Source organism: Lolium perenne, chromosome 1, assembly GCF_019359855.2.
Source record: "Lolium perenne isolate Kyuss_39 chromosome 1, Kyuss_2.0, whole genome shotgun sequence".
In the NCBI taxonomy this organism is placed as follows: Eukaryota; Viridiplantae; Streptophyta; class Magnoliopsida; order Poales; family Poaceae; genus Lolium; species Lolium perenne.
Window position 1 is genome coordinate 203,895,349 of NC_067244.2, and position 71,511 is coordinate 203,966,859.

Genomic DNA, 71,511 nt, shown 5'->3' on the forward strand with positions numbered 1-71,511 from the left:
ACCTTGTGGAGCTCTTTCCGTGTGCCATTCAGAGTAGTTGATCATCATATTATCAAGAAGCTTTGTTGCTTCACCAAGAGTGATGGACATAAAGGTACCTCCAGCAGCTGAATCCAATAAATTCCGCGAAGAAAAATTTAGTCCTGCATAGAAGGTTTGGATGATCATCCAAGTAGTCAGTCCATGGGTTGGGCAATTTTTAACCAGAGATTTCATTCTTTCCCATGCTTGAGCAACATGTTCAGTATCTAATTGTTTAAAATTCATTATGCTACTCCTCAAAGATATAATTTTAGCAGGGGGATAATATCTACCAATAAAAGCATCCTTGCATTTAGTCCATGAATAAATACTATTCTTAGGCAGAGATAGCAACCAATCTTTAGCTCTTCCTCTTAATGAGAAAGGGAACAATTTTAATTTTATAATGTCACCATCTACATCCTTATACTTTTGCATTTCACATAGTTCAACAAAATTATTAAGATGGGCAGCAGCATCATCAGAACTAACACCAGAAAATTGCTCTCGCATAACAAGATTCAATAAAGCAGGTTTAATTTCAAAGAATTCTGCTGTAGTAGCAGGTGGAGCAATATGTGTGCATAAGAAATCATTATTATTTGTGGTTGTGAAGTCACACAACTTAGTATTTTCAGGGGTGGCCATTTTAGCAGTAGTAAATAAAGCAAACTAGATAAAGTAAATGCAAGTAACTAATTTTTTTGTGTTTTTGATATAGCAAACAAGATAACAAATAAAGTAAAACTAGCAACTAATTTTTTTGTATTTTGATTTAGTGCAGCAAACAAAGTAGTAAATAAAACTAAGCAAGACAAAAACAAAGTAAAGAGATTGGGATGTGGAGACTTCCCTTGCAGCGTGTCTTGATCTCCCCGGCAACGGCGCCAGAAAAAGAGCTTGATACGCGTACAGCACGCGTCCGTTGGGAACCCCAAGAGGAAGGTGTGATGCGTACAGCGGCAAGTTTTCCCTCAGTATGAAACCAAGGTTTATCGAACCAGTAGGAGCCAAGAAGCACGTTGAAGGTTGATGGCGGCGAGATGTAGTGCGGCGCAACACCAGGGATTCCGGCGCCAACGTGGAACCTGCACAACACAACCAAAGTACTTTGCCCCAACGAAACAGTGAGGTTGTCAATCTCACCGGCTTGCTGTAACAAAGGATTAACCGTATTGTGTGGAAGATGATTGTTTGCAGAAAACAGTAGAACAGTATTGCGATGAGATTGTATTTCGGTATAGAGAATTGGACCGGGGTCCACAGTTCACTAGAGGTGTCTCTCCCATAAGATAAACAGCATGTTGGGTGAACAAATTACAGTTGGGCAATTGACAAATAAAGAGGGCATGACCATGCACATACATATTATGATGAGTATAGTGAGATTTAATTGGGCATTACGACAAAGTACATAGACCGCTATCCAGCATGCATCTATGCCTAAAAAGTCCACCTTCAGGTTATCATCCGAACCCCCTCCAGTATTAAGTTGCTAACAACAGACAATTGCATTAAGTATTGCGCGTAATGTAATCAGTAACTACATCCTTGAACATAGCACCAATGTTTTATCCCTAGTGGCAACAGCACATCCATAATCTTAGAGATTTCTGTCACTTCCCCAGATTCACGGAGACATGAACCCACTATCGAGCATAAATACTCCCTCTTGGAGTTACAAGCATCTACTTGGCCAGAGCATCTACTAGTAACGGAGAGCATGCAAGATCATAAACAACACATAGACATAACTTTGATAATCAACATAACAAGTATTCTCTATTCATCGGATCCCAACAAACGCAACATATAGAATTACAGATAGATGATCTTGATCATGTTAGGCAGCTCACAAGATCCGACAATTAAGCACAATGGGAGAAGACAACCATCTAGCTACTGCTATGGACCCATAGTCCAGGGGTAGACTACTCACACATCACTCCGGAGGCGACCATGGCGGCGTAGAGTCCTCCGGGAGATGATTCCCCTCTCTGGCAGGGTGCCGGAGGCGATCTCCTGAATCCCCCGAGATGGGATTGGCGGCGGCGGCGTCTCTGGAAGGTTTTCCGTATCGTGGCTCTCGGTACTGGGGGTTTCGCGATGGAGGCTTTAAGTAGGCGGAAGGGCAGGTCAGGGGGCCACACGAGGGCCCCACACTACAGGTCGGCGCGGCCAAGGGCCAGGCCGCGCCGCCCTATGGTGTGGCCGCCTCGTGGCCCCACTTCGTCTCCTCTTTGGTCTTCTGGAAGCTTCGTGGCAAAATAGGACCCTGGGCGTTGATTTCGTCCAATTCCGAGAATATTTCGTTACTAGGATTTCTGAAACCAAAAACAGCAGAAAACAGCAACTGGGACTTCGGCATCTTGTTAATAGGTTAGTTCCAGAAAATGCACGAATATGACATAAAGTGTGCATAAAACATGTAGATATCATCAATAATGTGGCATGGAACATAAGAAATTATCGATACGTCGGAGACGTATCAACGGGCAAGTGCTTCCTGAAGAGCACGAGCGAGTCCATCCAGCCAGTTGCTCTCCCGGATGGTGAAGTGGATCCTCTCGGACGTGGGAGGCTCCATCCTGCCTCTCAGATCCGCAACGATAACCCACTGTAGTTCACCTCCGGGCTGGTCATTGACTTGAGTTCCGAAGAACTCCGGGTGTGGGTGCCCGAGATGCTCAGACAAAGCATCCAAGTCCCTCCCGAAAATCAAGCTACCGCCATTGCCCAGCTGGTAAAACTTGGTCTGGTTGAGTGGCTCCATCTGTAAGTGAATTGGAGGAGTAAGTTAGAGAAGTGCAAGTGTATCAAAATTTTATGTAGAATTTCAAAGTGAAGCATGAATTTCCTCTTTTGGAAAAGGTCTCAAGGGTAAGAGTGTGAATAAGTTTTTCACAAATATTCACTTTATTTGTTTTTGAAACTAAGTTTTTCAGACGTCCATTCTAACTAGGGTCTCCTAAGGTCAAACAATGGCTCTGATACCAACTTGTCAACACCCGGATTCTTAAGTCCAGATGTCTATTATGCCATACATCGCAATCCAAGGAAGATTGTTTTTGCGAGACATAATAAGTTCATATCATAGAACATCATTAATTACAACACCATAATAGTCTTACAACAAAAAGGATCACATGATCCAGTCTCATTACAACACTTTATGTAAGGATCAATACATAACACATAGCGAGGATACGTAGTAGAGTCCATCTATTCCACAGGCAACGCTTGACATCAGGAGAAGCTCCTAGTTTTCATAGACGTCCCGCTGTCCGTCCTCCTGATACTGTTGTTCTTCTTCAAAGTCTGGCCATTTGAATAGCCTGGGACACAGCCGTGAGTACTTTCAAGTACTCGCAAACTAATACTAGTGTAAGCACTAACAGTTTTAGTGAGAGTGTTCTAAGCTCTAGGTTATTTGCATAAAGCCAGTTTTATTTCATAAGCATTTAGTAAACAAAGACTCTTCAATTGCCTAACTTAACTCAAGTGGGAACATTAGTGTCATTCCCACAACTCTGTTGTGATTCAAAATCAAGGTCACCCTTTTCAAGTTCAAATCACAAGTCACCTTTTGGAAAAGTTATGATGACAGAACAGTATGGTCTTTCCAACTGTCCATGACCGCGAACGCGGCTATTCGAATAGGTTTACACTCTGCAGAGGTTGCACACTTGTGCCACAACATTTGATTACATTTGTGAGGGATAACCCTGAATAATCATAACTCAGTATGCGGATCATCAACCATTAACCTTTCACTTACACATCCTAGTATAGGCACCTCCCCCATGAGTTTGGCCTCCCAGTGATAACCAACTGCTATCCTGGGAACTGCACAGGGCTTGGGTAGTATCTTCAACTCTTTTCACATCATTTCACTTTCAACAGAGGCAGCCTCGGCATAACCTCTATGATGCTTGTTCAGAGGGAACCCATACTAAGACACATAAATTTCCAGCTAAAGCCTTACCCATAATCAGGTATTGTGGGGGTACTCAAGAATTGGAAGGGTATCGCATCCGAACCCAATCATCAGTTTTCATCAAAAACACCATTTCATCCAAGTCACATTCACCTGCAAAAATCTTTCAATAGAATGACTCATCATTCCAAGGTTTTCAAAATTCAAAAGTTTCACAAGTTCCCAGCTAGAGTAGTCACTTTTAATTTAGCACTAGCAACTAGGCATGAGGGGTGCTAACTTGCTTGTAGCTCTCTAGGCTAACTTTGATGTTCTTGCACTACTCCTTATCTAGACTCAAATTAACTATAAAAGTAAACCTTGGGGAATCAAAGTAAAAGCTTTGAGAGATAAAAATTGGGACTTGTAAAGTAAACACAAAGTAGTATGGTAAGAGTGCCTTGCTCAAGTTGAGCTTGCACTAGGGTAACTTGCAAGAGTATAGCTTGCCTTGATTGGTACAGTGATCAGAGCTTTCTTCTTCCTCCTGGTAGTAGACCTCCTCCTCCTGGTATTCCTCGGTACTAGCGTCTATAAACGGATACGAGGTATACAATCACCAAACAATTCTTAAGGGCTAGACTAAACACACAATTGGTTCACACAAGCAATTCTAGCATCACCACATTAATCGCAAGGGGGGGTTGGCTTGTGTGTTAAGAAAACTTGTAAGAGAGAAATAATTTCCTCTCATTAAATCTTCTTAAGATTTAATTTCCTCAAATAATAAGTATGGGATCATGTTGACCAAGGTCAACACTTCATCATTATCATTTGAGAAAAAGGATTTAAATGAGGTACTAACCTCATGCAATTTAAACTCTATTATTGCAAAAATTTAATGTCTCTAAGTAATCCACTATGAGATGCTATAGACCAAAGTCAACACTTCATATGGAATTGCTTAGGACCATGATTTAAATGAGAGGGAACCTCTCATACTAGTTAAGAAATAATTTTGGATAATTTTAAATGGACTAGAAATAGCCACATAGCCATTATTTTGCTCTAGCCCATGATCATACAAACAACTATGTGATCTTTTTACATAAACATGTAGAGTATGTGAAATGTGATTTATGAGAGTTGGAATCAAACTCAAAATCACTTATGGTTGATTTTTAATAAAAGTTTGAATTTGGAAAAGGCGCTGCCTTGTTATTTTTACTACATTAATTCTACAAAGTTTCTAGGGTTGAGGCCTGTGGGGTTGGTTAGATCTTTTCACCAGCTTTCCAACAATACCAAATTCACAAAATTTGGCCCAGTAGATCTTCCTAGATTTAAATTGGAAGTTGGCATCTGATTTGAAATTGAATTAAAACTGAAAAACAACTTTTGAATTACTGGGCTTGGCAGGAAAGACTAACGGGCCAAAGGGGTGAAAAACCAACGGGCCAGCCCATCTGCGCATCTCACACGCAGCGGGCCGCCTGTCAATGGGGTCCACCCGTCAGCGTCACTTAGGGTGTGTTTGGTAGGTCGGGTCATCTCAACATGTCTTTCTCACCTCATACATGATGACCTTCGCTATGCTAGGTTGAGATTTTTTGCCTTGTTTGGTAGCCTGCGTCTAGTGAGAGATTCTCAGTCCAGATGTTGTTTGGTGGTGGTATGAGCAGAGATGCTGCTGAGTCCATATTTTTACAGAAAAGTCCCTAAACAAAAAAGGAAAAAAGCAATCAGCTCCTTGGTTCATGTGACCACCATGTACTCCGACCATGGGGGTGGATGGAGCAGCTCGTGGGGACGTAGCGGCGAGTTGTGCCATTCGTGGATGGCTGTTGTGGAGCGAACACCTTGCCGCAGATCGCGCTGGGGAAGCGGAGGTCCTCCACCGGCGTGGGGCGCTGCCTGTGGAGGTATGGTCGAGCGCTGCGAGGGAGATGGCGAAGCGGGAGGAGGGCTGGCCTGGGAGCTTCGGCCTCTGCCCGCGCGAGCATCCGCCTCTGCCCGGCGTGGGGCGGGAGGGCGCCGGCGGGAGAAGGGCCGGCCTGGGAGCTTCCGTGGATGGCTGCTGCGAGCAGCCGCCTCTGCCCGGCGTGGGGGTGGGAGGGCACCGGCGAGATGGAAACCGTGCGTAGGGAGGTCGCCGGCAGGAGGGAGGCCGTGGTACGGGAGGGCGCCGACGGGATGGAGGCTGTGGGGATGGGGGACGCCGGCGGGAAGGAAGGCGTGGGGCGGGAGGCCGACGGGAGAGGAGAAGGATGGGGGGAAATGAGAGAGAAAAGTGGTGGGGGTGGGGGTCTGGGGGTGGGCGCGTGGGGCTGCTACAGTGTATTGCGGGATGAGTTCGACCGGGTTGAGTTGTGAAGCTCGATTTGAGCTTCCCAACCCGACCTGGCTGAGAGGGCTTTGCTGTATGAGGTGGGCACTACTGGGATGACCCGAGCCGACCTAACAAACAACAAAAAGTTGGTTTAGCTAGGTTGAGATGAGAATATCTGAGTTCCCCCAGGCTACCAAACACACCCTTAAAATGCGAAACGGTAAGTTTCTGTCTGAGCCGTAGGATTAGAATTGGATCGAACGGCGCACGGCCGTCGTCATCTCCGGCGAGAGGCGAGCGTACTGGCGGCGCAGGTAGGGGGTCGGAGAGCTCACCGGCGCTCCGGCGGTCGTCGGCGAGGTGCGCGGCGACGTTGTCGAGGACGGCGGTTCACCTGGTACAGGTGGCGTCGATGGAGGTGGCGTCAATCTTCGGCGGCTTCTACGGCGGCTTCACGGCTCCGGCGATGAAATTGGGTGGCTATGGTGGACAATTTCGAGGTGGAGATGGTCGAGGAGGTTCAGGGAGAGGAGAGGAGGCGAATGGTGTGCAGAGTTGAGGAGGGGAAGGCCTCCTTTTATAGCGGCTCGAGGGTCTGAGGCGCGGCGGAGGAGGTCATCCATGGCGACGCGTCTACAGGGGCGCAGAGGGTTGGGCGCTGACGCAGGTGAGTTGGCGCTGTCAGTGCGGTCACGCAGGGCTTGACTGCGGTGAAAACGAGGCCGTGACGTGGGCGGGAGCGTGACGGAGGCTTGCAGTACCGCGGCGGACGTTGGCGATGGTGGTGTCGTCTACAGGGTTCCCGCGAGCAGGTGAGCATGTCCAGCGTATAGAGGGTGATGTGGTGGAGCTGTTGGCGCGAGGCGAGGTCAAACGGAGGACGAGCGTGACGAAGGATGGCCATGCTCTGGCGCGTCCAGGGCGTGTCGCGGCGCACTCTGGCGCGTCCTGGACATCACTGGGCGTGCGTGTGCTGGCTCGTGGCGTGCTCCTCTTCGTCGATGGCGAGTACCAGCATGTCCAGGAGAGTGAGAGAGAGGTGGCTGACAAGGTTGTACACGGTGGAGTTGACCAGAGGGAGGGGTGGCATGGTGAGGTGGTGTCATGCCACGGCATGGGACAATTGGTGATGATCTCATGCATGTACTGGTGCTCTGAGGCTTGGCTTTGGTCCAGAGGATGTAGGAGAGTGTCTTTGATGACCTAGGCACGATGGTTTAAGCAAACACATGCTGGATAGTAGCATGTGTTGGGTTGGCAGATCAGTGCTCACCAGGTGTTCGATCATATGGCCGCAAGAGATGAAGTTTGGAAATTTATAAAGATTTTTGGTGGAGTTGATTCAAATAAAGAATGAGACACAATGGTGGTGGTGGGGTGCAAAATGGAGTTGGTTTGCAAAAATTCAAATATGGCACAATCTTGAATCTGCTTTGAAGTTCCAACTTTGCTTGAGCATAACTTTGAATCTAGAAAGAGTTTCCAGGGATGGTCTTGACCAAAGTTGTTCACCTTGATGGGGTCTTGGATGAGGTGCAAAGAGTTGGGATTGTTTGGTTTATAAAACTCTTAATCCAGGCTCAAAGTAGGTGTCATGAGAGAAGTGGCAGGTTTGACCATTATCTCATCTGAGCTCAATTTGATTTGATTTGAGTTTCTTTGAATCCAAAGGTGTTATTAAGTGTTTAGAAACATTACTCAACCATTGGTACAAGTCAAATTGGCCTAGGTTAAAGATTTTAAAAAATGGCCTTAAGCCATATGTAAGGGTTTTTGCAATTTTCTACTTTCTTTCTTTTTTTCTTCTTTGCTCTACTTTGTGATCTCAAAATATTAAAGGTAGGGTTTTAGTAATATGCATAAGCACACAAACAATCCTCATGGCAAAGTCACCCAATAATGCACAATTACTATGCATAGCATTATATGCAAAAAAAGTTTTTGTTAGGTCTAAAATTTGAAATTTGGATACCACCTTTCTCATTGATTTCAAATTTGGGATGTCACATCCACTCAAGCCAAAATGCCTTACTTGATCATTGTTGCTTCGTGAAGACTCACAAATGCTCCCCCATAAACCATGATGGGAAAGCTCCATTGATGCATGATGGCGTGTATTTCACACGTTCGTTGGGCAACCCCAAGAGGAAGGTATGATGCGCACAGCAGCAAGTTTTCCCTCAGAAAGAAACCAAGGTTTATCGAACCAGGAGGAGCCAAGAAGCACGTTGAAGGTTGATGGCGGCGGGATGTAGTGCGGCGCAACACTAGGGATTCCGGCGCCAACGTGGAACCTGCACAACACAACCAAAGTACTTTGCCCCAAAGAAACAGTGAGTTTGTCAATCTCACCGGCTTGCTGTAACAAAGGATTAACTGTATTGTGTGGAAGATGATTGTTTGCAGAAAACAGTAGAACAAGTATTGCAGTAGATTGTATTTCAGTAAAGAGAATTGGACCGGGGTCCACAGTTCACTAGAGGTGTCTCTCCCATAAGACGAACAGCATGTTGGGTGAACAAATTACAGTTGGGCAATTGACAAATAAAGAGAGCATGACCATGCACATACATATCATGATGAGTATAGTGAGATTTAATTGGGCATTACGACAAAGTACATAGACCGCCATCCAACTGCATCTATGCCTAAAAAGTCCACCTTCAGGTTATCATCCGAACCCCCTCCAGTATTAAGTTGCAAAGCAACAGACAATTGCATTAAGTATGGTGCGTAATGTAACTAGTGACTACATCCTTGAACATAGCACTAATGTTTTATCCCTAGTGGCAACAGCACAACACAACCTTAGAACTTTTGTCACTTTGTCCCGGTGTCAATGCAGGCATGAACCCACTATCGAGCATAAGTACTCCCTCTTGGAGTTACAAGCATCTACTTGGCCAGAGCATCTACTAGTAACGGAGAGCATGCAAGATCATAAACAACACATAGCATAACTTTGATAATCAACATAACAAGTATTCTCTATTCATCGGATCCCAACAAACGCAACATATAGAATTACAGATAGATGATCTTGATCATGTTAGGCAGCTCACAAGATCCGACAATGATAGCACAATGGGGAGAAGACAACCATCTAGCTACTGCTATGGACCCATAGTCCAGGGGTAGACTACTCACACATCACACCGGAGGCGACCATGGCGGCATAGAGTCCTCCGGGAGATGATTCCCCTCTCCGGCAGGGTGCCGGAGGCGATCTCTGGATCCCCGAGATGGGATCGGCGGCGGCGGCGTCTCTGGAAGGTTTTCCGTATCGTGGTTCTCGGTACTGGGGGTTTCGTCACGGAGACTTTTTATAGGCGGAAGGGCAGGTCAAGAGGCGGCATGGGGGCCCCACACTACAGGCCGGCGCGGCCAAGGGGGGGGCCGCGCCGCCCTATGGTGTGGCCCCTCCGTGGCCCCTCTTCGTCTCTCCTTCGGACTTCTGGAAGCTTCGTGAGAAAATAGGCCCCTGGGCTTTGATTTTGTCCAATTCCGAGAATATTTCCTTACTAGGATTTCTGAAACCAAAAACAGCAGAAAACAAAGAATCGGCACTTCGGCATCTTGTTAATAGGTTAGTTCCAGAAAATGCACGAATATGCCATAAAGTGTGCATAAAACATGTAGATAACATCAATAATGTGGCATGGAACATAAGAAATTATCGATACGTCGGAGACGTATCAGCATCCCCAAGCTTAGTTCTGCTCGTCCCGAGCAGGTAAAACGATAACACGAGATAATTTCTGGAGTGACATGCCATCATAATCTTGATCATACTATTTGTAAAGCATATGTAGTGAATGCAGCGATCAAAACAATGTATATGACATGAGTAAACAAGTGAATCATATAGCAAAGACTTTTCATGAATAGCACTTCAAGACAAGCATCAATAAGTCTTGCATAAGAGTTAACTCATAAAGCAATAATTCAAAGTAAAGGCATTGAAGCAACACAAAAGAAGATTAAGTTTCAGCGGTTGCTTTCAACTTGTAACATGTATATCTCATGGATATTGTCAACATAGAGTAATATAATAAGTGCAATAAGCAAGTATGTAGGAATCAATGCAGTTCACACAAGTGTTTGCTTCTTGAGGTGGAGAGAAATAGGTGAACTGACTCAACATTGAAAGTAAAAGAATGGTCCTCCATAGAGGAAAAGCATCGATTGCTATATTTGTGCTAGAGCTTTGATTTTGAAAACATGAAACAATTTTGTCAACGGTAGTAATAAAGCATATGCATCATGTAAATTATATCTTATAAGTTGCAAGCCTCATGCATAGCGTACTAATAGTGCCCGCACCTTGTCCTAATTAGCTTGGACTACCGGGTCATCAGAATGCATTGTTTTTACCAAGTGTCACAAAGGGGTACCTCTATGCCGCCTGTACAAAGGTCTAAGGAGAAAGCTCGCATTGGATTTCTCGCTATTGATTATTCTTCAACTTAGACATCCATACCGGGACAACATAGACAACAGATAATGGACTCCTCTTTTATGCATAAGCATATACCAACAATTAATAATTTTCTCATTTGAGATTTGAGGATTGTTGTCCAAAACTGAAACTTCCACCATGGAACATGGCTTTAGTTAGCGGCCCGATGTTCTTCTCTAACATATGCATGCTTAACCATATGGTGGTAGATCTCTCTTACTTCAGACAAGACGAACATGCATAGCAACTCACATGAAATTCAACAATGAAAAGTTGATGGCGTCCCCAGTGAACATGGTTATCGCACAACAAGCAACTTATTAAGAGATAAAGTGCATAATTACATATTTAATACCACAATAGTTTTTAAGCTATTTGTCCCATGAGCTATATATTGCAAAGGTGAATGATGGAATTTTAAAGGTAGCACTCAAGCAATTTACTTTGGAATGGCGGAAAAATACCATGTAGTATAGGTAGGTATGGTGGACACAAATGGCATAGTGGTTGGCTCAAGTATTTTGGATGCATGAGAAGTATTCCCTCTCGATACAAGGTTTAGGCTAGCAAGGCTTATTTGAAACAAACACAAGGATGAACCGGTGCAGCAAAACTCACATAAAAGACATATTGAAAACATTATAAGACTCTACATCGTCTTCCTTGTTGTTCAAACTCAATACTAGAAATTATCTAGACCTTAGAGAAACCAAATATGCAAACCAAATTTTAGCATGCTCTATGTATTTCTTCATTAATGGGTGCAAAGCATATGATGCAAGAGCTTAAACATGAGCACAACAATTGCCAAGTATCACATTACCCAAGACATTTATAGCAATTACTACATGTATCATTTTCCAATTCCAACCATATAACAATTTAACGAAGGAGAAACTTCGCCATGAATACTATGAGTAGAAACCAAGGACATACTTGTCCATATGCTACAGCGGAGCGTGTCTCTCTCCCATAAAGTGAATGCTAGGATCCATTTTATTCAAACAAAACAAAAAAAACAAAAACAAACCGACGCTCCAAGCAAAGCACATAAGATGTGATGGAATAAAAATATAGTTTCAGGGGAGGAACCTGATAATGTTGTCGATGAAGAAGGGGATGCCTTGGGCATCCCCAAGCTTAGACGCTTGAGTCTTCTTGATATATGCAGGGGTGAACCACCGGGTGCATCCCCAAGCTTAGAGCTTTCACTCTCCTTGATCATGTTGCATCATACTCCTCTCTTGATCCTTGAAAACTTCCTCCACACCAAACTCGAAACAACTCATTAGAGGGTTAGTGCACAATATAAATTGACATATTCAGAGGTGACACAATCATTCTTAACACTTCTGGACATTGCATAATGCTACTGGACATTAGTGGATCAAAGAAATTCATCCAACATAGCGAAAGAGGCAATGCGAAATAAAAGGCAGAATCTGTCAAAACAGAACAGTTCGTATTGACGAATTTTAAAATGGCACCAGACTTGCTCAAATGAAAATTCTCAAATTGAATGAAAGTTGCGTACATATCTGAGGATCATGCACGTAAATTGGCTTAATTTTCTGAGCTACCTACAGGGAGGTGGACCCAGATTCGTGACAGCAAAGAAATCTGGAACTGTGCAGTAATCCAAATCTAGTACTTACTTTTCTATCAACGGCTTAACTTGGCACAACAAAACACAAAACTAAGATAAGGAGAGGTTGCTACAGTAGTAAACAACTTCCAAGACACAAAATAAAAACAAAGTACTGTAGGTAAAAACATGGGTTGTCTCCCATAAGCGCTTTTCTTTAACGCCTTTCAGCTAGGCGCAGAAAGTGTGTATCAAGTATTATCGAAGGGTGATGCATTCTCAGCGGGGTGTGGAGTTTTCTCAACTAGGCATAGTATATTGGATACATAAGTTTCAGCATCTCCCTTTTCATTAGTCTTAGGCGTGCTACTCTCATCAAACAAATTTTCAGGAACTAGCCAAGCATAGTTATTTTCTAATGCATCATTCATAGCTAAGAGCTTACATGGTATTGGTGCTTTGATCTCCCCTCCATCATCAATATTATTAGTGTATCTTATTCTATCCATATCCATCCTTTCAAGGAGACTAACAAAATTAGTAGGAGAACCAAGCATATTAAATTTAGCAAACACCTTTCTAGCTTCTCTTGCTAGACCACCAAATTCTCTAAGAAGGGTTTCTAATACAAAATCTTTCTTTTCCCCTTCTTCCATATCGCCAAGTGTGAAAAACATGTGTTGGATTATAGGATTAAGATTAACAAATTTAGTTTCCAACAGGCGAACTAAATGTGCAGCAGCAATTTCATAAGTAGGCGCAAGGTCTACCAAGTGTCTATCTTCAAAATTTTCAATAGTACTAACATGATTGAAAAATTCTTCTATATTATTTCTCCCAACTATAGACCCACGTCCCATCGGTATGTTTTTTGTGGTAAAATTAAAAGGAAACATGATGAATAAAGTAAAGTAAATGCAAGTAAACTAATTTTTTTGTGTTTTTGATATAGCAAACAAGATAACAAGTAAAGTAAAACTAGCAACTAATTTTTTTGTATTTTGATTTAGTGAAGCAAACAAAGTAGTAAATAAAACTAAGCAAGACAAAAACAAAGTAAAGAGATTGAGAAGTGGAGACTCCCCTTGCAGCGTGTCTTGATCTCCCCGGCAACGGCGCCAGAAAATGTGCTTGATGGCGTGCATTTCACACGTTCGTTGGGCAACCCCAAGAGGAAGGTATGATGCGCACAGCAGCAAGTTTTCCCTCAGAAAGAAACCAAGGTTTATCGAACCAGGAGGAGCCAAGAAGCACGTTGAAGGTTGATGGCGGCGGGATGTAGTGCGGCGCAACACCAGGGATTCCGGCGCCAACGTGGAACCTGCACAACACAACCAAAGTACTTTGCCCCAACGAAACAGTGAGGTTGTCAATCTCACCGGCTTGCTGTAACAAAGGATTAACCGTATTGTGTGGAAGATGATTGTTTGCAGAAAACAGTAGAACAAGTATTGCAGTAGATTGTATTTCAGTAAAGAGAATTGGACCGGGGTCCACAGTTCACTAGAGGTGTCTCTCCCATAAGACGAACAGCATGTTGGGTGAACAAATTACAGTTGGGCAATTGACAAATAAAGAGAGCATGACCATGCACATACATATCATGATGAGTATAGTGAGATTTAATTGGGCATTACGACAAAGTACATAGACCGCCATCCAACTGCATCTATGCCTAAAAAGTCCACCTTCAGGTTATCATCCGAACCCCCTCCAGTATTAAGTTGCAAAGCAACAGACAATTGCATTAAGTATGGTGCGTAATGTAACTAGTGACTACATCCTTGAACATAGCACTAATGTTTTATCCCTAGTGGCAACAGCACAACACAACCTTAGAACTTTCTGTCACTATCCCAGGTGTCAATGCAGGCATGAACCCACTATCGAGCATAAGTACTCCCTCTTGGAGTTACAAGCATCTACTTGGCCAGAGCATCTACTAGTAACGGAGAGCATGCAAGATCATAAACAACACATAGCATAACTTTGATAATCAACATAACAAGTATTCTCTATTCATCGGATCCCAACAAACGCAACATATAGAATTACAGATAGATGATCTTGATCATGTTAGGCAGCTCACAAGATCCGACAATGATAGCACAATGGGGAGAAGACAACCATCTAGCTACTGCTATGGACCCATAGTCCAGGGGTAGACTACTCACACATCACACCGGAGGCGACCATGGCGGCGTAGAGTCCTCCGGGAGATGATTCCCCTCTCCGGCAGGGTGCCGGAGGCGATCTCTGGATCCCCGAGATGGGATCGGCGGCGGCGGCGTCTCCGGAAGGTTTTCCGTATCGTGGTTCTCGCATGCGGGGGTTTCATCACGGAGACTTTTTATAGGCGGAAGGGCAGGTCAAGAGGCGGCACGGGGGCCCCACACTACAGGCCGGCGCGGCCAAGGGGGGGCCGCGCCGCCCTATGGTGTGGCCCCTCCGTGGCCCCTCTTCGTCTCTCCTTCGGACTTCTGGAAGCTTCGTGAGAAAATAGGCCCCTGGGCTTTGATTTCGTCCAATTCCGAGAATATTTCCTTACTAGGATTTCTGAAACCAAAAACAGCAGAAACAAGAATCGGCACTTCGGCATCTTGTTAATAGGTTAGTTCCAGAAAATGCACGAATATGACATAAAGTGTGCATAAAACATGTAGATAACATCAATAATGTGGCATGGAACATAAGAAATTATCGATACGTCGGAGACGTATCAATGCACATCTTCAGATGTCCATTATCACCAAATGGATGGCAAACTTCAAGCATATGATCCTCTTGTGATGCTCAACTTGAACTTGCCCAACTCAACATTGATGACAATCACCACTTGATGTCATCCTCTCATGGGCTATATGAGATCTCCCTTTTGATGCATGCCCATGGAAAAATACCTAGCCCACATAGACAACACAAGGGCACATATATGATGGGTCAGTTTATAAGGCATAATTGACAAGGCTTACCATACCACATAACTTCACGTGGCACATTCTTCATGCTTCATGTGTTGACTAAACTTGAATCTATTCTTCACTCTTTGTATTGGTCAACCTTGTATCTTCTCATGCTCTATCATACTATCTTGAGGTGTATAAAGAATTCTTCATTTGTTTGCATGCTCTAACTCTTAGTCAATCATAGCTCAACTTATGAGACTATCATGACACCGACTTAGAGCCATAACTTGAATTCTTCACTTGGAATCAAGCACTCAAGATCTTGATCATCCATTGCTTATCACATAAGCTAGAGCATGGCTAATATTGAGTTCCACATAGGAACTCCATCTTTATTTCTTCTTCTTGATCATATCACATATATGTCTTCAAATCGATGATCGTGATGCCAATTCATAAGCTATATATTTATTTTCATGGCATCCATACTTGAATCCAACACATGGAATACAAGTAGTACCTATGGAATATTTCTTCATTAAACTCAATGAAAATATTAGTCCATAGGGGTTGTCACTAATTACCAAAACCACACATAGGGGCAATATACCCTTACACGTTCAAATTCAGAAACAATTACAATTTGGAAAAATAAATATTTATTTTTAAAAATGTTAATTTAAAAATACAAAACTATAAAGAGAAAAGGGAAAATAATTAAAAAGGGGAAAAAGGATTTTACCTGATGGGCTGCGATCCAATTAACCACCGCCGGTCGGAGGGGTGTGCGCTACCCTGTACATGGCGACGCGGTCGGCATATAGGAGCTCTTGTGGAGCCTTCTAGATAGGTGAATTTTACCGTTCTTAATGTGTTGTAGCACATTTATAAAATAATGATTTGTGGTCATGTGGGCATCTTAATCCTGTTTATTTTTAGCTGCAATTTTAGTAGTATTCAATGATCATGGAACATTGTGGTTAACTCAAAGAATGGGTTTTTTTATTTCAGTCAGATATTTTAAATTGGAAAGAAACTATTAGTTTTCTTATTATGTGATATGTATTCTAAATTCTTTTTATTAGTTTCCTCAAGACAAGGTTGTAAGATAGGTGGCATTTACTTTGTGTCCAAGAATGGCGAGAAATGACTTTATAAATCTAGTTCAATTTTATTAAGCCTCCATTTGAAGCATTATCTTCTTTATTACATTGCGTCTTTCGATCAAGTATGAAAGAAATGTCACACGACCTTTGTGTAACCTTTATTTTATTTTAAGATAACAATATCCACTTTCATTTTATTAATTATAGGAACTATATAGCACCCATGTAATATATTTTTGTTGTAGTTGAAAAATAGAGAAAAGGTACATGCGTTTTATTCATGTCAACAATTTCACTCCACACATGAAAAAAAAATGACACAAAGAAGTATACGCGGGGGTGTACGGTGCGAGGTACACGCCGACATGAACGGTGTATAGAAACTGACACTATTTGTCATTCGGCGCGTGCGTGTATGCGCTCTCCTCGTGCTCTCCACCCGAGTGGGCCGGTCCATCGACGCTAGAAACGTCCAATTTTTCTTCAGCTTTTCTTGGTATCGCAACGAGGTTCACTCTGATTTTTATCATTTTTATGGTTTTTAGGAAGTTAAAAAAACCCAAAATATTCAACAGCATTTAAAAAATGTTTAATTTTGAAAACATTTATTTTTGAAAGACGGAAATACTTTTGGACGCCCACGCATTGGTGTGGGTTGGGCGGGCCCAAACCGCAGACGGGCGTGGGCGTGCACTAGGGGCGCGTTTGGTAGTCTGCATGGATTTCTTGCATCACTACGGCAGCGAGATGGGCCTCCCACGAGTGGGCTATGGGTCATGAAAGGCGGGTCACTTGGTAAACTTGGCGGCATTTTCTGTGACGGAGAGGGAAGCCATGCCTCATTGTTTGGTTGCCCGTTTATAGTACTTTCTTCCCTGCTCGTGCAGCCCACGGTCTGTTTGGTTGCAGATAGATGCGTGTTGTGATAACCCCTTCACTTAGAGTGGTGAGGTTATCCAGTACTGAATAACATCACACATCAGATTCAGTTTATCACAAAAGGTGCTGGTAATACACATGAGCTACTTAGTGGGCGATCCATCACGATCGAAGCAATTATACTTCGGAATGCATCACAGTTTCATCACGAGGGGTTAGTTTAATACCACCTCGAACAAGTTCAATGTTACAGACCGTGGATCAGGTTGTACAAGTCCTAGCTAATGGAGGGATACAAGATCACCTCCCAAAATCAGCAAATCATAACGAAGGAAGCAGAAGCACTAAGCAGGAAACTGGTTGCAGAGCTAGGTCCTAAGCTAGCTCATCCTGTCTCCGGTGGCTGCAGCTTACGGTACTCAACATACTCTGCTTCGTTGTCTGCAATGAAGTTGATAGCCCTGACTATCAAGTTAGGCTGGAACACCTACGCCTTGCACACAAACTGGGACGTGAAGATCGTCTTCATCTGAGCGTAGTTCGTGATCAGGGTGCCGACGTACTGGTGGTGCTTCGGGTAGAGCAGCAATCCACAAGGAACAACTTTTAGTGCGGACGACATTCACATATATACTTTCAGATCTATGCGGGAACTCAATGAGTCTTCGTACCTGAATGTACTCGTCCGCCGTCTCTTCATCACCGCCGTAGAAGCAGCAACCATCTTCGCTCCAGTCCAGAATGTGATCGGATTTCATCTTCATAATGACGCTTCACTTTGTCCTCCAGTTTCTGATGTGGTTGTACAACTGAAGAGTGGTGACATGTACGCCAGCGAATGCAAGAACATCTGTGGCTACCTTCTTCATCTGCTGGTCCTTGAATCCCAAGTTGAAGCAGATGTCGCTACGGACGAGCTGAACCAACCGGTTCAACACAAACTCTGATAGCTCAGATTTCCAAACCATGGCTGGTTTTGTTGTAATCAGACATGGCTGAGCATTCACAGTAGACGCAGACAGATCAGGGAAGCCCAAAGATATGATCGTCTACATGACAAACACTACCGGATCAATGAACTACCACTACCAAATCCACATCCTTAAGCACTAGTAGATCAATAAACTACCACTACTACATCCACATCCTTAAGCACTAGCAGATCAATGAACTATCACCACTACGAGTACCACATCCACATCCACATCCTTAAGCTGTACCACATCAATGAACAAACACTAGCACATCAACGAACAACGAGATAAGTAAGAGCGGCCTTACAATCAAAGGAGCCACACGCAGCACCGAGATCGGGGAAGCAGGGGACCCTGGCGAAGATGCAGGCAGCACCGCCCTCCCAGTGGAAGAGTCAACGGCGACAACGGTCCCCGTGGTAGAGTCAGATGCAACCAGGACAACCTCCACAAGCTCGACCTACGACGAATGAATCTCCTACAATGGATTCGTTCAGACCCTCCTTGTGCACCCAAAAGATCTAGATCTAGGCTAGAGTTTGCAGAATATTACCACAACCGAGGTCATCGACGTAGAGGAAAAAGACGCTAGTAGCTGCCGCAACCGCCGTCGCTGCTGCAAGCCTCGCCGACCGTGCGGGTGAGGAAGAGCCGGCCATGTCGCTAGATTGGGAAGGGTGGATGATCTCGAAAGGGGGAAAATGGGGGATTGTGATTTGCCGGTGAGAGAGCCGCGCCTATATACGGTAGAGAAAATTCAATCGCGGTGACCGAATTCATCCCGCCGAGATTTCGTCGTCCCGCGCGAGCTCCCGCCATCTCCCGTGGTGGCTCTGCGAGGACGCGGTGTTCTCCAGTTCTGCGAAAACGGGGGTGACTCACTAGAAACGACTGAACTGGGTGTTCCTCCAGAGCCTGACCCGATAGTATTTGAGAGACTGTTCGTGCAAGAACGCAGGCTCGGCCAGGTAACCAGGGTCAAAAAAAAAAAAAAACGACAAACACGCCCTAGGGGTGCAATAGGAATTGCCAACGCGGCTCGTAGCCTCGTACGGAGTAGATAGGGAAGGAAGCGAAATCGAATCCCGCATCATGTTCCTCCGCCGGCCGAGAAAGGCAAATCAAAGCACACGCGGGACACCTGGATGGAGTTCTGGACAAAGCAAGAAACCCCCCGACGAATCGACGATGATGACGATTAACTAGAGCTGAACGTGCAAGCCTCCCCTCTCACTTCCGGTCCCGCCCTCGCCGTCCGGAGTCCAGAGAACGCGCCACGCCTCCCATGTCCACGGCGCCGACTCCACGTACCCATGCCCCGCCGCGACACGCGTCCACCGGCCACCACCCTCCTCCGTGCCGCTCTCCTCCTTAATAAAACTCCGCGACCACGCGGCGACCCCTCACATCACTCCACAACAATCCGAAGCAAGCATTCGTCCCAGTGTCATCAGCCAACAAGAGTCGTCGTCTCGTCCATCGACAGATAGCTAGCAGAAAGCGGCCATGGCGCAGGAGAGCCTGAGGCTGGTGTGCCCGCCGGTGACGCACCACGACGGGCGGCTGCCGCGGCAGTACACGCTGGAGGGGCAGGGCGCCAAGAAGGACATCTCGCCGCCGCTGGAGTGGTACGGCGTGCCCGACGGCACGCGCTCGCTGGCGCTGATGGTGCAGGACGTCGACGCGCCGGACCCAGAGCGCCCCGTCGTGCCGTGGACGCACTGGGTCGTCGCCAACATATCACCCGAGATCAAGGGCCTCCCCGAGGGCTTCTCCGGCGCCGGGGGCAACGCCAACGCCGACAGCGGCGTCCAGGAGGGCATCAACGACTGGAAGCAGCCGGGGTGGCGCGGGCCCGTGCCGGACTCCCTCGGCCACCGCATCCAGTTCAGGCTCTACGCCCTCGACGATGTGCTCAGCCTCGGGAACAAGGTATGCATGTGTCATGTGTGCGCGCACAAATTGATCAGCTTTGAACTCTAGCATGTTGTATGTGAGTGCTAACTAGTTAATTATGATTCTGGTTCTGTATGTAGGTGACTGTGGATAAGGTCATGGAGGCCATCGACGGGCATGTGCTGGGCGAGGCAGAGCTCACGGCCGTGTTCATGGGTTGACTACTCTGGATTTTGACAACCGCGTTTGTGTGTGCCTGACATGTTCATTTCCTCATGCATATCTTGCAAATGGTGTGTCATGTTCCGTAGTGTGTCTTGTATACGCACCAAAACGGCCGCACTTGTAATTTGTATCCAATAAAGGAAGTGACTGTTTATCAGCTCTGGTACTGTTCATTGATCCTTCTGATCGTATCAAACTAAACTAGCAGAATTTGAACTTATAATTTTGATTCCAACTCAAGACATCAAGCACCAGTGGTCTAGTGGTAGAATAGTACCCTGCCACGGTACAGACCCGGGTTCGATTCCCGGCTGGTGCATTTTTTGCGGCCAAGTTTCGGATGTATTTTTTTTTTTTCGACAAATGTTCAGAAGATTGATCAGGGCTACTGCTAACGATTTGTTTGGGAACTGACTCCACCTGAGAAGAATCTAGACTTTGCCCACTTTCACAGGATTGCATCTTTTCCATTCGATGCCGCCCCCATCAGCCCTCGTTTGCAAAATCAGTCAGTTCTTGCATTTGCTCATTCGGTCATCTTCTTTTAGTCAAATCATCCTTTGCCCACTGCAAAGGGTTCACGCTGCTCTTATTTCAAAAGAGTTGATCCACACCACACGATGCATCCCAAAAAACATGAAACAACGAACGGTACAAGGCATTGGCATCAAAAGAAACAACGATGATCCTTAAGAAGCTTTTCATCCTTAAGCTCCATACCGCACCTCCCGAGCCGGCCTCACGTTGTTAGTTGCGGACGGGAAGTCTGAAGACCATATCCATCTCGGAGACGAAGAAGAAGAATAAATTGCCAATGAAGCCGATCCAAAGATCCTCACAGTCCTTGAAGACCACACTGCCTTTAGGGAGATCTTATTGGAAGAGACCCCGCCACCACTGCTACCTGAGCGCCGCGCCACCAAACATGAACCCTAAAGGCAAGAAACATGAACCCTAAAGGCAAGAAAAAGGAGCCCTCCTCGATGTTCCCATCGATTGCAAGGTGCGCCAATTTCAAGATTCCATTCTCCAACTCAGTCTTCCGGAGAGGCCCACAGGGGTAGGGTGTGCGTGTGTGCGTTCATAGAGATGAGTGTATGCGCGTGTATATGAGCATCTACGTTTGTACTGTGTTTCTCAAAAAAAAAACCTCCCGTCGGCAGGGGCCTAGATCCACCGCGCCTCCATGGCCTGGAGGCCACATAGGCAAGGCAGAACGGCGGCGCTGCCAACGGGAGGCAACAAACCCTAGTCGCATGTGCGTGGTGGGGGAGAGGAGAGGAGGGGGACGTTTCGTACCAGGGTACTCTTTCGAGGCTATTGGCATGCTTATTGTTGAAGACTCCTATTTCTATCTAGCATTATTGAAGGCTAGCATGCTTATTGTCGAAGACTCGGCGCAATTCTTTCATTCTAAACCTCCCAAGAGGCGAGCCAGATGATGGACACCAAGCCTTTTTGGTCCAATATGAATTCATCCCATCTGTAACCGCCAATTTTCAATGGTGTGCTCCTGCCATTGCTGGAAATCAATGCCGTGAAGACGAAGCTACCCTCTGACAATGTAGCCCCAAAGACGAGTTGTAGCACAATGAACAAGAAGAGGGGTGGCAGATTCCAGCGCTCTCTTGCATAAATGACATAAGCTATAATTTGGCTAACCTCTTTCCACCAAACAGTCGGCCGTCTAAACCCTATTTTAAATAGTAAGCTAAGCAAAAAAAAAATTAACTTCCGAAGAGCCCAAAATATTTCAAATCATACTGTTCATATTTTGTAGATGTGGCATCTGGGAAATGCACTTTGTAAGATTATTGCCCGCTTACCGTGAGATCCAATGATGTCATCGCCCGTGTTTTCATCAAGCTCTTTGCAAGTTGACAACAAAGATTCACACATTGCACGGCAGGCTCCATTGAGAAATTTCTGTCCATATTGATTTTTACTATGCATGCATTGTTGTCCAACGCTTTTTTTTACACTCTATTTGTAGACCCAAAAAGGTGTCTTCTGGCCATTTTCCACCGTCATGGAGGTGTTGGCGTAGAAAGCGTGATGTTTTCGGGGGTGCATGGGTTGCTGAAGCCTACCCAAATATTGTATTTGTCTTTCCACTCCCATCCACAACCATTTCAACCATAGTCCTTGCAAAATTTCCAATGTACTCCAAGCATGCCAAGTGCTTTGGGGAGACACACGTTCTCCCAATTCACTTTGCATTTGACTCCTGTTATCTTCTCTTTTCCCTACCAAAGGAAGGCTCTCTCCACTTTATTGATGTAGTTAATTATGCCCGGCAGGACAATAAGTGACGTCAAGTGGTACATTGCATGGAAAGCAATCATTGACTTCACAAGGGAGGTGCAGAACGCCGTGGTTATGAACTTATAAGTTGGAATATTGCCGTAAACCTTATCTTCTAGGTGTTGGAAGCCTACTTATCGGAGTTGCCAAATCGACATCGGGAAACCAAGGTATCTCAAGGGAAAAGTGGTGTGCTTAGCTGGTAAGCCCTCAAGAATCTCATCAAGATTTAGGTGTCCGCATCTAATTGGCATCATGGAGCTGATGCGGGCTGAGCCCGTGTGGGTTGCCCGATCTCACGAATTGACCCGGGTGAGTGTGATTGCGGAGGGGGGTTCGCGGGGAAGTGGATGAACGCGAAGAACTCGATACAAACACACGCACACACACAAATCGGTTATCCTCGTTAGCCCGAACCACAAAACGATAGAATTGCAAGACAAAGACCAAAAGGTAGAATCTCTTGCAAAAGATCGACAAATCCAAATAGAATTCCCAAAGAGTAAAATACCAACTAAGAATAGAGTTGCAAAGCAAGAGATTCTCAATTGATAGAATTACTAGAATGGAAAAAGATCCGGATAAGGAGGGATACAATAGATGGTTAATCTAAGGTGGGGGTTTCCCAAATCCATAAAGGGATAATAGAGGCATAAGCCAATTCATCTAAACATCATCTCTCCCTCATGAAGGTGGGGGTAGGTTCCTATTTATAGGTAGAGGGCCGAATGGGTAAGTTACAAGCCAAAGGGGGCTGAGATCTGGCTGAGGTTCGACAGGGCGGAAGTTCCGGCTCCTGGGGGCGGAAGTTCCGGCCATCAGGGGCGGAAGTTTCGGCCGTAGCTCTTCAGTGCGAGCATCTTCGGTCTTGACAGTGTTTGGGCGGAAGTTTTGGCTGTGTCGGGCGGAAGTTCCGGCCTGGAGCGTCCAGCTCCTCTTTCTCCTTCTCTTCCATGCTCCCGTGACATCGGCCTTGCGTCCTTGGGTCTCCGTGGCATCCTCTCTTCTCCCCGTACTTGTCGCCGAGTTCCTATCATCAAGATATGACGGGGTATGAAATAGTATATCGTCCCAAATAGGCGATTCGAGGCACGCGTAAAGGAGAAGATTCATCTTTGCGTGCCGTCTTGGCGATGAAGCACATGATGCGGTGAAGACCGAAGGTCGCCCCGTATCATCTCCCCCCACTTGAAAAAGAGTCGTCCTCGACGATAAATCTTCATCAATGTGTAGAGGAGGTAGATGACACCAACACTTGAATATTCACTTGAAAGTCGTATACCCTATCAATAGCACAAGAGAAACAAGAGAACAATCAAAGCGTAGCCAATGTTCCACGGGATTAGTAAGGGGCCTTATGTAGAAGGAGGTCACCTTATCAAAGTGTCGATGTGCTCTCATGGAGAGATCTTGTGTAGTCGAAGTGTGGGGTTGAACCCATTTGTTGACGCTCATCCACAAGTCACTTGTACCTTCACACAACAAAGACCAAGCAAAGTATGCTTGTGTGTGATATTGGAGCACATCATCGATGACATGTCCTTTCATGTTCACAACACCGTTAGCACAACACAAATTTATCAAGAATAATGCATGTGCAAGGTCAATGTGTAAGAACTCCGTATGAACATCTTCCAAATCCGGAAACACAAAAACTCCAAATTGTGAGACGATCATGGTGTCCATCTCGTGTAGAAATTAATTTTCATTGTTGCACTCAAGGCATCGGAAAGAGAAATTGTTCAACATCCTTGAAGCAATAAGTGGAGAATTTGGCCAAAACATATAAGTGGAAGTGTCCAAAATATCATCAACATGTGTGCACACAAACCATTGGAAAGAGAAATTGGTCCTCATATTTGTTGCAACACAACACATATCATCCAAAAAGTTCATCAAGAAGACATTTACACAACCGTGCGTGCCATCAAACCAAATGAAAGAGAAATTGTTCAACATGTTTAAGGCAACACCAACGGTAAGAATCGCATCATCATGCTTGCAAAAGAACCATGAGAAAGAGAAATTGTTCGGCATGTTCAATGCAAAGTCGGTGTCGAGCTCCACATGGTCCTCCATATCCGCGGTGCTTGCGGAGCTATCACCCTCATGGTACTCCATGTCGTCCTCCGTAGGCTCATCCTCACTATACATGTTAGTCTCTAGGATTGGTGTATATATGGTGGAAAGAGAACTACCAAAAGGTCAAAACTTGCAACAAAATCGAGAAAATGGTTCAAGTTAGAGAATAACCGATATGTACTCTCACACACACTCAAAGCACACGCAAAAGGCTAAGAACTCTATATGGTGGTAGGTGAGGAAGTGGATAGCAAATGAAAAGAACCAAAGAAAATGTCTATTGTCAAATGTGGGTAAGATCCAAAATCAAATGTCAAAAGCGGTGATCTATATCAAGGAAACACGGAAATGCACACAATGAAGAACAATGGGGTTAGTGCGACCAACGAAGTGAGCAAGTAACAAAGATGGTCCTAACGAAGACTATTAGCTCGGTGTCGCGCCAACACAAGAGAGACTGTAGTTTGGTTGCATATGAGGGAAGCAACTAGATTTGCACAAATGCCACTCTTCTCTTTTCTCTCTTAGTGCTTACAAGCTTTGCACTCATTTGTATCTGTGGACACACACTCTTTTTCTATTTCTTTTTCTTTTTCTCTTTTTTCACTTTTTTTCTATGCTTAGAAGCTTTATTTTCTCTATGTCACACTTTTTCTTCTTTTGTGTATCTTTCTCACCGAGCGTGCTTCGGAGCTTTGCTCAACACAACGCGCACACACACCCTCTCACGGTCGTGACACTTGTGCAATGCTTCGCAACACTCGGAAAGCCACTCTCAATAGGATAGGTACGCAAAGGAAGAAAGGGGCTACAAGGGGGAGGCAAGTTATACCTATTGATGTTAGGCGGTGTCAAGCACACGAACTTGCGATGATCGAAGGGGTGTCGATGATGGTGTCAAAGTTGCGCCGGAATCCGGGGTGCCAAAGGTGTCGTCGCGGTGTTGGTGTAGGCGCGGAACCGGAATAGACAACCAATGCACTCCACGGTGAAATCCGAACACAAAAGTCAGTGCCCGAAAAGGTGGGTCAAAACGAGCGATCGAAGTTGTCAAAATTTTTGGAGTCAAATGGGCTAGGGAAAAATGTCAAAATTGGAGTCAAGATGGGTGGACTTATGGTCAAAATTTGAGGTCAAACGGGCTCCGGAAAGTTGTCAAAGTTGGGTCAAAGTTGGGAGTCAAAAGTTGATGAAAATTGGGTCAAAAAGTGCGCCGGGCGGAAGTTCCAGTCAACCTCCGACCAAGTTCCGGAAATGCGAAATATGTATCCAGGGGTTACTGCGAGCCAAAACTGCTGTTTTCGGAAGTTGGGCGGAAGTTGGGCGGAAGTTCCGCCAGACCGGAAGTTCCGGTGGCTACGGCCGGAAGTTCCGGAGGTTGGGACCGGAAGTTTCGGAAATGCCAGGATTTACAGATCTGGATCTGGATCTGCGATGATGAACAACACGAACTCGGGGGCGGAAAAATGAACAGAAAATCGTCGGATTCGAGGGGTAAATGATGGAATTTGACGGTGAAAATTGGAGGGATGGTAGATCAACACCAATAACACAAGATCTATGGACCAAAACCACAAAAAACGCAACAAATCCTGAGATCCAAATTCGAGCTGTTTTTGGGGCAAAATTTTTGGGAAAAATTTTGGGCGAAATTGGTGAAATTGGAGGGTCAAATCCGTGGCAACCTTTGCTCTGATACCATATGATGCGGGCTGAGCCCGTGTGGGTTGCCCGATCTCACGAATTGACCCGGGTGAGTGTGATTGCGGAGGGGGATTCGCGGGAAAGTGGATGAACGCGAAGAACTCGATACAAACACACGCACACACACAAATCGATTATCCTCGTTGGCCCGAACCACCAACCGATAGAATTGCAAGACAAAGACCAAAAGGTAGAATCTCTTGCAAAAGATCGACAAATCCAAATAGAATTCCCAAAGAGTAAAAGACCAACTAAGAATAGAGTTGCAAAGCAAGAGATTCTCAATTGATAGAATTACTAGAATGGAAAAAGATCCGGATAAGGAGGGATACAATAGATGGTTAATCTAAGGTGGGGGTTTCCCAAATCCACTAAGGGATAATACAGGCATAAGCCAATTCATCTAAACATCATCTCTCCCTCATGAAGGTGGGGGTAGGTTCCTATTTATAGGTAGGGGCCGAAGGGGTAAGTTACAAGCCAAAGGGGGCTGAGATCTGGCTGAGGTTCGACAGGGCGGAAGTTCTGGCTCCTGGGGGCGGAAGTTCCGGCCATCAGGGGCGGAAGTTCCGGCCGCAGCTCTTCAGTGCGAGCATCTTCGGTCTTGACAGTGTCTGGGCGGAAGTTCCGGCCTGGAGCGTCCAGATCCTCTTTCTCTTTCTCTTCCATGCTTCCGTGACATCGGTCTTGCGTCCTCGGGTCTCCATGGCATCCTCTCTTCTCCCCGTACTTGTCGTCGAGTTCCTATCATCAAGATATGACGGGGTATGAAGTAGTATATCGTCCCAAATAGGCGATTTGAGGCACGCGTAAAGGAGAAGATTCACCTTTGCGTGCCATCTTGGCGATGAAGCACATGATGCGGTGAAGACCGAAGGTCGCCCCGTATCAGGAGCTCTTCTCAAAATGTGCGCAAAACCCGATCACCTCACCAAAGCTCGTCAAAATAGCATCAAGGTTTTGGATATCTTCTTTAATAGGGACCGCAAAGATTGCTACGTCCGCATTTAGGAAGGTACAACATGGTGTCACGACTCTGAAGCTTGTAGAGGAGGCCATGGCGAGTAGCAGCGTTCAAGGCTTGCGTGACTGGGTTGATGGTCAGGACAAACAGGAGTGGTGATAAGGGGTCCCCACACCATTGAGAAGGACGGGAGAGGTGGAGGTCAAGAGAAAGGGGGCAATCTAATTCCAAAATTTATTGGGAAGTTTTGAGGATGTCAAAATCTTTCTGGAATTCCAACGTCGGAGCAATTCGAGGATATATTCTTCATCTAATGCAATCAAAGTTTTGCAGATGTCAAGCTTTAAGAGTGGCGTTAGTGTCTTCTCCGTACGAAACTTTCTCGCTAAATTCTTGATGTAGAGAAAAGTGTCATAGATGCTTCTTCTCTTGATAAAGACACTTTACGCATTGGACACGTGCTCCTTCATGAGCGGTGAAAACTTAGTAATGATTTTTGCAAGAACATGAATCAAGCTAATTGGTCTAAAATCGGAGATGTCTTCCGCTGTGTTCCTTCGGTACGAGAGCATTATTTGCGGAGTGTTTGAGCTATGCACCAACTCCACGTTGTCATCCTGCACGCAAATTAGCAGATTTCCCCACCAATATATGTCGCAAATGCCAAGATTACATCAACAATCTACACAAAAGCCTCTCACTTCCTGCAGTTAAAAGCATCACTACTCCTCCTACAGTCGAAACTACAGTAAACACCAAAATTAACGGTACAGGCTGGCTAGGCACGACACGCGCGCCCTTGATCGATGGATCGATCCTGCTACAACTGGATGGTGACTCCCCTGGCGCCCATGCCGGCGAGCCGCTGCTCGGCGGTGCCCATCTCCCTCTCCCCGCCGGCGCCTCCCCTGGACACGTCGTGGCGCGTGGCGTCGAACTTCTCGCCGTCGCCCCAGAGCGCGTATGCCTCCTCCCCGTGCGCGGCGTCGTCGCCGATCATGAGCTGGTCGTCGGGCATCCGGAGCGGGATGAAGAGGCCGATGCCGAGTAGGATGAGGGTGGTGACCACGAGGTTCCACACAATGACGAAGGCCGCGCCGGCCAGCTGCTTGCCGACCTGCCCGATGCCGCCGCCGTAGAAGGCGCCCTTGGACCCCGGCACGGGGGACTCCATGGCCATCAGCTCGGGCGTGGCCAGCAGCCCCGTGAGGACGCCGCCCAGGAGCCCCGCCACGGCGTGGGTGTGGAAGACGGCCAGCGTGTCGTCGACCTTCATCAGCAGCGTGGACTTCTTATGCAGGATCATCATGCTGAACCACGGCACGCTGCCGGCGCACATGCCCATGATCACGGCCGCCCACGTCTGCACCAGCCCTGCGAGAAATTGCACGTCAGAAAACGATGCTCTTGGCGGCGAATACAGGAATACATTTTATTCAGATCAACTTTCAGTCGATGTCAGCTACGATAGACAAGAACAGGACGCGCTGAAGCTTCTACGACTTTTGACGCTCTCCTAATTTGACTTTCTGCCGCTTGTACACAACAGCACATTCTGATTGATTGATTAATTGCAAAGAGGAATAGCTGCGTCTGTCCGTACGTACCTGCGCCGGGGGTGATGCAGACGAGGCCGGTCATCATGCCCTGGACGGCGCCGATGACGGACGGCTTGCCGAAGAAGATGACGTCGAGGCACGTCCACGTGAGCAGGCTCGTCGCCGCGCTGACGTTGGTGTTGAGCACGGCTATCGACGCCGTGATGTTGGCGGCGTACGGCGCGCCGCCGTTGAACCCGGCCCACCCCATCCACAGCAGCCCGCCGCCGGCGATCATGAGCAAGATGTTGTTCGGGGAGAAGCGCTCGCGGTCGCTCTTCAGCCTCGGGCCCACCTGTCAGCCAGCCGCAGTTTATACACGGTTAGTGATCGCTGATCAGCCGTCGATCGCGTGCTGCAAACTGAGTATCAGTTCGGTACTAGGGGCTCGTTTTCTGAAGCTGATGCGATCAAATCGAATTACAGAAGCAAAAATGAATGAATGAAAATTACTGTAACTAGTCTTTTTCTTTGAACTGAATTTTGTGAGTAAGTGAAAAGCAAAAAAAAAAACTACTCATAACCGAGTTGCGGAATTTGTACGGAAATTTGCGACTAGTCATAACCGAGTTGCGGAATGTGTACCACTCCAACTGGATAACGCGACTGACAGCGCAACGGGATATTTTGTAGGCGTAATTTTGACCCATCACAATCAGATATTAAATTTGGACCTGCAGTACTAGTTCAAGTTGCCTCATATGAAAGAGAAATTGACATTTTTCTTTCTTGCATCGGCTGCATCCGTTGCTGCTGCAAGACGACAGAGCGATCGAGACCTGGAACAACAGGAGGCACCACACACCCAGAGTCTTCGGTGTTGCCATGACCGACGCACCCAGCCTACCAGCTTAGCCGAAGCAAACGACACGGTCCAGCTCGTTCACACGTTCCATGAGAGCTAAAGGGGTTTTCTTCATAGAGCCCTTTTTTGGTGCTTGCAGCTATCACCGGAATACTTATGCTTACTCGTAGTCTTAACATGTGATTGCCCAAATAAAGAAAAAGGAAATCTAGAAGGACATGATTAACTTCTTCCAAGATGACTTTATGTAGAATCCTTTCAAGGTTACTACTTCCTCCGTTCCGATGAACGGATGAAGAGGCCTTATTATTCCTCTAAAAATTACCTAAGTAAAATTTGCCCAAATTTTTTGAAAAAACTATCAACAACCATATTTTAAAAAAAACATATGAAAATACATTTGATAATGTATCTAACGATATCGATTTTGTAGTCTACGTGTTAATTATTCTTTTAGAAACTTAGTTAAACTTTACAAAGTTTTACTGTAAAAAATAAAAATATATCGTATTCAGTAGAACGGAGGTAGTACTTTGAACACGTGTGGACAATTAATTCCAGTCCAGAAAGTATGCACTAGTAGAGTAGTAGTGCAGATTGTTTGTAGAGTAGCAGTAGTTTATTGTGTGTTTGTTTTGCAGTAGTGGTGTTTATTCTCATGGTGACATGGGCATGGCATCGCAACGAGGAATCCACGATGCTTGTGCAGCTGGGTCAAACTACTTGGGCTAGGCTAGCAACGAGTAGCACTACCTAACACGTCGCCGTTCAGACCAGGACGTCGACCAAAAAATGAGGAAAAGCAAGCAAGGAGAATGCATACCCAGTAGGCGGCGGTGAAGCCGGCGATGCCGGAGGAGAGGTGGATGACGTAACCGCCGGAGTAGTCGATGACGCCCCAGTGGTAGAGGAAGCCGCCGCCCCAGAGGCTGAACGCGCCGACCGTGTACGACAGGAGCAGCCAGAGCGGCGTGAAGGCCATCCAGGCCTTGATGTTCATCCGCCCGAGCACGGAGCCGGCGAGGAGGATGAGCGTGATGGCGGCGAACTCGAACTGGAACAGCACCAGCGTCGCCTCCGGGTAGAAGGGCTCGGCGGCGGGCGTGCCGTTCTCGCCGCCGTGCGCCGTCGCCGACAGCCTCGCCTGGCCCGTCAGGTAGCCCTGCGACAGCGCCACGCCGGCCTTGCCCCAGAAGGGCAGCAGCCGCTCGCCGAAGGCCATGCGGAAGCCGACGAGGACCCAGACGAGGAGGGAGGAGGCGTAGGCGTAGAGCGCCATGAAGGCGGAGTTGACGGCCCACTTCTTCTTCACGATGCTGCCGTAGAGGACCACCAGGCCCGGCATGGACTGGATGCCCACGAACGTCGCCGCCGTCAGCTGCCACGCGTTGTCGCCCTTGTTCAGCCACTCCGGCACCGCCGGGAGGTTCGCCGCGTACGCGCCCACGGCCGCCGCAGCGGCCGCTGCCGCAACCTCCATCTCGGGCGACGAGCGCGCTTGCCGGTGCCCGGGGGGTTGGGGAGACGCGAATGAATTTGGTCTGGTGGCCGGGGCGCGGCTTGGCAGGCGTCGAGGCCGCGCGCGCGCGTTTAATAGGAGCATTCGCCGATCAAGTTGAAACCGTTTAATAAGATCATCATCCACCTGTCAGACGCGTCACTTGGGCCAGGGCTCTGGCCCCACAGGTCATAGTCAGACCGCGTGAAATTTTCAACTATTTCTGACCTGATGATGGTCTCGTGTTTACGGCAACCATGGCGTACTGTTTGGGCTGTGCCATAGCACGATTTGCTAAGTGATCAAGTGGTTAGGAGGAGCGCTAATACAAATTAACGGGATCGAGTTCGTGATGCGCATGAAGGAGCCAATGAAGGGGACACGATCCAGGCAGCCTCCGGGTCAACCAGGGCAGCCACGAATGGACCATTGGATGTGGCGTGTTGCGTGGTGCACTTTTCATTCATTCGTTAAATAAACGGTTGTGTACACTAAAAAAATTACGTCGATCTAGAAAATAGTAAAAGCCTCAAGATGCAAATTCTTCGTTTGTCTAGCCTTGCAAAATAGAGTTTAGACGGCGGATTGGGCCGTGGTTGGCCAAATTGTGGAAACTATCCACTTTGTAATCAAGTCTAAGAACCGGCGGCTCACCTTTCCGTAGGGTGTCGAATCTCTCTCTCATATTGAACCACGTACTTCATTGAGCTAGCCAAGTCGATGTTGGTACCTACGGGTGGATATCGAGCCAGCTCGACTCAACTCGTAAATACCCGTTAGTTAACGAGCTTGCTTGACTCAACTCATTAACATAATGAGCTTTATCTAAAAGAAAAACATAACGAGCTTAAAATCCTAGCTTAGCTTGACTCGATAAATACTATAGTTGGCTCGATAAGTTTGATGAGCTCATTAAAAAACTGGACAACACAATCAATTCATGGTGGTGTAAGATTACAAGAAGGACAGTTCATCATCTATGCCTTTTCATGTAGATTTGTGCAAATTCGATCTAAGTGCTCTTTTTTTTGCCGTATTAGTCTCTATTTTTCTTTACTATTGACTATTGTATGAGCTAGTACATGAACGTAAGAACATTAACAAGCTTATATAGTACTCGCAACTCGACTCACTGAAGTTGTTTGGTTAACAAACCAAAAATACCGACTTGGCTTGACTCATTATTGTCTGAGTTTGAGCTGACTAGAGCCAAATTTTCGAGTACACCTTAAGCTAGTGAGGTTTGAGTTTTATTTCGACCCCTATTGGTACCTCCCTTTGGGTGAATGAAGCGTTCGTCCAAGATTGGTGGATGATGATGATGAGTCGTGGTGACTCCAAAAAGGCTATGGCCTCGACACCATGCCTCTTTGGCTCATTTAATCATCGAGAAGATCAAAGAGAAGTCTAGACTTCGGTCCGTCGCTGGAGCAAAAGCGTTGTGAAATGTAACTCTAAGAGCCTAGGCTTGTATTTTAAGGGCGTGACTGATTCTCAATCGACTGAGAATATTCCAGTTGCGACCGACGTTGCAACTCATGAATAGCACGGATCATGAAGCAATCTAATGGATCGAAACATTTGCAACGCATCTTAAAACTCATGACTACCACGGATCACAAAACAAACCAATAGCCATGATGTTTTTCCTCGGTTACAATCCCATATGCAACTAGAAAAAATTCCAGTCGCAACTCATGCTAGCACGAATCACGATGCAATCCTCTAGTCTAACCAGGAGTTGACTAAGAACTTATAAAAATAGTAAAACCAGTATCTAAAACCCCTAGGACTTGTCCTAGGCGCTTGTCTAAACCTTCTACTTAGTCAATGAAAATAACAATGTTTTGGCTTGCTTAAAAAACCAACCGATTTTTTTTTTTTGAAACGACGCAGGAGGACTGCGCTTTTCATTGATAGAAGAAGAGAGCTACAAGGAGCTCGGGTTACAGGTTACAGATTACACGAAACACCAGTCGGGGCTAGCCCAACCGAACACACACGGGACTACTCGCGGCATCGGATGTGTCGACACCCCGCAAGGGTCCAAGAGGCCGCCTCATCAAACAACTCCCGTGCGGCGGCGGCCGGTGATCGGCACTGATCCCGGAAGATGCGCGCATTGCGCTCACGCCAAATCATCCAGATCACGAGCAGGGCGAGGGACTTGGCAGTTTTGGCGGGAACACCCACCAGGGCGGAGAGCGAAGCGAGCCAAGCCGGAAGCGACGCCACTGGGAGGCTCCAAGCATCCGGCCGCATGGAAGCAATGCCAAACTTGGCCGCCACCCTGAACCATAGCGCCGCGGACCAAGGGCACTCCACCAACAAGTGCTCCGCCGTCTCCAAGTTGCGCATACACATGGGGCAGAAGTAGGAGTTTGGCCAGCGCCTAGCCATCAGACGGTCCGCCGTGAGGACCCTGTTCTGGACAAACAACCAAGCCAGCAGCCTACACTTGGCCAGGGCCCAGGCCTGCTAAATAGTGGACAGCAGCGGCGAGCACGTAGATCCCAGGAACTGCATCCGATAAGCGGAGGAAGCCGAGTAGGAGCCTGATCTCAGTACAACGCCACAGGAAGGTGTCCGCGGTGCCTGGGAGAGGGCGCAGCTCAGCAACAGCGAGCCAAAGGCTCACAAACGCTGGCAGCAGCTGAGAGGTAACGCGACCCCTCAAGTCAGCGACCCACCGCTGCTCATGCAGAGCCTCTGAGACCGAGTGATGCTTACGGCGGGAGGCAACGAAGAGCTCGGGGAAAACCACGAAAGGTGCCCGGCCATCCATCCAGCTATCGAGCCAAAACCGCGCTGTGGTTCCATCTCCAACCGCGACCGAAGACGCTGCCGCAAAAAGCTGGCGGTCAGCGAGGGAGCAGGGAACAGTCATACCAATCCAGGGCTTGTCCGAAGCCGTACGCTCCAGCCAAAGCCACTTGAGGCGAAGCGCAATGCCAAAGCGGTCGAGGTCAATGATGCCAAGGCCTCCAAGCTCCCGGGGACGGCAGATCCGGCTCCAGGCAACCTTGCAGTGCCCACCATGGCAGGTTTCCTCCCCACGCCAAAGCCAGGCGTGCCTGATACGATCAATCTCTTTCCGGACCCAGACTGGCATGGCATGCACCGAGATCCAATACACCGACAGGGCAGACATGACGGCATTCAGCAGGACAAGCCTTCCTGCCGCCGAGAGCAGCTTGGCCTTCCAGCAGGCGAGCCTGCTCGCAATGCGGTCCAGGAGAGGCTGAAAATCAACATTCCGCAACTTCCGACCCAGGAACTTGCACGGCAAGGACGCGATCCGAGCCCCAAGCGGCGAGACTATGTCCGGGATGTCCAAGGCCTCACATCGGATGGGGATGACGCTAGTCTTGGCAAAGTTAACACGGAGCCCGGTCACGTCACCAAAGCGTTGCAGGATCTGGCGGATAGCCTCAAGCTCTTCTTTGACCGGCCGGATGAAGAAGACCGCATCATCAGCATACAGCGAGGTTCACACCCCATTCGCTTGGCCGGGGAGTCGCGAAAGCAGACCATCATCTACAGCCATCGCAATGAGCTGCTGCAGGGGCTCCATAGCGAGGATGAAGAGGAAAGGGGACAGGGGTCCCCTGTCGCAGGCCGCGGAGGTGACGGATGCGGTCGCCAACCACACCGTTAAGAACTTCATCCCGTCGCTTGTTGGTGCCCATGGAGTTTTGGCTGGTAGGCATAGATGAACCTATTGCCAACCGATATTAGACATCGTGTTTTGGCTGGTAGGCATAGATGAACCTATTGCGGAAAAAAATTGCATTTTATGTAATCCTCCTCCTCTGCTCCATCTGGACCGATGTGACATATATTTGGTGTTTTTCTCATGAAAACAATCGTAGTCGTTTCGTTTCACGACTTCGGGTTTTCATCCGTACATGTGCATGCCCACTTCGTCGACTATTGGTGTTGGTCAGAAGATTCTCAGGAAAGTACAAAGGCGACGACGGACCTGGAGTCAGAGCGGAAGACGTTGCTGGGACCTTCGCTCACCGTCGACGATCTTTGATCGAGAAGATTTTGACGAGGAGCCCGCACCGCGTCGAGCTTCTCAGAATCTGCGGAGCAGTCGGCTCGAAGTTCAGCTGACAATGATTGCGATTGCGCCCTCTACGCCAAGACTTTCTGTACAGCAATACTGTATTCTTTTTTTTTTCCGATAAAGGATGCTTTCATTACTTTTATAAGCAATTACATCCAGCATCTGCATAACCAGGATGGACACAGCCGTTTATGTTATCTCAGGTTCGAAAAAGATAAAAACAAAAACTAGGCGAGATACATATCAAGATGAAACATATAACGCCTAAGAAGTAGGTGGGGCATCTATCCGTAGACTATGCTGCCACCCATGTTGGTAAAAAGTATCCCTTGCCGTAGCCTCCAACCGTGTACAGACCTCCGTAAACAGGTCTCGGTTCTCCACTCGCTGAAGAGGTAACCACGAACGGAGAATACCTGTACATCTGTAGATGACCTGCAACAAAGAGCAATTCATATCATTAAAAATCTTGTCATTTCTACATAGCCAAAGCGTCCAGATAACTGCTAGCGCCCCCACCCTAAGAAGCAACTTAAACCTTGAATCAACACCATGGAGCCAATTACCAAAGATATTGGCAACACTAGTCGGAGGATACAGGGTAGACGCTACTTGGATGACTGACCATATAGATCTCGCGAATAGCCTTTGGAAGAACAAGTGCTTGATTGTTTCGTCCTGTTGACAGAAAACACATCGAGTACTCCCATGCCAATTACGCTTAACAAGATTGTCTTTGGTGAGGATTACCCCTCGACGAAGATACCATCCGAAAATTTTAATTTTTAATGGTATCTTCATCTTCCAAATCTTTTTATTATTATCAACTGGTAGATCAGAAAGAAGGATCGCATTGTAGAAAGATTTCACAGAGAAAGCACCGTTGGCATGAAGGTTCCATCTAAATTCGTCCGGTTCGTCCGATAATTGAATATCCCCGAGCCGTTGAATTAAGGTATTCCATGCCGCAAGTCTTTGTCCAAGTAAAACCCGTCTGAACGTCACATTCGGGGGTGAGGTAGCCATTACGGTAGCAATGGTATCACCTTGACGACGAGCAATCCTATAAAGAGCTGGATACTGTTCACTTAGGGGTGCGTTGTCAAACCAAGCATCTTCCCAGAAACGTATTTGTGCTCCATTTCTGATTGAGAAAGTGCCATGGCGAAAAAATTCATTTTTAGTCGCCATTAGCCCGGCCCAGAAGTGAGAATCCCCTGGTTTCCAAACCATTTGGGATAATGTCTTCGAACCGATATACTTTCGCCGAAGGATAGTCTGCCAAGTCCCATCCTCAGTGAGGAGCTTAAACAACCATTTTCCCAATAGGGCCGAATTCTTGACTTCCAAATCATGAACTCCAAGCCCACCTTGGTCTTTGGGACTACAAATTATACTCCACTTAACCAGTCGATATTTCTTTTTCTCACTGTCCCCTGGCCAAAAGAATCTGGATCGATAATAATCAAGTTTATGCAGAATTCCTTTTGGTAGGATGAAAAATGATAACATATACAGTACCATGTTTGTGAGTACCGAATTAATGAGTACCAATCTTCCACCTAGGGACAGCAACTTGCCTTTCCAGCTACTAAGGCGTTTTTGTAGTCTTTCTTCCACTAATTTCCATTCCGCGTTTGTAAGTCTCCGATAATGAATCGGAATACCCAAATAACGAATCGGAAATTGGCCTTGCCCACAACCAAACAGCTCTGTGTACAGAGTCACATCATTTTGGGCATCACCGAAGCAGAACAATTCACTCTTATGGAAATTGATTTTCAATCCTGACAATTGCTCAAAAGCCGCCAAGATTAATTTCAAGTTTTGAGCTTTTTCAAGATCATGATCCATAAATAAAATTGTATCATCGGCGTATTGAAGAATAGATAAGCCACCATCAACTAGATGTGGAATCACTCCTTCAATCTGGCCATCAGCCTTAGCCCGCTCTATGAGTATAGCCAGAATATCCGCTACAATGTTAAACAACATCGGTGATAACGGATCCCCTTGGCGTAACCCTTTTCGTGTTTGGAAATAGTGACCGGTGTCACCATTGACCCGGATTGCGACACTACCTCCATACACAAAATCATTTATCAGAGCGCGCCACTCTGGAGAAAAACCTTTCATCCTGAGTGTTTGCTGTAGAAACGACCACTTAACTTTATCATACGCCTTTTCAAAATCTAATTTTAAAATAACCCCATTTAATTTCTTAGAATGCATCTCATGTACCGTCTCATGCAAGACCGCCACTCCATCAAGGATGTTTCTTCCTTGCATAAAGGCCGTCTGTGATGGCTGGACAACATGATCCGCAACCGTATTAAGTCTAATGGTGGCCACTTTCGTGAAAATCTTGAAACTTACTTTCGTGAAAATACTGTATTCTTTTAGGGGATCAAGAGTTGTATAGCTTTAAAAAAAGGGTATATGCTTCGGCAAATAGAATTCTGGGGGCGAAGCTCAAATCGTGGCCCAGTGGCGCCAAGGATTAGCGTGCGTGAGCATAAGGATCGGTGCTCCCCAATCAGGATTCAGAGACCAGCTGTGCTGACGCCGTTTGACACCTTGGATCCTGGGCGGTTGCAGTGCACCTGAACACTAGCTGGAGCAGCAGCAATATTCTTACCCCAAATCCCCAGGCTCCAGAAGAAGAGAAACAAGAGGCCATCCACTATTCTTTAGCTGCGAACAAGTTGCGCATCGTGAACAGTTTTCTAGCTGCAACTTGAGCTTATACAACGGCAGGTAGCTATAGAGAGCTAGGCCATACTTATAACCGGCGAAGCACATGGGTGCACGTTATGGCAGGATTAAGACAACAGTAACCACTTCCGATTTTGTCTCTCTATATATCTTATTTAGCAGAAAATCCACATGGCCAGGTACACCACAAGTTCAAGAACACTTACCCGGCAAGCCAAATGCTGGGGGAGACATGTCCACCATTCTGCAGCCAGAGATGAACTTCTACCGTTACCACATCAGAGGAGTCAAATTTCAGTACTCATCAGTAGTAAATCAAATACTAGATGAAAAGCTTTCTGTCCCTGTGTCCAGGGACAAGAGGCTAGCCTTCTGGATCTGCCCAAGTGAATCTAGAACCACACCTGATTACATTACATCAGTGCTTTACCTAGGTATCTGAGAATCAGGTGCTAGTTTAATGATATGTCAGTGACCCATAGCATCAAAATCAGGCATCAAATCATCCTCCATGCAAAACGAAAACGAAGAGTGCGCACAAGGTCGCAGTTATATATCATGAAAACTTCAAAACGTAAATCAGAACAGTCAGATAAGTAGTAGTTGTTGTATCCCTGAGGCCCATCCTTGAGCTGAACACCAGCAAAAAAAGGGCAGGATTTCGTGTATTGGATAAGTGAAAAGAACAGTCAAACTGCCACCTAGCTGTGCTGATACGGTGTGGTCCTCCAAAATCATCACACAGCAGATTCTGGATATCACCGGAGACGAATGGGATCAGAGAAACAACACAAGATGTGAGATTCACATGAGTGCATCATTGTATTGCGCTACTGCAGGCCAAAGTTCAGGATACAAATGGATCTTCAATTATCAGCAGCTTTGGGAACTTTGGGAGAATGCTTATTCTCCTCAACATTGAGAAATATATTAGTATGTACATTCCTAGGCAGGAGAATAGGCTCAATAGCAAATTTGGATATGCAGTCCACTGTACAACTGTCTATGCAGGCCCTTTCCCCTTGTACAACAGCACCTACAAGCTGGAGTTCATCTAACCAGAACTATTAGTCAAACGTGCCCTCAATATAATTTACCTAGCCGGGAATCAATGAATCAAGTATCTACAGTTGGGTACTACCTCCTTTACAGCTCTACCATGTTCAACTTCACATGTGCACCATCTACCGTATACTCCCAGTACCAAGACCCGCTGTCCATCATTTCCTTGCTTATACGATCTAACTTAACAGCAAAACCTGATGAACAAAGAGAATTAATCGAGCTATATCAGATGCATGACATAAGCTATCAATATGCACACGGAATTTAGGTTCTCAGCACAGTAGTCTATTGTCTTATGAACCTCCAGGAAAAAAAAAGTAGTGTGATTTTCACACGTCGTTCTTGAACCAGAAAGTAGGGTACACGCAACTAACAAACCTGATCCATCTTGAATGATGCGCATTCTGTGACCGTCAGGTACTTCAAACATATGGTTACCCTGGCAGAACAAAGAAATCAGATAATAAGAAAAATAGAAGGGTGGGACATAAACTTCGCGCTGTTTCTTAATTTACACACCTTCAAGAGAACATCTTTTGCCTCAAATTCTGCATTTCCATGAAGAATAATCTTCAGAGATTCTGATCTTTCAACGTCATGCTTCCAATAGACATTACTGGGAGAATCCCAGCTGATTCCATTGTTCACAATTTTAACACTCTGCAGCTTGCATCTCGCACACCTTCAGACAAACAGAGCATTTAGAGTTACATCCCTGTACTACATTTGTGTGCTTCAGGAAATGTGTGCTTAAGAGTATACCTAGCACCATAGTGCAGTATTTGTTCACCATGAGTGTTCCTCTTGGTTGAACCCATGATGTTGTCAGCTAAAATAATAAGACTTCCATCCAGCTACAGTTTAAACAAATAAACTTAGTTTGACATATAATGGGGGGAGTAAATACAAAATCATATGTTTTGATGGTTACCTCCACATCTTTCCATACAAATTCTGCCACCTCTATTTGCAATTCTGAACCTTTAGAGATGGACCCACCTACAAACTGCATGTGTGGACATGTAAGTAACCAACTGGCCACGAAAAGTAATGGCCAGAACTAAAAAAACTCACACACAGAAAGCAGAATCTCAGACTGTAATTACTAACAACGAAACATGATAGTCATGTAGATGAACATTCCACCAGGGCCGACTTGTCAATTACGGTATTTGTAAGATCAAGCACACTGCATTTCCCATTTCTTTTCTGAATTTTGCATACAGTTCGTCTTCCTCGCGTTCTAGTTTAAACTTAACCGTCACTTCAGACTATCCATCTTGTCATGCTCAATGTTTTGTTACGCATATATCAGATAAAGAAACATGTCACAGAACCAAGCATCAGAATAGTGTTTCTCACTTCATGTGCAATCGGTTAGTATTATGCTAACTATGTGTTCTCATGTATGACTTCTTTTACTGAAAATCCAGAGGTAAATGCAGATACAAAATTATCTCGTGATAGATGTCATCAGTGTTGTCACGTGATAGGTACTCGTTTTGTTCAATATTCATGAAAGAGATTATAATCTGTTGGCCTATATCCCCACATACATGTAAAATACTAAAATGGGGCATCAAGGACACCTTTTTTCGGCAATTTAAACTATCAAGGACACCTGAGAATATAACTTTACTTTTCTCAACTGTGCTATGCCAGTGGAAGCTCAAAACATATACCATGTGCAGAAACTAACTTAGTGAAGAGACAAACACAGCATTTCATGTGTTATCCATATACTTTTAACGTAACATACCTTTTGCTTTATGATCTCCCAAAATGGACCTAAAGCAGGATGAAGAAATATGAGGAACGGTAACTCCGAACCCAAGTATTCATTGTTGTCTTTCACCTGATAAGTAAAAAAGATGCTCCAAAGTTAGTCAAGAACGCAAGTACCCGAAATTACATTACCTACAAATATGAAAAATAACCCAATACATTATGACGTCTATTAGTAAATCGGATGTTAGATATCAATGTAATATTTGCATTTTTTCGATAAAGGGTAATATATTAATATCACGAAGATATCAAGTAATTAACGCTCAGCAACATAATTCATGAGAGCTATGTTATTTTATTTTTTCCTGGCAACAGAGAAATGTTCGGACCGATATATCTAAAATAGGGTACACGGATGTATCTCCATATTCTAAGTTTCCCATTTCAATTTCCTAAAAAAAATCTGCTAGGTCCTACTTCCAGAGGGTAGAGGGTATAAATCACTAACTAGCATTGCGTATTTTAGGAACCATAAAAATAACATTAACTCAAGATGAGGAACTGGTCCATAAGTTCAGGTATATGTAAGACTGTAACTACATGGTTTCATTGGTCTACCTTACAGGTCGCAGCAGAAGTAAATCAGATATCGATTATGACATACACGAACTTCGGACTGTTTTCCAGAATGTAATATGTTCCAAGTTGAATAAGATCAATATGGCTTATCAACCTTTACGGATATAACTGGGCATTCTAGGTCAACACTTAATATTCAGAATCCTCAGGATAAGTGGTGAGTATAATTTTCCAAACATGAATGGAGCACAGAGATTTCAAGATATCACCCAAAATACTACTGTCATGGAAGCATAAACAGCATTCCAGCACTAAACAACCAGAGTTTTTTTACTCAGCCAATCACTGCTAGTACCACTTGGTTATGTGTTACTGAAGTGATAAAATACCACATGTAATGACACTCATGTTACATGTGAAAATAAGATCAGAAAATAGAGCACAGATGCACATTCACCTTCGGAACTTCTATGCTGGAGCTAGAAAGGAGATCATGGGCATTACGCATAATATCGAGGAGTGAACCTTCTGGTGTCTGTAGAATAAGCAAAGTGAATATTATAAAACACAAGTCAGGGAAATTTTCAACTGTTAAGGTTACTGTACAAGCTTTGGGACCTACGTCAATTAAATGTAGCAGTGTCAACTTGCTTGGGAAATAGGCTTTGATGTTGTTGTAGTGTCAGAAGCATCTTACATTAATGTTTCCATGCTATTAGGAACAGAATGTGGGTCCAGAAAGAACTTGGATCAGTCAGCAGCTTTATGTTTTGTGAATAGGAAAATGGGCCTACTTAATTATAGGGTACCTTGTAGATTATTCTTCCAATAAGAACTAGACATAGCTACACGCTGACATTTACTGAACATAAAATTCGGTAACAGAAATATGACAACAGCTAAGTTTTACTCACAATCAGTCAGTCTGTCCTAAGAGTACTTTCAGGCATCCAGGCAGACTTTGAATAGATGCGAATTTAGAATGTGAGGAAAAAAAGATCACATGTGATACGTCGTAGTTTATAAAATATGGAAACATCAAGTTACATGGAAGGCTAGAATTCTATTGCTTTACATAGTAGCAAGATAATCTGTTTCTATTGCATAGTACACTAAGTTCAATACTATGCCACCAGGTTAATACTAGATCAACATAGTATGTAAGTAGTTACATAGTAGCAAGATAATCTGTTTCATTGGATTGAGAAGTATGATATATTAACCTGGTGCAGTGATCTATCTTCTGGTTTGAGCTTCTTTTTAGCTGACGAAGTGACTTTTTTTCTTTCATTGTACACAATGAACGTGTCGAGCTCACCTGTTAGATATGAGTGTGTGAGAATTCTAAGACCCGAGGCACAAATAAAAAAAGTAGTTCGATAGGGACATGAATACATAGGAAGCAAATATGTAACTACTTACATACTTTCTATTGCTTTACTGCACCTGTAGCTATATGTGTTCATAAAATTATCTGCTATATTTTGCATCGTGCACTCTAGCCTGCCACCAGCAGCACTGTCATGGAGAAAAATGAAGAGAAATAAGATACTTAATCATAATAAATCACTTAATTTAAACATGGCATGGTTATATATTCTAATTTGTCCCAGGTCCCCACTTTGCATAAACAGTACAGGTGCAGAAACTATGAAAGGTCAGAAGTTCGTAATGAATTTATTGGAAAGCATGTACCTACACTCAAAGCCCAGATGATCCACATATGATATTGCCTTTTTCAGATTCATTACCATTCCAGGTAAGCAACTAGCATTTCTGCGTGATCCAACTTCCTCTACTGCTTGAAGATCAACATACATAATGTTTGTATTTGCCGGATAGCTAGCCTGCAAACTAAATTAACAAAAACATAGATGACTGACCAACCGATAAATATGGACAAACAAAATGACATAATCTTAATGGTAAACACATCAACTGCTTCTAATTGAACCACATTAACTAAGGCACATATCCTTCATCAAAACTGAAGCTGAGAAAACAAAGCCTAAAACTACAACATGCAACCAGATCAAGTCACCAGGTTACCAGCAAATTACTGCAATCCTACGACAGTAACTAGATGGAAATGCATATAACAATAGGTAAATATTTGCATCTATAGTTTTTAAAAGTACAGGTAACACAGCCTGGCTATTCATATTTTCCTGGATCTATTTTACACATTTTATTTATCGTCACTCTCGGAGATATTTCATAGGATACAGGTAAATTTTTGTTGCTAAGAACCACAGAATATAGTTTACACTTGCATAAGTAAATAAAGTCACCATCCTTCTGAATCAGATGAATATCCCAACACAGTACACATATTAACTCACAAAACTGGAGGAATGAGTAAAGCATCATGAACAGAATAATGGTATGCAGTTGGCCACTCTGGCCCTCTATTTGTCTAGATAGGGTATGCAATTGGGAATGTTTGATAGAGCTATTGTGTGTATTACCTGCCATTATGGTCTGCAGGTTCTGATATGCCATATTTTTCAAATTCAGTGTACTCAATGCAAGTGATACCATATGCCCAAAGTCCATCCAAGTTCTGTTTTTCAATAAGAACATTCACCCCTTCAGTAGCACCTGGTCTTCGCTCACAAGATGCAAAACCTAGTTTCTGAGGTATGATATGGAGTCTTATGTCATACATTGTAAAGATTTTAAAAAAAGATGGAAGAATCCATAGACGCAAGATAGATATTATAATCTGATTAATAAAAAATAATGTGAATATTGAAAAGGAGCATCTCACATAAAAATATATTGTCTTTCTTTACCTTATTGTGACGCATGCCTATTCCTGCCAATGCCATCAGTGTCAAATCAGTTGCAGCAACAACATTGCTGAAAATTGAGAAAGAGATCTACAGTTATCCCCCTTTTCAAATAATTCGTTTACACAACAGAGAAAAAACAGATACGTAGTCCAGATTACCTGACTTGACGAACAGTTGCACCTTTTCTGCCATGACGATAAAGCCATTCGAATACACCTCTATCACAAGCAAGTTTCCAAATAGCGCCATGACCACCGGGTTTACCAACAGGAAGAAGTGATTTGCCAATTAACCATTCACCATCCTCAGCATTGACTACAGGAACCAATGGCTAGAAAAGCCATGATGAAATCTAGTTAAGACTCTACGAAGTTCTTGGCAGAGTGTGTAAATGAAGATTGTTTAGAATAGAATGCACACTCTGATGAATACTCCGTAGATATTACCACAAGTTCCAATTAATATACCTGTTCAAACAAGCGGAAATTCTCCCGTCCTCTACCAAACCATTCGTATCTTTCACAGATTGAAACTATATGTTGATGGTTATTCTTCACAGAGCTCGTCATGATTGCCACAGGGGTTATACATTGTTTCCCAAAGATCTTGAAATGAAGAAACTCTCTAGCCTGTCAAACAAGGATGCTCACATAATACGTTATGTGCTACATATTAAAGTATTATGGGGGTAGCTATGGCACAAAAATAGATTGGTTTAAGCAATTACGTACTTGGTAAAAAAGTGCTCAAAGGTAAGTATAATATAGAAAACGCAAGTACCTGCAGATCTCTCATCAGGCCTTCGAGTAGAGATCTCCCACAATAAGGGAGCAATGCTGCAGGAAGGGATTCACCGGTATCTGAGTCCACTAACCCAAGACGATCACCGGCACCACCAATCGGATAGATTTCACCCAGTTCTGGCAAACCCTAGAAATGGTCATATTTTAGTGCATGCACGATCACACAAACAATGTGAACATAAATTTTAGTTGAATGAGAACGACATATCACACAAACAATGTGAAAGTTATCTTTTGTCATAAATCTTAGTTAAATGAGGACCAGAGATCACATAAAGAATGCCAATGCTGTCTTTGTCGTAAATTTTAGTTAAATGAGGACCAGAGATCACAGAAACAATGTACTGTAGATACTACTTTCTTAAGTCATAAATCGTAGTTAATGCAGCATTCGGAATAACCTCGATCCCCCACAGAGCAGCTTGAGATGCGTATTCTGTATCCTCCGATAGATTAACTCCAGTGGGAACATGGAAGTGGACAGACTTGTCTTGGGTATGCCGGTGCTTGCTGTCCTTGGATTTGGAGGCTGAAATCAGCTCCAGTGCCATGATTTGGTAGCTGGAGAGCACAGCAAAACCAGCAATATTTCAAATGCATGCCAATGTCAAAGGCGCAAAGCTAAATGAAATGGTTGGAACAGAAGTTTCAAATACTACTGTATATAACACCAGTGTAGGAGAAATAAGTTATGGCTGTCAGGCAATCAGCTTACTTGCCAGTTGGCAGTTAATAAATTCAAATTAAGCGACGGCCACATTTGGCGGCATGTGCTACTTGGCCGTGTACGCAGTCTCCAACTCAAGGCAGTGCAGCGTGCAAGCAAACAAGGAAGCGACGCTCACCCTATGATGCCGCCGATGCAGTCGTAGAACTCGTCGATGTCCCCGAGAAACTTGAGCAGCTGCCGGAGCAGCTCCGTGTCCCCGCCCCGCGCCACGTCGTCCCCGCTCCACTTCCCGACCAACCCGGCCAGGCTGTGCAGCGCCTCGCGCAGAGCGCTCCCGCTGCGGTGGCGCTCGCGGGCGTGGGTGCCGTCGCCGGCCCAGCCGAGCTCCGCGCCGAGCACGTGGTCCTGGCCGGCCGCGACGAGGCATTTGAGCAGGTAGGCCTCGCGGGGCTGGAGGCTGTCCAGAACCCCGCCGCCCGACGCGTCGCCGAAGAAGGCCGCGACGCGGGGCTCGGCGTCGAGCGCGCGGAGCTTGTCGTCGAGGGAGCGGGCCGCGCGGAGGCGCGCCCGGGCGGCGGAGAGGCGCGCGAGCTCCGCGGCGAGCGGGTGATGCTCGGGGGAGGGGCTTGGCCCGCGGTCGAGGGAAGCGGTGGAGACGGGTTGCTGCGAGCGGGGGGGCGGGGACGGGGAGGGGAGAGCGGAGAGCAGGCGTGTCCGGGCGCGGCGGCGTGGAAGGGGGCAGAGGGGCGGGAGGAGCGGGGAGAGGAGGCGGAGGTGGGGAGGAGGAGGAGGAGGCGCCATGAGTGGAGTGGAGAGTTTGGACGGAGAGGCGGGAGCGGGGATAAGAGAGCGAAACGGTTGGGGGATATGCTCCCGGGCGAGGAGAGAGATCCGGTGACATGCCCATGGCATGTCACCGATGAACAGTACGGTGACATGCACTGTGGGTCCTTGGATCAAAAACGAGCGGACCAGATTAAGTACTGTAGCTAATCACTGTGGCCGTTCCTGTAGCAGGTACACTGTAGCACGTACACTGTAGCATATGCACTGTAGCACGTACACTGTAGCATAGTCCTATTCATATTCATCTGTCCATCGAATTTGGATCCAATGGCAAAGAACTAGGTGCATGTCACAGTTACTGTTCATCGGTGACATGCCATGGGCATGTCACCGGATCTCAATCCCCCGGGCGATACGGTGCCCGCGGCCGACCAGAGCCCGGGACACCACACCGGGGAGGTAGCAGACGGGTATATTCCGCTCGGCTCGGCACGGCACGTCGGCCGTCGTTTACATTTGAGTGCGTGGATGGGCTGAGCAGTTCATCGTGAGCTACTTTTGCAGCTCAGTGAAGGCCATATTCGGCCTTGAATTTTGAATAACTGGACCTGTCCTGTTCCTTTTTTTTCGAACGCGGCCATGTGGTGGATCAACCATAGAATTTTTGGAGAAAACAAGGACACCTTTGGTGGTCTGCATGCTCCTTGGCTCGCATCGGGCTAGCAATTTTTGGCCCGTTTGGTTGACTAGGTCAAGCCACGTTCTTGCACAAACCGCTTCTCAAAGCAGCGTCGGATCAAGCCCTGGAGGAATACCCGGTTCGGCAATTTCCAGCGGTGCAGGCAAATCTCCACGGGCGGCGGCTGATGCAAAGGGAATCTCCGAAGCACGCGCGGAGAAGAGAATGGAGATGGCGGGAGCTGCGGCGCATCGGCGAAAATCGAAAAGGGGGCGGGAAGGATTTCGTCACCTCCCGCCACGCCCCATGGCCTATTTCTACCCCCTCCTCCACTCTCCCCCCAAATTTCGAGCTCCTCCTCCCATCGGCAAGCAGGTAAGAGGTGCACGCATCTCCGGTCGGCGACGGTTGCAATGGCGCGGCGGCGAGTACATCTGGACTGCTTCATCTACTTCCTAGTCCAGCGCATCTTCACCTTCGGTGATGACTGTAAGGTACCGCGGTAATGTTTAGATCTAGGTTAGGAGTAGTCAGATCTTGTCTAGGGTTTGGTCTTGTAGCTGGGGTTAGTTAGGATTGTGGTGGGCTATCATGATCTTACTAGGGTTTGACATTTCCGGTTGCTAGTTTGTCCCAAATGTGCTCACCTACCATGATATTGCAAGGGTTTGTGCTATTCACAGTTGCAATGAATTGCTTGTCTAATTTACGATGATTATTGGTATGGTTTGTGCTATTCACATGTCTTTGCTTCCAAGTAGATTCACGTTATATGTACTACGATGTGTGTAGGAATCCTTATGTGATGACTTTAGCCAGGTGTTTTTCTGCGTTGGGGACTCTCAGATCCCTTCGCAAGTTCCCGATTCATAGCCCGCCTATGACTCCAAGGTGGCGGTCACCCCTCTGCATGTGTCTGACCTGGTGGCTCAGGTAGCGGCAGAGGTCGCGGCTAGGTTGGCCATCATAAAGAAGAACAAGAACCGCAGGGAAGCAGAGAGGGCCTTGAAGACCGGGCAGAAAGGGACTGGCACCATGAAATGGCTTCCATTCATGTCCACCTTGGCGTTGGAAAAGATGTACGGCTTGATCCAGACCGGAGTGAGAATTGACAAAGGATTCAAGGAAGTCCATCTGAATGCTGTGGCGAAGGGCCTTTTTGACCACTGTGGTGTCTCTGTGTGCTCCACTCAGGTGTACAACCACCTGAGGAAGTGGAGGCAGAGGTGGCTCACCATTAGCAGGCACCGTGATCTAAGAGGGGCTCAGTGATGCGAGGGTACCAAATGCATTATCCTTGAGGGTGAGCACTAATGCGGGCACGTCACGGTGAGCACCTCACTAACTCAGTCCACCTCACTAACTCTTTTGATCAGCCACTAGGAGAACTAACATCATTATCCATTTGTATCGTAGGATCACCCAAAGGACGCGGAGTTCCTGAATGTGCCCATTGCCAACTACGACGAGATGCATACCATCTTATCTTTCTGCCTCGCCACCGGCAAGTAAGCCATGGGATCCAGTGAGCCCCTTGGCTCGGCTGCAGCAAATCTTGCACCCGAGGATGCTAAAACCCAGGAGTCTGACACGGTCAACCTCGATGGGGCACCTGATCGAGAAGGCTGCCGACGCGCCTGAGAAGGTGACCGCCAACAAGAGGAAGAGAGGCGCCTTCGCCGACGACGAGCTGGTGGCCTTCACCAAAATGACTGTTGTTGTGAAGGACGTCACATAGACCATCAGGGACAACAAGCCCACGGACATGCACCCTGACCTGTACAATGCATTCATGCACATGGCCCAGGGTTCCAGCTTCGTCAGCATGATCGAGCCACACCTGAAAGGATCGTATGCCGCACCTAGAGGGGGGTGAATAGGTGCTAACCAATTTTTAGTTCTTTTTCAATTTAGGCTTGACACAAAGGTAAATTTTCTAGATATGCAACTATGTGAATTTACCTATATGACAAGATCAACTACTAAGCAAGATATTGCTACACAAGATATAGTAGAGCTAATAAGGATAGAGGTAACCGAGAGTGGAGCACGCGGAGACACATAGATGATTCCCGTAGTTCCTTCCTTTTGAGGGGAAGTACGTCTACGTTTGGAGGAGTGTGGTCGCCACGAAGGCCAGTCCAACGCCACAAAGGCCTCACTCAGGTCTCCTGTGAGCAACGCCACAAAGGCCTAGCCCACTTCCACTAAGGGATTTCCTCGAGGCAGAAATTGGGCATTTACAGGGTTCTTGAGGCACACATCCACAACCGAATTGGAGGCTCCCAATATCTATAACAACACAACAACAACAACAACAACAACAACAACAACAACAACAACAACAACAACAAGAACAAGAACAAATCAACCACAAACAACTAGGGTTTCCAAAGAGGAACACTAGCAAGGGGGCCCTCAAGCATATGAGGGGAAAATGCAAATCGCTTTGGTGAAGATGTAGATCGGGGTCTTCTCCTTCGATTCTCCAAAGCTCAAGAAATTTAGGTGGTTGAGGGAGGAGATATGATGGTTTTGGTGTTCTTGGTGGCTCAGAAATGGTGGAACAAGTCTTGAGGGTTTGAGAAACTTTCCAAGGTAGGGGAAGGTTCCTTAAATACCCTTCCACCAAATATGCCCGTTGGGACGACTTCAGCGGCCGTGCCGGCCCTGAGAATTTAGGTCAGTTGGTTGACAGTGGTCAGCCGGCAGTGTCGGGGTGCAACCACCGGCAGTGCCGGGGTGCAACCACCGGCAGTGCTCGCCATAAGTATTTTCAGCCCACTTCTTTTCTTCCTTTTGGGGGGGACGAATTTATCAGATGTGACTCTTTTTCTTTATCTATCACACACTTAGCACAGTGTTAGATCATCATCAATGTTGTTACCAAACACGCAAAACCCTAGAGATCATGAAATGTTCTTTCAATCTCCCCATTTTTTGTGTTTGATGACAATACCGGGATTTAGCAATAGAGTATCAACAAAAAGAGAACCTCCCCCTAAATGTATGGATATAGGAAATTTGTGTTTGAATACAAATGCACATATTAGGTACAAAGCAACTCTTACCATCAAGGTACATGCAACAATATGCTAACATATCACATATGGCAGATAAGAGACATAGAGATATAAAAGTTGAGATATAGTGACCATACCCTTCCATAAAGATATACTCAACCATGTCTATTTCCGAAAGTCATATGTCTCATGATCATACCATGCATCAAATTGATATATATCAATTGTCGAGTTGAGATATATACCGATCATACCATTCATAGTGACAATGTCAACCATATAGAATTCTGAAATCCATAATAATATGTCTCACACTATTATGTATTGCCACCACACATAGAACAGAGTTTTAAACAACAAGAAGCAAACGATAAAGAGTTCAACATAAGCATAAATGATAAAAGGAGGACACAAGTTTTGAAAGAATGGTAAACACATATGCTTGTGCCTCAACCCGTGCAAATCCCGTGCAAGTCCTAATAGACCTTCATCTCCCCCTTTGGCATGAAAACACCAAAAAGGAGAAAAGAAGCGATGCTACAACGTCCCATGGAAGCTCGGAAATCTCTGGAATGCTCAGTGGACCCTTCTGTCTCGCCGTTGTCTCCGGACTCGGCGGAATCAGGCTCACTGTCTTCATCATCACTAGCAATACGCTATCGGTGAGAAGGTCCGGGTAGCCCAAGCTGCTAAAATTCTGTCACATTGCCATGCTTCGACAACCACTCTTCCTCAGGAGTAATGACCTCTTCTGACCCGCTCTCAACGGGAATTTCCAATTTGCGCATAATGAGCTTGGTGTTCCTTCTCTCCATCTTTCTTTCCCTGTGAGCTTGGTATTGACGCATGTTGATGTAAGACTTGAGACAAAACATCTTGGCAAGCTTGGCCTCAATACGAGCAAACCATCCACTGTCAGCTCCAGGGGGGATATACTCCATATCCGAGTCATCTTCATCATCATCAGTGGGGGCACCAGGAGGAGAGGGATGATTCTTTTCCTTGAGGTCCTTGGATTTGTGAGGCAAAGTGATAACATCATCAAGGAGATTACCATACCTAGCATTATCCCAGCGAGAGCAAATGAAACACATGAAGTAAGGTGCAAAGATCGGAGACTTGCGAGATATGATGCAAGTCCAAAACTCCTCCCACAGATAATCCATCACATCAAGCTGGCGGTCGGTGCCACGATGCTGGTGGGTGAGATACATAAGATTTCCAAGATAGCCATAAATCTGATCAACACAACCAACCTTGGGATTGAGGACTTCTCTGTAATGCGAAGAAGGATGTCATATACTGGACGGAGGAACTGTTATCACCAGATTTTGGTCAAATCAGGAGGTGGGCCGTAAGAGAGATGGGCTTGGAAGATTACACGTGGAAGATCTCTGAAGCGGCCTTGCACGAGGAGTTTGGGCTGGATTGCCCGTGTATCTTTAATTATAGTAGATTGTATCTTAGACTAAAAGTTAGAGTTTGTATCGTGCACGGTGGGGATTATTCCCACGTTAGAAAGTCCCCTGGACTATAAATATGTATCTAGGGTTTATGGAATAAACAACAACCAACGTTCAACCAACAAATCAATCTCGGCGCATCGCCAACTCCTTCGTCTCGAGGGTTTCTACCGGTAAGCAACATGCTGCCTAGATCGCATCTTGCGATCTAGGCAGCACAAGCTCCACGTTGTTCATGCGTTGCTCGTACTGAAGCCTTGTTGATGGCGAGCAACGTAGTTATCATAGATGTGTTAGGGTTAGCATAGTTCTTCGCGTAACATGCTATCGTAGTGCAACCCTTGCATGTCTAGCCGCCCTCACACCTATCTTAGGTGTGGGGGCGGCACCCCGCTTGATCATTATTTAGTAGATCTGATCCGTTACGATTGCTCCTTGTTCTACAAGGATTAGTTTAATATCTGCAATAGTTAGGCCTTACAAAGGGGTGGAGGATCCAGCGGCACGTAGGGTGTCGTTCGCTAGCCCTAAACAGGATGTTCCGGGGATCAACCTCGTGTTGGTTTTTAGGCCTTGTTTAGGATCGGCTTACGATCACCGTGCGTGGCCGCGAGGCCCAACCGTGAGTAGGATGATCCGATTATGCGGTGAAAACCCTAAATCGTCGTAGATCTCATTAGCTTTATCTTGATCAAGCAGGACCACCATATATTCGTGCACCTCGTACGAATCATGGGTGGATCGGCTCCCTGAGCCGATTCACAGGATAACCTGAGAGCCGATCGAGGCTCGTATTTAATGTTTACGTGTATGCCATGCAGGAAACTAAGCGAGGCATCTCCATCACCTTCCTGACCAGGTATAGGTCAGGTGGCACGCCCTTGCATCAGCATCGGACGTGTGACCAGAAGGCTTTGCGGGCCGTCGCTCGGAGGGACCTCGGCCAGCCGTAGCCCTAGGTTGTTCCCGGCTCTACGGTGTTGCCCGTCGCTGCCCGCCGGTGGGTTTCTGACGACAACACATTCTGGCATGCCCAGTGGGACCAGCTTCTACATCAACCACATCGCCATCTACATCTGAGATGGCGGACGGCACGCCAGTCACGTACGAGGATCTGACGGACGAGCTCAAGAAGAAGTATGACGAGATCAAAGTCATCCTCGAAGCCGACCTCATCGGCTCTTTCCACAGAACCCGTTCACATGGCATCAGGTGGAAGGGGTTCTCGCCTAATGGTGCGCTAGATGGGATAGACCTCTCTGCCCCGTCGGAAGAACGCACCAGGTCCCTGCGGCAGGAGATCAACTACTTGGTGGCTCACTCGCTACACCGCCACTCTGAGAACCTGGTCATCACGTTGGAGCGTGTCGCTCTTCGCGTGATCCAGGAGATCATGAGGCACCAGTACTCGCCGTCAGGACCAGCTCTCGGGACGCATCAAGGAGAGTTGCCACTCCAGTCCCGTCCACCGCTGCCATATGCGTTGGCAGCACCAGAAGTGCCGGCTACACCGGCATTCGTCGTCTACAAGATCGGTGGTGACCCTAGTGACTACCAGTTCTTGCCCGAGGCGCCTAAGGAGATCCCTCACGGGTACACGTGCACGTATGTGCCAGATTGTGGCAACTGGGCACTCTCAAACCAGGCCACAACATCAGGGACTTCTGGGAAAACAGGAGGGACGTCAGCGACAGAGCTTGAGAAGCAGACGTGGCTAACTAAGTACGCCACCCCGACGAACTTCCAGAGCTCAGCTCCTGCGGTTGGCTCAGAGCTGGAAAAGCAAACATGGCTGGCTAAGTACGCCACCCGGTGAATCTTCGTAGTTCAACTCTGCACCAAAGACAGCGGATCAGATCAAGCACTACATGCGAGAGATCAGTTCGGCATGGTGCCGAAAAGGAGGGCAATCGGCTATTCCAAGCCGTACCCCGATGACTACGAGATGATCCCGCTACCACCCAAATATCGGCTCCCTGATTTCTCCAAATTCAGTGGATCAGATGGCTCCAGCTCCATCGAGCACGTAGGCCGATATTTAGCACAACTAGGACCGGCTTCAGTGTCGGATCAACTACGCGTGAGGCTCTTCTCACAGTCCCTCACGGGATCGGCTTTCGGATGGTACACCTCTTTGCCACCAGACTCCATCCGGACTTGGAAGCAGTTGGAAGAGCAGTTCCATATGCAGTACCATTCGAGGCTTCCGAGTCCGGCATTGCCGATCTAGCACAACTACGTCGAAGCGCTGAGAAACCGTGACAGAATACATCCAGCGCTTCAGGAATCTTAGGAACCGATGTTATTCGGTTCGTATAACCGAAAAAGAAGCGATCGAGTTGGCGTAGCAGGCCTTGCAACACAGCTCAAGGATATGGCCTCCCAAGCGGACTACCCCTCACCGGCGCACATGGTTCGAAACTATCGGCATATGAACAGCGCCACCGGACTGTACCAAGACAAGTTCAAGCGTGCGTAGTCCCGGTCGATGCGCAGGAAGACGAAGTTCCTGCGGGAGACCAAGAGGTAGCGATGGCTGAATGGACTCGGGAGGAACCCCCGTGTCCTGCAAATGGGTAAAGCCACCAGGCCCGCCCCGGGGGTTTGATTTTGACGTGACCAAGACTGAGCAAATCTTCGACCTCCTGCTCAAGGAGAAACAGTTGACGATTCCTGAAGGTCTCAAATTCCCCACGGTGCAAGAGCTGAACGGAAAGCCATACTGCAAATGGCACAACTCGCTTTCCCATGCCACCAACGACTGCAGGGTATGGCGTCAGCACATCCAAGCGGCGATAGAAAAAGGGCGTCTAATTTTCAACCAGTACGCCATGAAGGTCGACACCCAGCCCTTTCCCGCCGTTAACATGGTAGACTGCACTTACCCTGAAGGTTGCCAGCCAGGATCCTCGTTCAGCATCAACATGGTAGGACCTGGGAACCACTCTGGCAAAAATGGAGACGAGGGCAGCTGCTCTCATAGCAAGGACACAGAAGAGGCCGCTCCACGCGATCGGCTCCGTCATGATGGCAAGCGCTACGTCACAGAGGGAGAAGTGAAGAACATGAGATATCAAAGACCCCTCTCTGATCACCTCCTCAACAAGTATGTGAGTCAGTATGACCAACGCCGACGATCCAGCGATGATGATGAGAGAGATCGTCTGGCTAGAGAAGCCAGAAGACATCGTCGGCACGATCGCGATGAGGAGGAGCACGAGTGCCGTGCCAAAGGAGAATCAAGGGAGCAAGACGACAACGACAGGCACTGGGACTGCCCCTTCTTCAGACACTGCTGGGATTCAGGAATGAGCCGATTGCCCACAATCGGCAATTGCCCAGAATGCAACCAGAAAAAGAAGGAGGCAGCCAACGTGTCTGTGTTCAAGCGCCTAGGGCCTCTCCCGCCACAAAGCAAACGTGCTGAGTCCCCTCGCTGGGCAGATCTCGAGGATTCAGAAGACGAGGGACAAGAAGAAGAAGACAGGTACCACCGTCCAAGGTGGTGCCCTGATGGACTCAGCCGTTCCCAAAAGCGCAGGGTTCAGCGATTGCGCGGCCTGGAGGAAGCCGAAAGGTTATACTTGCATACACTAAGGAAGGCACGACCTGATCTGGCTGCGAAAGTTCAGCGAACCCTGGATGAAGAGGGTCGTCCACGGAAAATGGAGTGGCGCCCCAAACAAAGGAAAGCCGATGATGAAACATCGGCTGGCACAAACATGGTGTTCATCCTCCCTTCGGAGTTCAGTGCTCCAGGATTAGACGAGGCGCCTGTTGCACAACTTGACTGCGGCCCGAGGCCGGTTATCTTTGAGAAGCCACGAGAAAGAAGCTACAGACATCTGAAGGCCTTGTATTTGCGAGGTTATATCGATGGGAGGCCTGTAAATAAGATGCTGGTGGACACCGGAGCGGCGGTCAACATCATGCCGTACTCTATGCTACGTCGGCTGGGACGCTCTAGCTCAGATCTAATCAAGACCAACGTGACATTGAGCGATTTCAACGGCCAAGCGTCTGACGCACAGGGTGTCCTGAACGTGGATCTGACCGTAGGAAGGAAAACTATCCCTACAACGTTCTTCATCGTCGATAGCACGAGCACTTATGCTGTTCTGCTAGGAAGAGATTGGATCCACGCCAACTGCTGCATTCCCTCCACGATGCACCAATGCATAATACAGTGGGATGGAGATGAGGTAGAAGTCGTCCAGGCCGATGATTCAGCCGAAATTTCAACGGCTGGCATGAACGCATGGGAAGCAGCAGGCCAAGAACCCCTCTCAGGTATCAATTTGGACGACTGCGAGCGCATCGACGTGACGAAGGGAAGGGTTAAGCTGGTTTTATCCACTGGCCTGACCATGTAGCTGAGGCAAAGCAATGAGCAAACGGGGCAAGGCTGATCCTTGTGATCGGCCCCAAAAAATTATGAAGGGGCATTGCAGAACCTTCAGTCAGCGCTTCAATTGATATGGAGGCCTATTCCAGCAATCGGCCAAAATTATCTTCACCACATGTTCTGCTTGTGTTCAACATCGATCCACTGGGCAGCGGCCACGTCGGCGGATGAAGGTCAGCACGAATCCTTACGGAGCCAACGTGCAAGTGCAGTGCCCTGGCTAACCATAAAAGCCGATATCTGCAGTCATCTGGCAGATTCGGCTCGGGGGGCATATAGTCAGATGAACATGTGCAGATAAACATGTGTAAACATGCGTGCAGTGAAACATTCTGGGGCCGATTAGAAAAATCGGCCAAATAAAACAATTTATGACGTACAGCCGATGCGCAGCCATCGACTCTAGTACAGTTACACAAGACCAAGTCCCTATGTGCTCAAGTTTCACATCAACATCAACGTTCAGTGGCTGATCAATGATCTGTGCATCCTCGCCGGCATTCTCGCCTTGATTAAGGCTCGGGGGGCAGCTAACTTGGTAGATGTCCTGTTTGGGGAGCCGATTGGAGTCACATCGACTGGCCCTGCATTGTGTTCTTCTCTGAAGTAGTAAGGTGTTGCAAAAGAAGACTACTAAAGCTATGGAGAGGAATCGGGAAAGGAGGCCGTCGGCTTTTACAGGTTTTGGACCGTCCTGTCGCTGCAGGAGAAGGAAAGGGACTGGATTCTCAAAATAGCCGATGAGTAGTCATCGGCTAAGGGATTGCGAAAAATTATTGTCAGATATCAAATCGCAGTCTGAAATTGAGAAGTGCTTGACCGACGGGCTAATCGGCATGTGAGTCCGGCTTCATGGGCGTCCAAAAGAAAAGGAGTCCGATACGTTGCTATCGGTCTTGGCATGACAGGCGGAAGGAATGAAATTGGATTAATTGAAAGATGAATCGAAAGAACAATTTCATTGATTCAAGGGAGCGGCTTTACAAGAAAGAGCCGATGGCTCTCAAAAGAGGGATCTGGTGCCTAGTGCACTGCTACTACTAGTCCTATTCTACTAGTCGTCGCTGTCCTCGTCATCACCGCCGTCGATGTCGTCGGCGCTGCTCCCAGGAAGCTCCTCGTCGCTGCTGCCCCAGCCCTTGGCCGGAGCCTCGTCCTCCTCGTCATCATCATCATCCTCGCTGTCCGCCCAGGAGCGGAAGCGCTTGGTCGGCGGGTACCCGATGGAGGAGGAGGATTCATCCTCCTCCTCTTCCTCCTCGTCATCATCATCGTCTTCGCTGTCCGCCCAAGCGCGGAATCGCCTGGCCGGCAGAAGCTTAGCGGGGGAAGAGGGGCCGCCCTCCTCTTTTTCTTCTTCTTCCTCTACTTCTTCCCCCTTCCCGTTGGGGGAGGTGGGTTTCGCCCAAGGATGGAGGTCGTCTTCACTTTCGCTCATCAGCTCCCCGTCGATGAGGAACTTGAGGTCCTCTTCCCCATCGGTCAGAGGCAGGTTGCTTTCTGGCGCGTGGTCGGAGTTCCACTCCGGCTCGCTTGAAGAGAAGGATTGGAGAGAGACGAAAGAGGAGGAAGAAGAAGACATGGCTGAGGAAGAAGAGGGTTTTTTGGGTGCCGATGGCTGGAACAGAGGAAGGGGATGAAGAGAGCTAATCAATCGGCACAGTTAAATAATGGAAGCCTGGTGGAAATTTAATGCCATTGCAGTTTTCGAGGAAGTGATGCCAAAGTTATCAAATTTTGCAGAGAAGCTGGAAAGACAAGGCATCATGATGAGGAATACTGCGATAGGTCTGCTCTGCCATGACATGACCCTTCGAAGGAAAAATAGAGTGGTTTTGAAATTATCATTGCCAAAACCAGGGGGGCATGTGTTATCACCAGATTTTGGTCAAATCAGGAGGTGGGCCGTAAGAGAGATGGGCTTGGAAGATTACACGTGGAAGATCTCTGAAGCGGCCTTGCACGAGGAGTTTGGGCTGGATTGCCCGTGTATCTTTAATTATAGTAGATTGTATCTTAGACTAAAAGTTAGAGTTTGTATCGTGCACGGTGGGGATTATTCCCACGTTAGAAAGTCCCCTGGACTATAAATATGTATCTAGGGTTTATGGAATAAACAACAACCAAAGTTCAACCAACAAATCAATCTCGGCGCATCGCCAACTCCTTCGTCTCGAGGGTTTCTACCGGTAAGCAACATGCTGCCTAGATCGCATCTTGCGATCTAGGCAGCACAAGCTCCACGTTGTTCATGCGTTGCTCGTACTAAAGCCTTGTTGATGGCGAGCAACGTAGTTATCATAGATGTGTTAGGGTTAGCATAGTTCTTCGCGTAACATGCTATCGTAGTGCAACCCTTGCATGTCTAGCCGCCCTCACACCTATCTTAGGTGTGGGGGCGGCACCCCGCTTGATCATTATTTAGTAGATCTGATCCGTTACGATTGCTCCTTGTTCTACAAGGATTAGTTTAATATCTGCAATAGTTAGGCCTTACAAAGGGGTGGAGGATCCAGCGGCACGTAGGGTGTCGTTCGCTAGCCCTAAACAGGATGTTCCGGGGATCAACCTCGTGTTGGTTTTTAGGCCTTGTTTAGGATCGGCTTACGATCACCGTGCGTGGCCGCGAGGCCCAACCGTGAGTAGGATGATCCGATTATGCGGTGAAAACCCTAAATCGTCGTAGATCTCATTAGCTTTATCTCGATCAAGCAGGACCACCATATATTCGTGCACCTCGTACGAATCATGGGTGGATCGGCTCCCTGAGCCGATTCACAGGATAACCTGAGAGCCGATCGAGGCTCGTATTTAATGTTTATGTGTATGCCATGCAGGAAACTAAGCGAGGCATCTCCATCACCTTCCTGACCAGGTATAGGTCAGGTGGCACGCCCTTGCATCAGCATCGGACGTGTGACCAGAAGGCTTTGCGGGCCGTCGCTCGGAGGGACCTCGGCCAGCCGCAGCCCTAGGTTGTTCCCGGCTCTACGGTGTTGCTCGTCGCTGCCCGCCGGTGGGTTTCTGACGACAACAGGAACTTCTGAGAGCCATACACCACTTCGCCGGGTTGATAGAGATCATCCAGGAGAGACTTAGCAAGCGGCTTTGGAGTGTAGTGAGCCCGGAAATATCCTTCTGAGTTGTCAGGAAGCACAGGATAGCCCAGACAAGCGGCGAACTGTCCCAAGTGCCATGCAACATGCGACCCTCGGTCAACCAAGTCATTGTCTTGTCATCATCATTGTCAACATACACGGTGGCAAAGAATTGGTCGATGATATCAACATTGTAAGGATGATGAAACTCCATCAGGGGGATGAGACCAAGTTTCTCACAAATCTCCTGAGCCTTTGCGAGATACTAGTGAGCATGCTTGTCCATGTGAGAAAAGTTGATGTGGTGCATGGGAGCAACACGATAGGATCTTCTCTTGATATTTAGTCCAGAATTCTACATAATAGTTGGCGGCCTTGGGTGTGACATATACATTTGTCTGTCGCAGCCGAGCATACTCATGATCAGGTCATTTCTCAATAGGTGTGCCTCACAGCCTTTTGATGATGAGGTTGCGACGTTCTGTTTCAGCCATCCCCTTCTCCCGGCGAGATGCCTTCCTCACCGGCAAGATCTTAGCTTCTAAGTCTTCTGGAACAGCCCATTTGCCCGAATTTCCCCTAGGGTGTGAACCACCTGCACCTGAGACAGCAAGGGACAGAGGGATATGAAGGTAGAGTACACTAAATTTAAGGAAAACAGACAGACATTGCATTGCGAATGAATCATTAAAGATACAGTTGCAGAGGCTAAGGAGGATCTGGCAGCAGCATAGCCGACAGTGCTGGGGTGAGTTGGGCGGTAGTGCCGGGCCAACCGGCAGTGCTGGGTTGCTGAGGGCGGCAGTGCCGGCCCAGTGGAAGTGCCGATGTGGGGTGGCCGGCAGTGCCGGTCATGCAAGAAATTGACCAGATCCAACGAAGGCTCACACATTGTGCCTAAAATATTCATCCAAGCAGTGCAAGCAACCATCTAAACCCATGGAAATTCCTACGGAGCTAATCCACCAATCAATATGTCTTCTAGGTGAGTCAACCAAGCCTAGAGAGGGAGATAGAAGGAAGAGGAGCATACCGAAGGAGGAAGCCATGGAGGAGGGTGGCCGGCTGATGTCTACTCACGCTTCTTTTCCTGTAGACAGTGTTGGGCCTCCAAGAGCAGAGGTTTGTAGAACAGCAGCAAGTTTTCCCTTAAGTGGATCACCCAAGGTTTATCGAACTCAGGGAGGAAGAGGTCAAAGATATCCCTCTCATGCAACCCTGCAACCACAAAGCAAGAAGTCTCTTGTGTCCCCAACACACCTAATACACTTGTCAGATGTATAGGTGCACTAGTTCGGCGAAGAGATAGTGAAATACAGGTGGTATGAATATATGAGCAACGATGCGCCCGAGAAAATACTTGATGCTACAACCGGCGTGTGGTTGATGGTGGTAATATTGCAGGCAGTACAGATGCAGTAGAACAGTAAACAAGCGATGATTGCAGTATTTAGGAACAAGGCCTAGGGATTATACTTTCACTAGTGGACACTCTCAACATTGATCACATAACAGAATAGATAAATGCTATACTCTACACTCTCTTGTTGGATGATGAACACCACTAATTGTGTAGGATTACACGAACCCTCAATGCCGGAGTTAACAAGCTCCACAATATTCGATATTCATGTTTAAATAACCTTAGAGTGCATGATGGATCATTGCAATTACACCAAGTACTAACATAGCATGCACACTGTCACCATCACACTATGAAGGAGGCATAGATCACATCAATACTATCATAGCAATAATTAACTTCATAATCTACAAGAGATTACAATCATAACCTACGCCAAGTACTACACGATGCACACACTGTCACCATTACACCGTCCAGGAGGAATAGAGTACTTTAATAACATCACTAGAGTAGCACATAGATTAACAGTGATACATAACTCATATGAATCTCAATCATGTAAGGCAGCTCATGAGATCATTGTATTGAAGTACATAGGGAGAGAGATTAACCACATAGCTACCGGTACAGCCCTTAGCCTCGATGGAGAACTACTCCCTCCTCATGGGAGACAGCAGCGGTGATGAAGATGGCGGTGGAGATGGAGATGGCAGCGGTGTCGATGGAGAAGCCTTCCGGGGGCACTTCCCCGTCCCGGCGACGTGCCAGAACAGAGACTCCTGTCCCCTAGATCTTGGCTTCGCGATGGCGGCGGCTCTGGAAGGTTTCTCGTACCGTGGCTTTTCCGTCTCGAAGATTTAGGTCAGGGACCTTTATATAGGCAAAGAGGCGGAGTCGGAAGGCTGACGAGGCGGTGACACAATAGGGGGGCGCGGCCCCCCTCTGGCCGCGCCGGGCACACGTGTGGGGCCCACAGGGCCCTCCTCTGGTGGCTCTCGGGTGTTCTGGAAGCTTCGTGGAATTCTAAGATGCTGGGCGTTGATTTCGTCCAATTCCGAGAATATTTCCTTACTAGGATTTCTGAAACCAAAAACAGCAGAAAACAGGAACTGGCACTTCGGCATCTCGTCAATAGGTTAGTTCCGGAAAACGCATCAAAACGATATAAAGTGTGAACAAAACATGTAGGTATTGTCATAAAACAAGCATGGAACATCAGAAATTATAGATACGTTGGAGACGTATCAGCATCCCCAAGCTTAGTTCCTACTCGTCCTCGAGTAGGTAAACGATAAAAGATAATTTCTGAAGTGACATGCTACTTACATAATCTTGATCATACTATTGTAAAGCATATGAGATGAATGCAGCGATTCAAAGCAATGGTAAAGACAATGAGTAAACAATTGAATCATATAGCAAAGACTTTTCACGAATAGTACTTTCAAGACAAGCATCAACAAGTCTTGCATAAGAGTTAACTCATAAAGCAATAGATTCTAAATAAAGGCATTGAAGCAACACAAAGGAAGATTAAGTTTCAGCGGTTGCTTTCAACTTGTAACATGTATATCTCATGGATAGTTATCAATGCAAAGCAATATAACAAGTGCAATAAGCAAGCATGTAAGAATCAATGCACAGTTCATACAAGTGTTTGCTTCTTGAGATGGAGAGAAATAGGTGAACTGACTCAACATAAAAGTAGAAGAAAGGCCCTTCAACGAGGGAAGCATTGATTGCTATATTTGTGCTAGAGCTTTGATTTTGAAAACAAGAAACAATTTTGTCAACGGTAGTAATAAAGCATATGTATTATGTAAATTATATCCTACAAGTTGCAAGCCTCATGCATAGATTACCAATAGTGCCCGCACCTTGTCCTAATTAGCTCGGATTACCTGGATTATCATCGCAATACATATGTTTTAACCAAGTATCACAAAGGGGTACCTCTATGCTGCATGTACAAAGGTCTAAGGAGAAAGCTCGCATTGGATTTCTCGCTTTTGATTATTCTCAACTTAGACATCCATACCGGGACAACATAGACAACAGATAATGGACTCCTCTTTAATGCATAAGCATTCAGCAACAAATAATATTCTCATAAGAGATTGAGGATTGTTGTCCAAAACTGAAACTTCCACCATGGATCATGGCTTTAGTTAGCGGCCCAATGTTCTTCTCTAACAATATGCATGCTCAAACCATTCAACTCATGGTAAATCGCCCTTACTTCAGACAAGACGAACATGCATAGCAACTCACATGATATTCAACAAAGTGTTGATGGCGTCCCCAGGAACATGGTTATCGCTCAACAAGCAACTTATAAGAGATAAGATGCATAAGTACATATTCAATACCACAATAGTTTTTAGGCTATTTGTCCCATGAGCTATATATTGCAAAGACAAAGAATGAAAATTTAAAGGTAGCACTCAAGCAATTTACTTTGGAATGGCGGAGAAATACCATGTAGTAGGTAGGTATGGTGGACACAAATGGCATAGTGTTTGGCTCAAGGATTTGGATGCACGAGAAGTATTCCCTCTCAATACAAGGTTTAGGCTAGCAAGGCTATTTGAAACAAACACAAGTATGAACCCAGACATGACAAAACTCACATAAAAGATATATTGCAAGCATTATAAGACTCTACACCGTCTTCCTTGTTGTTCGACCCTTACTAGAAAATATCTAGACCTTAGAGAGACCAATCATGCAAACCAAATTTAAGCAAGCTCTATGTATTTCTTCACTAATAGGTGTAAAGTATATGATGCAAGAGCTTAATCATGAGCACGACAATTGCCAAGTATCACATTGTTCAAGACATTATACCAATTACCACATGTAGCATTTCCCGTTTCCATTCAAGACATTATACCAATTACCACATGTAGCATTTCCCGTTTCCAACCATATAACAATTAAAGAAGCAGTTTCAACCTTCGCCATGAAAATTAAAAGCTAAGAACACATGTGTTCATATGAACCAGCGGAGCGTGTCTCTCTCCCACACAAGCATTTATTCAAACAAAAACAAAAACAAAAGCAAACAGACGCTCCAAGTAAAGTACATAAGATGTGGCCGAATAAAAATATAGTTTCAAGGGAGGAACCTGATAATTTGTCGATGAAGAAGGGGATGCCTTGGGCATCCCCAAGCTTAGATGCTTGAGTCTTCTTGAAATATTCAGGGATGAACCACCGGGGCATCCCCAAGCTTAGAGCTTTCACTCTCCTTGATCATATTGTATCATCCTCCTCTCTTGACCCTTGAAAACTTCCTCCACACCAAACTCAAAACAAACTCATTAGAGGGTTAGTGCATAATCAAAAATTCACATGTTCAGAGGTGACACAATCATTCTTAACACTTCTGGACATTGCCCAAAACTTCTGAAAGTTAATGGAACAAAGAAATCCATCCAACACAGCAAAAGAGGCAATGCGAAATAAAAGGCAGATTCTGTCAAAACAGAATAGTCCGTAAAGACGAATTTCTAAGAGGCACCAGACTTGCTCAAATGAAAATGCTCAAATTTAATGATAGTTGAGTACATATCTGAGGATCACTCACGTAAATTTGCAGAATTTTCTGAGTTACCTACAGAGAATTAGGCCCAGATTCGTGACAGCAAGAAATCTGTTTCTGTGCAGTAATCCAAATCTAGTATGAACCTTGCTATCAAAGACTTTACTTGGCACAACAATGCAACAAAACTAAGATAAAGAGAGGTTGCTACATTAGTAACAACTTCCAAGACTCAAATATAAAACAAAATACTTTAGTAAAAAAACACATGGGTTATCTCCCAAGAAGTTCTTTCTTTATAGCCATTAAGATGGGCTCAGCAGTTTTAATGATGCACTCCCAAGAAATAGTATTTGAAGCAAAAGAGAGCATCAAGAGGCAAATTCAAAACAAATTTAAGCCTAACATGCTTCCTATGAAAAGGAATCTTGTAAATAAACAAGTTCATGAAGAGCAAAGTAACAAGCATATGAAGATAGAACAAGTGTAGCTTCAAAAAATTCAGCACATAGAGAGGTGTTTTAGTAACATGAAAATTTCTACAACCATATTTTCCTCTCTCATAATAATGTCCAGTAGCATCATGAGCAAATTCAACAATATAACTATCAAATGAAACATTCTTATCATGAGTCTCATGCATAAAATTATTACTCTCCACAGAAGCATAATCAATTTTATTAGTTGTAGTGGGAGCAAATTCAACAAAGTAGCTATCATTATTATCCTCATCATCAAATATAGGAGGCATATTGTAATCATAATCAAATTTATCCTCCATAACAGGCGGCACCAAAAGACCACTATCATTATAATCATCATAAATGGGAGGCAAAGTATCATCAAAGAAAATTTTCTCCTCAATGCTTGGGGGACTAAAAATATCATGCTCATCAAAACCAGCTTCCCCAAGCTTAGAATTTTCCATATCATTAGCAACAATGGTGTTCAAAGTGTTCATACTAATATGTTCCATGGGTTTTTTTATTTTCGCATCAAACCATCCATGTCTTAACTCAGGAAATAGAATAAAAAGCTCCATGTTGCTTTCCATTATGCCAAACTAGTGTAAAACAAGAAACAAAAAGATGCAATTGCAGGATCTAAAGGAAATAGCTTCGAGTACTTACAACGGCGCCGGAAAATAGCTTAGTAGCCGAGATCCGGAGTGTGAGTACCTTTTACCTTTCCTCCCCGGCAACGGCGCCAGAAAATTTTCTTGATGTCTACTCACGCTTCTTTTCCTGTAGACAGTGTTGGGCCTCCAAGAGCAGAGGTTTGTAGAACAGCAGCAAGTTTTCCCTTAAGTGGATCACCCAAGGTTTATCGAACTCAGGGAGGAAGAGGTCAAAGATATCCCTCTCATGCAACCCTGCAACCACAAAGCAAGAAGTCTCTTGTGTCCCCAACACACCTAATACACTTGTCAGATGTATAGGTGCACTAGTTCGGCGAAGAGATAGTGAAATACAGGTGGTATGAATATATGAGCAGCAGATATGGCGCGAGAAAATACTTGATGCTACAACCGGCGTGTGGTTGATGGTGGTAATATTGCAAAGACAGATGCAAGAGAACAAAGAAACAAGCGATGATTGCAGTATTTAGGAACAAGGCCTAGGGATTATACTTTCACTAGTGGACACTCTCAACATTGATCACATAACAGAATAGATAAATGCTATACTCTACACTCTCTTGTTGGATGATGAACACCACTAATTGTGTAGGATTACACGAACCCTCAATGCCGGAGTTAACAAGCTCCACAATATTCGATATTCATGTTTAAATAACCTTAGAGTGCATGATAGATCATTGCAATTACACCAAGTACTAACATAGCATGCACACTGTCACCATCACACTATGAAGGAGGCATAGATCACATCAATACTATCATAGCAATAATTAGCTTCATAATCTACAAGAGATTACAATCATAACCTACGCCAAGTACTACACGATGCACACACTGTCACCATTACACCGTGCAGGAGGAATAGAGTACTTTAATAACATCACTAGAGTAGCACATAGATTAACAGTGATACATAACTCATATGAATCTCAATCATGTAAGGAAGCTCATGAGATCATTGTATTGAAGTACATAGGGAGAGAGATTAACCACATAGCTACCGGTACAGCCCTTAGCCTCGATGGAGAACTACTCCCTCCTCATGGGAGACAGCAGCGGTGATGAAGATGGCGGTGGAGATGGCAGCGGTGTCAATGGAGAAGCATTCCGGGGGCACTTCCCCGTCCCGGCGGCGTGCCGGAACAGAGACTCCTGTCCCCCAGATCTTGGCTTCGCGATGGCGGCGGCTCTGGAAGGTTTCTCGTACCGTGGCTTTTCCGTCTCGAAGATTTAGGTCAGGGACCTTTATATAGGCGAAGAGGCGGAGTCGGAAGGCTGACGAGGCGGTGACACAATAGGGGGCGCGGCCCCCCCTCTGGCCGCACCGGGCACACGTGTGGGGCCCACAGGGCCCTCCTCTGGTGGCTCTCGGGTGTTCTGGAAGCTTCGTGGAATTCTAAGATGCTGGGCGTTGATTTCGTCCAATTCCGAGAATATTTCCTTACTAGGATTTCTGAAACCAAAAACAGCAGAAAACAGGAACTGGCACTTCGGCATCTCGTCAATAGGTTAGTTCCGGAAAACGCATCAAAACGATATAAAGTGTGAACAAAACATGTAGGTATTGTCATAAAACAAGCATGGAACATCAGAAATTATAGATACGTTGGAGACGTATCACCGGCCAAAGCTCCGTCGACCAGAGGTCGAGGGAGGGCTCGGGACGGCGGTGTCTGGGCTGGGGCGGTGGCGGCGGCTGGGGCGTCGAGTGGGAGGAGAGGGGCACGGGGGAAGAATGGGGTGGTTGCCCTAACTTCCCTCGGGCCCGTCACTTAATCCCACCGTCAGCGGTAGTGCCGCCCAACTAAGAACGGCAGTGCCGAGGTTTCACCACCAGTAGTGCCGGGGTGCAACCACCGGCAGTTCCTGTAATAACCCAGAACATAGGAACAACGAAGGGTAGATTTAGAAATGGGTTGTGCATTTCATCGCAAAACGGGGGAAATTTTCGCGCCTTATTGCAACTAAACCTAAGAGGGATCGCTGTTCTCTCTCATTTTGCAATTAGGGTTAGGCAATGTGAGTTAGGGAAATTTCGACATGATCTCTTTTGTATCTTATTGCTTTGGGGAATGAATGCATTTGACAAGTGTTAACACATTTAACAATAAGCATCACACAAAATAAATAATGAATTCATAATTCAAACACAACTTATAAATTCAAATAACTTTGAATTTCAAATTGAATACCAAATGCAGTATTTAATCAAGAATATAAACATTACATAAGACAAAAGCTCATAAACAAAACTTGAGCTTTATTGATACACAACACAAATTACAAGGTCTTTACAATATTCTTGATACAAGAATTGAGAAGTAATAAACAGAAATAAAAAGGGAAAATTACAAGTGTGTCCTAAACTAAAACCTAGACTAAATGACTTGAAGATGATCTTCTGGCCATATTCCATTTCAAACCTGCAAAACAAATAACAAGTGCTAGCCAGAATGTAAGTGTTAGAAATTCAGTTTGGACAGATAGCACAACATCACAGAAATTCAGTTTGGACAGTGAACACTGTCATTGCACACTTGTGCTTGTCCAAAACTTGGACAGCACAAGATAGGCACAGGCAGACCAAACCTGAGCAGCCACAATGGGCTCAAGTTTCAGCATATGAGGGCTGTTGGTGATCAAGCAACAGCAAGGCAATGCAATAGCTGAGTCACAAAGTAACCAGGCCTTGTGTGTCATGGCCAGAGTAGAAGTAGGGATCATATAAATAGAACACAAACCCTAGAACCATGACAGTCGACCAGATAGGATAATTCACCATGTAAGGGTGAAGCTAGAGCCAACACAAGTTCATCCAGTTCATACTCAAGAACAGAACCAAAACACAACCACTTAGCCACCAGGAATCATGGTGACCTGAGAAGATAACCTAGAATCTGGAGGTGAAGGGTTGTGCACAAAACCACAAGTCTGCAACAACCAAATATTTCACTCTAGGAGCTGGAACAAGGTATACCAAGTTCCTGGACGGATCCAATGGATCTGATCCATAAATTATGCATGACATAGTCATGGGATTGAGCAGATGCTCAAATGGGTAGATCATCACTTGGTTTTCACCAAGGATTACTGCCAGTCTAGAAGCCACTAAAAATGGAAATCATCCAGATACAAATCTTGTGCACAGAAGCTAGCAATCATGCACAAATGCACACACTAACAAGATATTATGCACAGATAAGCACCAGTAGATGTGTTGCAATGATTAGCAGCTAATACAGACTACACAGTAAATCCTAAGCATGTAACCATCGTTAAACCCTAGATTTCATCAGGCAAGCATATTGGCATTCATATCTAGTATGATCCCCAAATATGCAAGCAAAGGTTGAGTAGCCACAAGATCCAATCAAATAGGTGAGCAACCAATCAGTAGCAAGGCTACTGAGGTCACATCACACTTAGCACCATTTAAAATAAAGCCAACTATAGCACATCATTATCCAGAAATGGATTCAGATTCATTTGCTTGCTAAACAATCATGAATAGCAAATTCATATGCAAGCAAGTCATTTAAATCATCACTGCATAAGCAGTTCATCATGAATCAATTTATTCAAGCATGAATATGTAACAAATTCATACTATTTATTGACAGTAGCACACTTTAGGGCAACACAGCACCAATCACTGCATCATAGCCACTGGATCTAGTCCAGTAAGCTAGAGCAAGCAATAGCACATGTATGCAGTAGCATAGTGATGCTTGAGCATCAGCATCAATAAGGAAAATGAATCACTTAGCCACAGAATTAATCAGTAAGCCATCACTGACATTTAATTGATCAAATGGATCAATTGAATCAAGACAAGCCACACAGATAAGCTAGCCAACAAGCAATGGTTGATCCAATGGATCATTAGCTTACACAGAAAGAACAGAAGCATTTCACAAGCACCACTGGCACTCACAAGTGTCACTGATGAACCACAGTACACCTAGACAAGCAAGTATAACATGCCAGTAAGCACAAGTAAGCCCATAAGCAAGTACAGCATGGCATAGCAAGCTCATAAGCAAGCACAGCAGAGCATAGCAAGATTAGAGCAGGCTAGGAGCAACAGATAAGCAAACAGAGCATGTACAGCAAGCAAGGCAACACTGGCCAGTACCAGAAACTGGTGATTTGGCCATGAGCTTGCAGCAAAGGGAAGCATAGGAGGATTAAGCAACCATGGCAGAACTCTGTGTGATCACAGGATCACCAGAAAGCAACAGAACATAAGGAAGAAGAAGCACAGTAGCTTGGAGAGGCGCACAAGCATGGAGAAGAGTAGGAGGAGGTGAAGATTACTTACACGCGCCTGGTGGCAGAAGCTAGGGCATGGCGAGGCAGTGCTCGCGCGGCCATAGCAGCTGCAAAGCCAGGGTAGGCGCCGACGTTACGCCGGCGAACACAAAGCCCAGCACCGTAGCAGAGCACCAGAGACGACGGCACAGGTACTGCGATCAGCACCCGCGCCAGGTCAGTCTCGGAGGCGCACCCGTCGACGGCGAGGGCGAGGGCTCGCCGGAGATTGCCAATCGCCAGGGGCGATTCTCCACGAGATCCAGAATGGAGGCGATTCGCCAGGAGAGGAAGAGATGGGGGAAACCACGCGGACAGATCGATAGATCGTCTCGCGGTGGTCCCGATTTGGTAAGTGGCTAAGGCAGGGGAGCTCGGAGATGGCCGGAGCGCGGCGGCGGCCATGGCGGCGACGCCATCGCCACGGGCGTCGCGAGAAAGTTAGGGTTAGAGACGAGCGCGTGAGAGAGACAGTGAGGGAGCGAGGTGGGCCGCTTCGGCGCCACCGACCCATAATGGGACAAGCCTTAATGGGCTGTCCCATGGGCTTTAGTTAAGTGGGCTGGCCCAATAGGGGCCAGGGGGCATTTTGGTCTTTTTACTTTTTAGAAAAAAAACCAGAATTTCACCAATTTTTAATAAATAAAATAAACTCTAAAAATCCATTAAAAATTGGATTAGTGAATGAAAAATAAATCTTAACCAGAATAAAATATGAAATAGAATTTAAGAAACAAATTCAAAATTATGAATTTGAAGAATTTAAATAATAACTTGGAATTTTAAAATATTATTTCCTTGTATTTAAAATTCAAGGAAAAATCTCCAATAAGTTCAAATACTTATTTTCAAACATTTCAAAATGAAATTCTATTATTCCAAGTCATTTCTATTGAGAAAGGTATTTTTCAAAGAAAAATACTCTGTTCCCTATTTATTCCAAAAATATAGAGACAACTCTATTATTTCAAATCATTTTTGGAATGAATAATGAATCACCAAGTAAAGTAGTTTTACTTTGAATTATATTACTTTATGTGAATTAAAATGGTTTACACTTTAAATCAATTGCAAGTTACTGCCAAAGGCATAAATCTTAACTTAACCCTAAATTGCTATAACTCAGCGGGGTAAAGGGATTCAACATAAAATAATACATCCATGATTGCATTATTTGGATTTTATAACATTGTCCTTACGGGACAATGATGCTTCTTACAGAACCCGAGGTCCAGGTTCCATCAACTGCATTGAACTGCACTATCTCGCAGTCCACAGGCAAGTTCACCCTTGCTCATGTCAACTTGATTATTTTCTACTACTTTAATGCAAAGCTATATACTTATCACTACAAGAAAAGTTGCCATGGCCGACGAAGTTGAAGTCACGCCGTGGTTGCTGGTGTACCATGGCCGACGATTTTGGGTCTGTCCGTTGTGCATGTCAAAACGTTTTTTTTCTCGTTTTTGAGGCCACCTAGCCCGACGAAAACGGCCAAAACGTTGCGTATGGTGGCCCGGGACGTGGTGCATCTCGAATTCTCGGCTTCGCCGGCCGAGTCAACGCAAATCCGCACCGCCGAGGGATGTAGGGCCCAGATGGCAGCCTCTCTGGCATTGTTTTTTTTCTCGATCGCGCCATCTCATTCAACGCTCTCCGATCGAGCCGTTTACGATGCAGGATCATGGGTCCCGCATGTCATCCTCTATGAACCAAAATTCTTTCTATTCTTGGATTTTTTTGACCCCCTGATTTCTGGCTACTTCCTTTTTCTTTTGATCCCTTGCCGCCTTGGAAACGTTGACACCGCTGCTGCTAATTGGGACCCGCATGTCATCCTCTATGAGCAATCAACTTTCTTTTCTTGGAGTTTTTTTTGGCACCTCAAATTTGGTCACTTGCCTTTTTCTTTCGATCCCCTGCTGCCTCTCAAACGGTGATACCTGATACATCCCCGACGTATCGATAATTTCTTATGTTCCATGCCACATTATTGATGATATCTACATATTTTATG

At 46.0% G+C, this 71,511-nt stretch overlaps 4 protein-coding genes and 1 non-coding gene across 5 annotated transcripts; 2 read left to right on the forward strand and 3 right to left on the reverse strand.

Annotated features, from left to right (window-relative positions):
* Nucleotides 1–19,568: 19,568 nt before the first annotated feature.
* LOC127319914 (uncharacterized) lies at nt 19,569–20,453 on the forward strand. The gene is made up of 2 exons (XM_051349788.2): nt 19,569–20,107; nt 20,212–20,453. Exons 1-2 carry the CDS (start codon nt 19,682–19,684, stop codon nt 20,290–20,292), a joined length of 507 nt encoding a protein of 168 aa, XP_051205748.1. The 5' UTR covers nt 19,569–19,681; the 3' UTR covers nt 20,293–20,453.
* A 91-nt stretch (nt 20,454–20,544) lies between these two features.
* Nucleotides 20,545–20,615, forward strand: TRNAG-GCC (transfer RNA glycine (anticodon GCC)). The gene has a single exon. It is a non-coding gene; the product is annotated as a tRNA-Gly (tRNA).
* A 7,344-nt stretch (nt 20,616–27,959) lies between these two features.
* On the reverse strand, nt 27,960–31,343 carry LOC127319930 (ammonium transporter 2 member 1). The gene is made up of 3 exons (XM_051349789.2): nt 30,577–31,343; nt 28,958–29,243; nt 27,960–28,724 (listed from the first exon to the last, which is right to left on the reverse strand). Exons 1-3 carry the CDS (start codon nt 31,231–31,233, stop codon nt 28,171–28,173), a joined length of 1,497 nt encoding a protein of 498 aa, XP_051205749.1. The 5' UTR covers nt 31,234–31,343; the 3' UTR covers nt 27,960–28,170.
* A 1,915-nt stretch (nt 31,344–33,258) lies between these two features.
* LOC139833902 (uncharacterized) lies at nt 33,259–33,651 on the reverse strand. The gene has a single exon (XM_071824274.1). The coding sequence runs from the start codon at nt 33,649–33,651 to the stop codon at nt 33,259–33,261; it is 393 nt and encodes a 130-aa protein (XP_071680375.1).
* Nucleotides 33,652–38,836: 5,185 nt separating this feature from the next.
* Nucleotides 38,837–46,504, reverse strand: LOC127319946 (UTP--glucose-1-phosphate uridylyltransferase 3, chloroplastic). The gene is made up of 17 exons (XM_051349790.2): nt 45,854–46,504; nt 45,410–45,569; nt 44,986–45,135; nt 44,673–44,834; nt 44,364–44,536; nt 44,206–44,272; nt 43,879–44,045; nt 43,106–43,264; nt 42,837–42,928; nt 42,634–42,728; nt 41,868–41,945; nt 40,863–40,958; nt 40,035–40,109; nt 39,866–39,957; nt 39,623–39,785; nt 39,482–39,542; nt 38,837–39,297 (listed from the first exon to the last, which is right to left on the reverse strand). The coding sequence occupies exons 1-17, from the start codon at nt 46,477–46,479 to the stop codon at nt 39,185–39,187; spliced, it is 2,529 nt and encodes an 842-aa protein (XP_051205750.1). The 5' UTR covers nt 46,480–46,504; the 3' UTR covers nt 38,837–39,184.
* Between the last annotated feature and the right edge of the window lie 25,007 nt (nt 46,505–71,511).

What these genes read in the sequence shown, in the direction of transcription:
- LOC127319914 (XM_051349788.2), top strand. Translation starts at nt 19,682, where the DNA reads ATGGCGCAGGAGAGCCTGAGGCTGGTGTGCCCGCCGGTGACGCACCAC. An exon ending in TGCTCAGCCTCGGGAACAAG is followed by an intron (nt 20,108 to 20,211) that starts GTATGCATGTGT and finishes TTCTGTATGTAG; the next exon opens with GTGACTGTGGATAAGGTCAT.
- LOC127319930 (XM_051349789.2), bottom strand. Translation starts at nt 31,233, where the DNA reads ATGGAGGTTGCGGCAGCGGCCGCTGCGGCGGCCGTGGGCGCGTACGCG. An exon ending in GCTTCACCGCCGCCTACTGG is followed by an intron (nt 29,244 to 30,576) that starts GTATGCATTCTC and finishes GCTGGCTGACAG; the next exon opens with GTGGGCCCGAGGCTGAAGAG. An exon ending in CTGCATCACCCCCGGCGCAG is followed by an intron (nt 28,725 to 28,957) that starts GTACGTACGGAC and finishes AATTTCTCGCAG; the next exon opens with GGCTGGTGCAGACGTGGGCG.
- LOC139833902 (XM_071824274.1), bottom strand. Translation starts at nt 33,651, where the DNA reads ATGGCTAGGCGCTGGCCAAACTCCTACTTCTGCCCCATGTGTATGCGC.
- LOC127319946 (XM_051349790.2), bottom strand. Translation starts at nt 46,479, where the DNA reads ATGGCGCCTCCTCCTCCTCCTCCCCACCTCCGCCTCCTCTCCCCGCTC. An exon ending in TGCATCGGCGGCATCATAGG is followed by an intron (nt 45,570 to 45,853) that starts GTGAGCGTCGCT and finishes TGTGCTCTCCAG; the next exon opens with CTACCAAATCATGGCACTGG. An exon ending in GCAACTGTTCGTCAAGTCAG is followed by an intron (nt 44,273 to 44,363) that starts GTAATCTGGACT and finishes CTCAATTTTCAG; the next exon opens with CAATGTTGTTGCTGCAACTG.